The sequence below is a fragment of the Engraulis encrasicolus genome, chromosome 12 (genome assembly GCF_034702125.1).
Source record: "Engraulis encrasicolus isolate BLACKSEA-1 chromosome 12, IST_EnEncr_1.0, whole genome shotgun sequence".
NCBI classification, from domain to species: Eukaryota; Metazoa; Chordata; class Actinopteri; order Clupeiformes; family Engraulidae; genus Engraulis; species Engraulis encrasicolus.
Window position 1 is genome coordinate 52,207,842 of NC_085868.1, and position 64,031 is coordinate 52,271,872.

At 43.4% G+C, this 64,031-nt stretch overlaps 4 protein-coding genes across 4 annotated transcripts in view; 3 read left to right on the top strand and 1 right to left on the bottom strand.

Moving 5' to 3' along the window:
• Window positions 1-1,240, bottom strand: part of LOC134460160 (tripartite motif-containing protein 16-like) — a 4,602-nt gene extending 3,362 nt beyond the window's left edge. The window contains exons 1-2 of the mRNA XM_063212617.1: window positions 573-1,240; window positions 188-286 (exon numbers count right to left, since the gene is read on the bottom strand). Of these exons, the coding sequence (XP_063068687.1) occupies window positions 188-286; window positions 573-1,166 (693 nt within the window). The 5' untranslated portion in view covers window positions 1,167-1,240. The remainder of the gene's footprint in view (window positions 1-187; window positions 287-572) is intronic.
• Window positions 1,241-1,264: 24 nt separating this feature from the next.
• On the top strand, window positions 1,265-6,271 carry LOC134460161 (E3 ubiquitin-protein ligase TRIM47-like). Its single transcript, XM_063212618.1, has 3 exons — window positions 1,265-2,528; window positions 5,621-5,716; window positions 6,017-6,271. Exons 1-3 carry the CDS (start codon window positions 1,944-1,946, stop codon window positions 6,269-6,271), a joined length of 936 nt encoding a protein of 311 aa, XP_063068688.1. The 5' UTR covers window positions 1,265-1,943.
• Window positions 6,272-30,853: 24,582 nt separating this feature from the next.
• Window positions 30,854-42,131, top strand: LOC134460164 (tripartite motif-containing protein 16-like). The gene is made up of 5 exons (XM_063212621.1): window positions 30,854-31,482; window positions 34,090-34,323; window positions 34,431-34,587; window positions 38,019-38,078; window positions 40,746-42,131. The coding sequence occupies exons 1-5, from the start codon at window positions 30,874-30,876 to the stop codon at window positions 41,261-41,263; spliced, it is 1,578 nt and encodes a 525-aa protein (XP_063068691.1). The 5' UTR covers window positions 30,854-30,873; the 3' UTR covers window positions 41,264-42,131.
• Window positions 42,132-47,422: 5,291 nt separating this feature from the next.
• Window positions 47,423-57,151, top strand: LOC134460165 (E3 ubiquitin-protein ligase TRIM47-like). The gene is made up of 7 exons (XM_063212622.1): window positions 47,423-48,062; window positions 48,440-48,520; window positions 49,657-49,890; window positions 54,252-54,408; window positions 56,111-56,170; window positions 56,604-56,861; window positions 57,021-57,151. The coding sequence occupies exons 1-7, from the start codon at window positions 47,451-47,453 to the stop codon at window positions 57,149-57,151; spliced, it is 1,533 nt and encodes a 510-aa protein (XP_063068692.1). The 5' UTR covers window positions 47,423-47,450.
• The last annotated feature ends 6,880 nt before the right edge of the window (window positions 57,152-64,031 follow it).

Consider the following 64,031-nt stretch of genomic DNA (forward strand, 5'->3'; position numbering starts at 1 on the left):
TTACGGCACTGAACGAGAGATAATATGTCAAATGTGTACTACTAACAAGAAAGTGGTGAAAATGTAAACATTCCTTGACCATTTAAACGGGTGTCAAATGTTGATAACTGACAATAGAATTCCTCCTTGCCTGGTGTGATGCCACACACACACACACACACACACACACAGCAGCATGTTTCCTGACCTGGTGTGATGCCACAGCCTCCTGCATCTCCAGCACTTCCTGCTCGGTCTTCTGGATTCTCTTCAGATATTCAGCCCTTGTCTTATCCAGCTCATTTTGCTTTGAATGATATTTGAAAACACACACACACACACACACACACACACACGCACACACACACACACACACACACACACACACACACACACACACACACGCACACACACGCACACACACACACACACACACACACACACACAATTTAAAACAACATTAAGCAGGTATTGGAGTGGACAGTCCATATTTTCATTCCATACAAAGACATAGCAGCACAAAATGCCTTAGGAAACATCCTGCTATATTAGATTTGCTTAACCCCTTTGTAACAACTGAACCATAGGCCTACCTCTCTTTCCTTCCGTTCAACAGCAACAAAGACTGCATCGTGACCTTTGTGGTCATCCATGGTGCACAGCATGCAGATACACTTCTGGTCAGTGCGACAAAACACCTCCATCAGCTTGCTATGCTGAGGGCAGATCCTCTCCTCTAGACGCGTGGAGGCCTGGACCAGTTTGTGATTCTTCAAGGCAGGGATGCTGTTGTGAGGCTCGATGTGTGTCTGACAGAGAGAGACCAGGCACACCAGACAGGACTTGACAGCTGTCAGTTTTCTTTCAATGCAGAAGTCACACTCCACATCCCCTGGCTCAGCATACGAAGCAGGAAGAGTTGGAGAGACAGTCTGAGACGCACTGCTTTTTATTTTCTCCACCAGTTCAGCTAGGATGGTGTTTTTCTTCAGGACAGGCCGTGTAGTAAACGTCTCTCTGCATTGAGGGCAGCTGTACTCTCCTCTCTGGTCCTCTTGATCCCAGCAACCACTGATGCACTTCATGCAATAGCTGTGTCCACATGGGCATGTTACTGGATCCTTCAACAACTCCAAACAAACGGAACAACGCAAGGGATCTTGATCTTCAATGACTGCTTCTGCCATGTTTTTTCAGGTAATATTGCTCCCAAATACTTCCTAATCGACGCAGATTGACTCACGCCAAAGCGCAAAGCACCATTTCTGGGCAAAGTTTCGTTTCTTCTTAATTCCGGGTATGGGGAGAGGGAGGAGTCTGGCACCATCATCGCACTGAAAGGCGCCGCACACGCTGAACACTTTCCAAAATATAGCTTGGGAAATGGCCATGGATGCAAAGCAGCTCATTAACATTGAGACTTTTGAACTCTCGAGTCTGTGTCGACACTTCGCCACTTTCTCTATGAAAAGCGCCCGATGAGGTTCGTTGGTGCGTAATCATTCCATTCCATTGCATGTGTGTAGCCTACCAGTGCCAAATAACAGCGATGCGCAGCCAGTGTCAGATGCCCGATATACAGTCATCTGCGTAATGTTTTGACTAGTTTTAACCCTTGTAGGGTATTGTGGTTTACTTTTTTGATCAGGAAAAATGTATGAATTAGTCTATTATTTCCCATGAGATCCACTGGTAATGGCTACGTTTCTGTGAGAAACATGAAAATTACGTCCCCTCTTGCTTCCCCCTTTTGAAAATTGTCCTCCTAAGGCATTTACGCACAAGGATCACATTCCCGTCCATTCATAACAAAACTATTTACAAGTGGCTACTTCATAAGAAACGAAACTTGGCCCGCACAGTAAAGGAGATATTTGGTTTGCAACTATCAGACTCCTCCCCTCTATGCGATCTCCTCCCAACTTCAGAAGAAACGATAATTTAGTGAGAGTTGTCTGAAGAAAATGGCTGAAGCTCTACTCGAAGATCAAGATACATTTCGTTGTTCTATTTGTTTGGATCCGTTGAGGGATCCCGCCACCATTCCATGTGGTCACAGCTACTGCATGAAGTGCATCAGTGGTTTCTGGGACCAGAGAGGAGAGTGCAGCTGCCCTCAATGCAGAGAGACGTTTACTACACGGCCTGTCCTGAAGAAAAACACCATCCTAGCTGAACTGGTGGAGAAAATGAAAAAGATCAGTGAGTCAACTGCCTCTCCTACTCCTCCTGCTCAGTGTGCTGAAGTTGGGAATGTGGAGTGTGACTTCTGCACAGAGACTAAACTGAAAGCTGTCAAGTCCTGTCTGGTGTGCCTGGTCTCTCTCTGTCAGACACACGTAGAGCCTCACAACAGCATCCCTGCCTTGAAGAATCACAAACTGGTTCAGGCCTCCATGCATCTAGAGGAGAAAATCTGCTCTCAACACAACAAGCTGATTGAGGTGTTTTGTCGTGTTGATCAGGAGTGTATCTGCATGTTGTGTAGTATGGATAACCACAAGGGCCACGATACAGTGTCAGCTGCATCAGAACGTAAGGAGAAAGAGGTAGGTAAAGGAGCTAAGCAACCCACTGCACACCCAGTCATATAACACATGGAACAGATGCAAACTAGAAGCACTCAAGAGAGCACAGACCTCCGCCAAGGAAGCTGCTTGATAGAACATTTGACTATGTTACACCCTAGGTCTCTCTGCCTTCTTTTTGTTGAGTCCCCGGAATTCAATTTCTGGTGACTAGGGGCATCTAGATATATAGGCCAGCAATGGTGAAGAATCTTTTAAAAAGTCCTGAATCCGGTCTGACTCTGTGATCCAGATCACCACCCGAATTGAATCACTTGTTCCTTGGGTCATTATTAACAAACCCACAAAGTTCCGTCCAAATTCGGTGATTAGTTTCTGAGTTATGCTGCTGACAAACAAACAAACAAACCAACGCAACCGAAAACATTACCTCCTTGGTGGAGGGGCTGACCAAAGCTGTCATGGACCTTGTAGGCCTACTGTTTCTCATATCTTTGTGGCCATGGCCAAAGGAAGTTGGCTAAAGGGGAAATCATGAGAAATGTTCATGCTTGCGGCACTAAGTTTGGCCCTTGTGCACATTACCATGAAAGCTGGCAATAACAAGCAAGCTTTTTTAACCATCTCTCTAGCTCTTATCATGCAACAAACAAAATGCTTTGGAGGTGTGCGGGAACCGGACGTGCAATTTGGTGTATGCTGCATGCTGCATTGGCTTTGGCACCTGGAGCGACATAGACACTGCGTTCAGGCTCTTGAGATCATAGGCACAGCGTTCAGGCTCTTGAGATTTGAGGGGTTTTTTTAGAGCTGAATGAACACATTCTAAAGCAAGAGGAGGGTCTTAGCTTTTAAATGAAACATATTTTATGTTTTTTTTTTTTTGTGTGTGTGTATTGTTTTGTTTTTATAGGCACATTTTCGCAAAAAGGGCTTAGGCACTTAGCAGTTTTCTTGCAGGTGGCAAAAATGGGTTAACCTGGTGCATGATTATCGCCCGCTTTCATGGAAAAGAGACAAACTGCCCGTAAGACATGATTTTCCTTTCGGCCAACTCTCTTTGTCTTTCAAACATACAGTATGTTTGTGTGTGTGTGTTTCTACTTTAACCCCTTTGCGCAGAGTCTAACATCCTTGCTATATATATATATATAATGTTATAACCTTACTGTCACCAAAATTGTAATGGCTCTGTCTGAATCTGTTACTTAAGGCTCTCTGGTAATGCTGTTATGATGTAGTTGAGCATTTTCAGCAAATAGTGAATAGGCCCGCCGGCGAACCCATCTGCAGTAAGAGGCTACGTAGGCCAAGTTCTTCTTTCCCAGAGACCAATATTGATGCAGCAGGAACTGGGCTATTGGCCTAGACCAGGAGTTCCCAAATTATTCCAACGTGGGGGCCACCTGAACATTTCTTTAGGGCCCACCTCTGACCCAATAAACAACACAGCTCAAATAAAGAGGCAACAGAGTCACTGTTTAAATGTGAGTGGTTTCACCGCTGTTTAGGTGGCAAGCAAATGTGACCAATACACCACTGAGGCATTTTCGTGTGAAACTGTGGCTGCTGTTCCAATGAAGTGGGCACACAGCAATGTGCTATTTACAACTGGCAGTCTGATATCGGGAAGCAGACGACACCTGGCGCTTGGAAGAGTTCAGAGGTTTTTTTAAGGGCTTTTTTTTTTAGGGCTTATTGCTTTTATTTGGAGAGGACAGTGGAGGAGAGACAAGAAATGAGTGGGGAGAGACACGGGGAAGGATTGACAAATGACCCGGTCCGAAATCGAACCCGGGTCGCCGGCGCAGTAACCCAGTAGCCAGGTCGTGCCCTCCTAGTGACGCATCACCTTCAGCATTGCTACTCGTCAGGTCAAGAGCAATGCCGTTTGGGAAATGTTACTTGTTTTTTTTTTTTATATATATTTTTGAGGGGCTTTTTATGCCTTTATTAACAGGATAGAGTGAGATGCTGACAGGAAACGAGTGGGAGAGAGAGATGGGGTAGGGCTGGGAAATTACCCCGAACGGACTCGAACCGTTGTCCCCATGGGCATGCAAGCCCAGATGTGGGGGGGGCTTAGGGGAAATGTTAATTGTTATGCTCTTGGTCAGACCAAGTCTCAAAGAGATTTGAAAGTCGATGATAATCAGGCTTACCCAGTGCCCTACCGTGAGGCCACGGCAGGGCCAAGAGTTGAGAGTTATCTCTCTGTCTGCAGGGGGAGCATTTATTGTCTCTCGTCAGAGCTGCAGGAGCGCTAACTAACTCTGAACTCTATCCTCTATGCCGCCTCTGACAAACAAATGTGTGACCATACACCATTCATTGAGGAGTTTTATTGTGAAACTGTGGCTGCTGCTCCAATTAGGTGGACACAGGAATGTGTTATTTACAACTGGCAGTCTGATACTTGGATAGGGTTGAGAGTTATCGCTCTGTCTGCAAGGGGAGCGTTTAGTCTATTGTTCTCTCGTCGGAGCCGCAGGAGCGCTAGCTAACTCTGAACTCGGCCTCTGAAGGCTATTTGGCGAGAATGTGATGTACCCAGGCCTGACCTTCTGGATTAGAGTAGAGGAACTTTTTGAATCAACAACTTTATGGATTCAACAGTGTATGGTCACACATTTGTTTGTCACCTGCAAATGCAGCGGGAAAGCCACTCAAATTTAACACACACACACACACAACTGTTATTATGATTTTCAGAAAATCATTTCAAGGCCCACTTGTAAGACTTTCAAGGTCCAACGGGGCGGGGGGGGGGGGGGGGGATTTCAATATCTCGCAAAAGCTCAATTCTAATGCCATTCTAATGTGGCTTGGCAGGCTGACAGCAGGGAAACTTAATTGTTTTCTCCATGGAGGTCAGCGAAACGCGAGGCCCCAAATACAGACCGAGGAAGGAGTCCGCATATTGGAATTCTCTATTCAGATCAGTGGTATGGTACCCGTGACTGTTGGGTCAGTGGCTGAGAGGTTGCAAGTGGTGGACTGCACAAGAAGACGTCTGTTACACACACACTGCAGGGCTTAGCAAGCTGCCTGATTTGATTTTTTAAAAATACACTGTGTTCACTGTATGTGTTTTTGTAAATGCTTTTAAACAGAAAGAGCTGGGGGAAACAAAAATACAATTTCTGGAGAGAATCCAGAAGAGGGAGAAGGAACTGCAGCAGATCCAGGAGACTCTGTCATCTTACCAGGTCAGGAATCAGGAATCAGTCGATTTTAAATAAAGAGGCAGAGAACAAAAATCTCTGTTCAGTTATCATCAGCTGACATGTCACAAACTATATGACAGTGAGAAATGCCACCAATTACTTTTGTTTGTATTGCATTCTATCATATTTTATTCTATTGTAGTCCATTATTTCCACTGACGTATATGTATTAAATAGTATATAGGTCAGTGATTATTTCCCACATTATTCTATTCTATACTATTCTATTCTATTTCATTCTCTTATCTTCTATTCTATTCTATTCTATTCTATTCTATATAGCGTTCTGCTAAAGAGGCAGAGCAGCAGAGTGAGAAGATCTTCACTGAGCTGCTGGAGTCTATTGAGAGGAGACGCTCTGAGGTGAAAGAGCTGATCAGAGCTCAGCAGAAGGCAGCGATGAGAGACGCTGAAGATGTTTTGGAGAAACTGGAGCAGGAGCTGGCTGAGTTGAGGAGAGGACATGCTCAGTTGGAGAAGCTCTCACTTGAGGAAGACCACGTCCTTTACCTCCAGGTAGCTTTGCCAATGGTATGATAGCCTATCTCACCTATTTCACTCACCTTGTTGTAGTACATATCTGACTGTCGTTTGTTCTTTATTTGAAAGAGTTTTCAAGTCCTGAAGTCCTCTGTATGCAAACCTTCTCCCAGCAACCATCTCAGTCCACATATGTCATTTGAGGACCTGAGTAAATCTCTGGCAGTTTTGAAGAGTGAAGTGGAAGAACTCTGCAAGCAGCATATGATAACGATATCTGGAGAAGGTAAATATTGTAAACAGTGGAATATTATTGTGTTGTACAATAGCAGTCATGTTTTTGTAATCAAATGTAATCAAACTGACTGAATAGTAAATCAGTTGTTGAAAAATATTTGTTTTGTCAGAGTCAGAAACAATTCTGGCTCTGTGATGCTGCTGTCAACGTTATTGGTCATTAGCGTTAAAATACAGCATTAGACATCCTCCTGTATATGTTTATAAAAAACACTGTTATTATAGGTCTAACTGATGCAAAAAAACATCCCTGTGTCTTTAAAATGTTATTCATTGTCATTTTAAGTCATTGTTATTTCACCATTTAAATAACTGGGTAACACTTTACTTGACGCTGGTGTCATATGTATGACATAACAGTGTCATAACAGAGTCATGGTCGAGTCATAAATATGATGTCAATGTCATAAACGTTTTCTGGTCATGAAAAGTTGACATTGTTAGTTATGTGTTTACCATACCTGAATGTCACTTAATGATAAAGTCATAAAATGTTCATGACATTGACATAATGTTTAAGACACATGTATGACTGTTGTGACACTGTTATTATGTCATACATGTGAAGGCAGCGTCAAGTGAAGTGTAACCAAATAATCTTCTCATTCCATATTCCTCATTCCATTTTTGTCATCTGCTCATTAATGTATTTAGTGGCAGGTGTGGAGATCATTGTGCCCCAGGAGCCTAAAACCAGGGAGGAGTTTTTAAAGTGTGAGTACCAAATAGTCAGGATAACCATCTTATTAAGCTTAAAGGTGCACTGTGTAGGATGGTGGCCAGAGAAGGTATTGCAACTAAGCTGTTCATTGAAACTGGGTTGCCTGTTACCATCAAATTCTATGCGTTCATTATGACTCATTCAAATTGCACTTTTCGTACATGAAAAGGGGGATCTTCTCCATGGTCTGCCATTTTGAATTTCCAGAAATAGGCATTTTTAGCTGCAAAACTTAGTCCTTTGGTCATACTAGTAAATATTGGTTGATTATTTATTCATATTCATTAAATGATCAAATTTGGCAACAGGTAGCACAGTTTCAATGAGCAGTATAGTTGCAACACCTACTCTGACCAAAATCTTACACGGTTCTTGCCTGGTTACCACCAGGCCTAATCACAAGTGAGATTACGTAGGTCTGGTGACCTACCTACTGTAAATCCCGTAGGGGGCAGAATACTTGGCCAGTGCGACACAATTTTGCCATTTGTCATAAATCATCAGCTCACGCTACCCTTAACTAGTCAGTACCTGGTGACTTGCCTTTTTATTAATCAGCCGTTTCCAAGGTCCATGACATTGTAAAAAAATTTTACCGCTTAACACTCCAAATATCATCCCAAAGGTTATTGCTGTGTTGTAAGGTGTAAAGGATCTCCTTGAGGCCTTTTAGATTAATGTCGTTTATTACTGGCAGCTCGTCAAAACACACGTACAGTAGGCCTACAGTAACTTACTAATAACGGAATGCCGTCCAATGTCATGCGCATCCCAGGTTAACGTCCCTGAGTTATTACCGTATATCTCATAGTAGATGCGCAGGGTCATCTATTACCGTATATGACATCTCCCCCTTCAAAATGGATAATTACCCTTAAACAAACAACCCGTTGCTTACTTGTATTAAGAACACTTTCATTAACATTTACTGTAATCATTTCAGCTGTTAACATTAAAATCAATATTAAGTCATTTCTATAACCTCTGTTATACTCAATCAATATAAACTCATTTCTAGAACTTCTATTATAAAATCATCTCGGCAGGAACTTGGATCAGCATTCACAACAATAATGCATTTCAATACAATTTTCACATTGTTTTCATTTTCACATTTCAGTCTCTTGTTTCTCCTCTTCTCACTTTCCCCCTTTTTTTTTTTTTTTTTTTAATAATACCCCCCCAAAGGCCATAGGTTGTCTACAGGTCAAGCCTGTTGACCGGTTTGCACACCCGTCCAGATCTGGTCACAGATTGACCGGGCATGAGGCTTGCGGGCGGAGCCACACTCTGACTGGCGGGGACTGTCTCTGTCACGTCAGAGTGTGTAGCTGTCCCAGTGTTCTCGCTGGGTGGCTGGGGAACCGGCTGAGGTTGTAGGTGGCGGCGGTTCCGCCGAAGCTCAGCTCCCTGCTGCGTCCTGATGACGAAGGATCTCGGAGTGCTGCTTTCCCCCGAGACCACCGCTGGCTGTGACCACGATTTCTCGTGATCCAACTTGGACCTCACCACGTCCCCTGGCTGCAGGGCAGGTAAGGGTCGGGCCCCGTGGCGGCGGTTGTAGTAGTAGGCCTGCTTGGCCTTCTCTCTGTCGTCCTTCTCCTGCACTGCTGCTCTGCTCGGCCACTGTGGTTGGAGATTCTTTTCCAGCATGGGGAGCGTTGTTTTGATCTTTCTCCCCATTAACAGCTCCGCAGGGCTGTAGCCGGTCGAGGAGCACGGAGTGGACCTGTAGATCATCAGCGCCAGCACTGGATCTGCTTGCCTGAGGATCTTCTTGGCTGTCTGCACGGCCCGTTCTGCATGGCCATTGCCCTGCGGGTGATGAGGGCTGGACGTGCAGTGTCTGAAATCAAACTGCTTCGCAAAGTCTTTAAACTCAGCACTACAAAACTGCGGCCCGTTATCACTCACTACTTCGTCTGCGATGCCAAACCTAGCAAAGACGGCCTTGAGCTTAAGTATGACATGTGCACTGGTAGTGGATGGCATGTGCAGTATCTCTATGAATCTAGAGTAATAGTCTGAGATGACTAGGAAGTGCTGGTGGTTGTACTCACATAGATCCATTCCGATTCTCTTCCACGGACGATCTGGAAGTGGTGTAGAGATGAGTGGCTCTCTCTGCTGTGTACGCTTCTCTCCTAGGCACGCCTGGCAGGAGGACACCAGGCTGCTGAGCTCTGTAGCGAGACCGGGCCACCACACAGATGAGGAGGCTCTCTCCCTACACCTGATCAGTCCTTGGTGCCCGTCGTGGATCCTTTGGATGATCTCGGTCCTCATCCGCTGCGGGATCACGATTCTGCTTCCCCTGAGGACCAGGCCATTGTACTCTGACAGTTCAGCTTTTACTTGTGTGTAGTGTCTTATACTCACAGGCACCTTGCGGCTGTGCTCCGGCCAGCCTGACTGTATGACCTTGATGAGTGACTGCAGTTCGGCATCCTCTGCAGTCGCCTTCCGGATCTCGTCCATCTTGCTCGGGCTAGCAGGGATTTCCCCCACTACACTGGCAACATAGCAAGCCACCTCACTCTCAGTGTCCGGCTCAGCACACTTGGACAGCGGGCTGCGTGAGAGAGTGTCAGCGACGACCAGGGTTTTCCCCGGAGCATACTCTGCCACGGGGCTGAATCTCATGAGCCTCATGAGAAGACGCTGGCACCGCACAGGCACGTTGTCCAGGCTGCGGCTGTTGATGAGCGGCACAAGCGGCTTGTGGTCAGTGACCAGTTTGAATGTGTCCATGCCAGTGAGGTACCTGTCAAACTTCTCACACGCCCACACGCCAGCCAGACACTCCTTTTCAATCTGGGCGTAGCGTGTCTCCGCGTCGGTGAGCCGTCTGGAACAGTAGGCGACAGGTTTCCACTGCTGCCCATGGAGCTGGAGGAGGACTCCTCCCAGTCCATAGCTGCTGGCGTCAGCTGACACGGCCGTGGGCTTGCTGACGTCGTAGTAGGCGAGGACAGGCGCTGTTGTCAGTAGTTGTTTTGTGTGTGTGAAGGCTTTTTGTTGTGCGTGACCCCATGTCCATGCATTTTTACCTTTCAGGAGCTCGTACAGTGGCTGCGCCACTGTGGACAGGTTGGGGATGTACCTGCCAAGGTAATTCACCATGCCGAGGACCCTCTTCAGCTCCGGCACGTTCGTCGGTGGTGGCAGCTGCTCTATGGCCTCGACTTTGCCCGGGTCAGGCCGAATTCCCTCTCCGTCGATGAGATGCCCCAGGAAGCGCAGCTGGTGCTGTCTGAAGGAGCACTTGTCGCGGTTCAGCTTCAGCCCGGCCGCCTCGATGCGCTGCATGACCTTCTCCAGACGCTGGTCGTGTTCTCTCACCGTGGCCCCATAGACGAGCACGTCGTCCATGAAGATCTCCACTCCTTCCAACCCCTCCATCGTCTCCGTCACCTTCCTCTGAAAGATCTCGGGAGCGCTGGTTATCCCGAACGGCAGCCTCTTGAATTGGAACCTGCCGAACGGGGTGATGAAGGTTGTGAGCTTATAGCTGTCAGGGTGCAGTGGGATTTGGAAGAACCCACTGGCTGCATCGAGCGTCGAGAAGACAGTGGCACCGCTCAGCTTTGCTACGATCTCATCTGTGGTAGGCATGATGTACTGCTCTCTCTTAACAGCTTCATTCAGTCTTTTAAGGTCAACACAGATGCGTGCTTTACCTGAGCTCTTCAGGACCGGCACCATGGGCGCACACCAGTCGGTAGGCTGCGTCACCCTCTCAATGATGCCGTTCCCCTCCATCCGCTCCAGTTCCTCTTTAACCTTCTGCAGCATGGGTATTGGCACACGCCTGGCAGTGTGAGTGGCGTACGGCTGAGCATTTTCTTTTAACTGTATTCTTACAGGGTCAGTCTTTAAAGTCCCATGCTCACCGAATGCCTGCAGGTGTCCGGCGCTGCTGCACGCCGCTTCCTCCACTCTCCTCACCAGGTTCATCCTCACAGACAGGGGCCTGCTGAGGAGGTTGCTGACTGTGCGGCCTCGGACAACGTAGGCTGTGAGTGGGTGCTTTCTACCTTTGTAAGCCACAGTGCTTTTGATCTGTCCAATGCACTGCAACTCACCTCCTGGGCTATCCAAGTGGATGTCTGCCGGCCCAAGTGGTGTTTTTGGTCTGAGTGAGTGGTAGGTTTCCTCGCAGATGACGTTCACGTCGGCCCCCGTGTCGATCTTGAACTCAACTGGAGTGGAACCTACCCGCAGCTTGACGATCCACTGCTCCGGTGACCCCTCGGCTGCTCTGCTCACTGCCCCCAGGTAGTATGTCGGTTGGTGCTGCCGCGACTGCTGCTGTTGCTGCTGCTGCTCCGCGACCTCGCTCACCGCCCTCCTGCTCTTGCACACCCGGCTCCAATGCCCCACTTTGTTGCACGAGTTGCATGTGGAATCTCGCGCAGGGCAGTTCTCCTCCCTGCTATGGCGCATTTTCCCGCACTTTCCACACTTGCCACCTCCATTGTTTCCCCCTTTTTGCTTTCTTTCGCCGAATTTCAAGTTCTTTTTGAATTTGTTGGTTACTTCGTGCACTAGCCCGGCTTCTGCCCCTTGCATGCTAACATGAGAGGTGACCTCCTCCGACTGCCTAACGGTTTCGATCGCCACGGCTAGGTTCAGGTTTTGCATTAACTGTAGCTGCTTCGACACCTCTTTGTCCAGTATCCCAACGACAATTCGGTCGCGAATGTTCTCTTCCCTATTCGCGCCAAAATCACAATGTTCTGCTAGCTCGTACAAAGCCCTTATAAAAGTCTCTGCTTTTTCCCCGGCTCTTTGAACGCGTTGATGGAAACATGCCCGCTCATGTATTACATTTCTGCGCGGCACAAAGTAGTCATCAAACTTGCCTAGCACACAGTCAAAGTCATTTTCATCTTCCCCCTCCCCAACAAACGTGAAGGACCGAAACACATTCTCAGCCTGGCTGCCCATAGCATAAATCAGGCTGCTAACCTGCACCGCGCCATCTTCATCTGCTAGTTTGGTAGCAGTTCTGTATCTCACAAAACGTTGCTTCCAGTCGGGCCATTCTGCTGGCTTGTCGAATGAAAAGTTGATCGGAGGGTTGAATTTCGCCATGACTCCTTTTTTTACGCTTCTGACACCATGTAAAGGATCTCCTTGAGGCCTTTTAGATTAATGTCGTTTATTCACTGGCAGCTCGTCAAAACACACGTACAGTACAGTAACTTACTAATAACGGAATGCCGTCCAATGTCATGCGCATCCCAGGTTAACGTCCCTGAGTTATTACCGTATATCTCATAGTAGATGCGCAGGGTCATCTATTACCGTATATGACATAAGGTATCAGTTGATGCTGCATGACTTTTGAAGTATGTTTTTTAAGTGTTAAAGGGGTATGCCACTATTTTGGGGCTTAATACAGTTAAAATCGTTGGCTGGGGTTTATAAAGGTGGTAAAGTGTCTTATTTTTCATGTTAAGCGTTGTCTTGCTTTAAGACAAGTTAAAAGAGGGAATATGTCGCTAAGCTAGTGAAAGTCAATGGATCCTTGTAGCATGCTACACGGATCCATTGACTTTCACTAGCTTAGCAACATGCCCCCTAAACAAGCCCATTCCCCCATTAGAATGGCCTCAATATCGGAAACAGCTGAACAAAAAAATGCAGTATGCACGGTGGCGTTATAATGCATAATGTTATGCCCAATTACAGAACACAGAAGGAACTGATGAGCTTGAGGATAATATGGAGAAACAAGGTTGAAAGCTGAAATACATAAACAGAGGTGAAAGATGCACAAGTGACAAGGAATTTGTACACATTCAAATTCAATGTACTTCCATTAGAAGTAGCAGTGGCAGAAATGGTTCATTTAGCAATAAATATCTTGTCAAAATTCGCAAGTAATGGAAGAGGGTTATGCATTTGACTGCTCTTTTTAATATGTACACAGATTAGCAGCTTAAGTTGAGAATTAGTGAACTTGTGTACTTTCCCTTTTATCCACAGACTTTTGTGAGCTGACGCTGGATCCAAACACGGCACACAGAGAGATCTGTCTGTCTGAGGGGAACAAGATGGCGACGCGTGGGAAGGCCCAGACCTACCCAGATCATCCCAACCGATTCACAAAATATAAGCAGGTGTTGTGTGAACAGGGATTTAGCCAGCGTGTTTACTGGGAGGTAGGGATGGATCTGAATGATGACATCATTAAAATTGCTGTTGCATACAAAAGCATAAAGAGAAGAGGCGAAGGTTACGTGAGTCTATTCGGAGATAGTGGAAGGAACTCCTGGTCTCTGGCATGTGATGTTAGAGGATGTCGTTTCTGGCACAATGAGAAAAAAACTGTAATCTCTGTCATTCCCACCTCTAGAATAGGAGTATATGTGGACCACAGGGAAGGTACTTTGTCCTTCTACAATGTCTCTGACACAATGACCCTTCTCCACAAAGTGAAGACATCATTCACTGAACCAGTTTACCCTGGCTTCTTTTTGAGTGTTGGTGCCTCCATAAAACTTTGTTCTGAAGTAGAAGATGTATGATCTGATCAATTTGAGAAATTGCTACGGATATGTGCGACTTAAAAAAGGCCTTCTTGTGCGCACCGTTCCGTATTCTTACACACTTGGCATCAATTTTGATGCTATTTGACTGGGCGTCATCAGTGTGTGCATTTCGACTCATTGGCCTTTTCTCAATGTCTAGTCTGCGTCCTTCAAAGTCCTTGATCAGCCTTCGTAATCCCGCCCAGTGATTGGATACTCTTTGGTGAACTCTGCAGAGTATCCAATCACTGGGCGTGACTAATTAGGCTGACACACTTCAAAGGCTCATACACTAGACTTTGGGAAATGCCCACTCACTCAGCCCTGGGTCTCTGCCTAACCCCTACCCATGTAGGCCTAGGCCTCTGTCTAACCCAGTGGTTCTCAACCTTTTTTGAACAACCGCCCCCTTGGCCTCATCACAAGCCTTCCAACGCCCCCTTGGCGTCATCATAAGCCTGACATTGCCCTCCTTAGTATTAAAAAATTAAATGGACTAATGCCCCCCAATGACAACTAAGTCCCGCACCCTCTCAACTGTAACCTTCTCAACGCCCCCCTAGGGCTTCCCAACGCCCCCCTACGGGCTTCCTAACGCCCCCTGCTGTAGCTCCCGCGTCGAGAAACACTGGCTAACCCCAATTCATGTAGGCCTAGGCTTCTGTCTGACCCCAGCCATCAGTGAAGCCATGTTGTGTGATCTATCCCAGTTAGGTAGCATCACTGTTTGGTGCCAAGAGCAGACCTATGACGTCACACCCTGTAGCAAAGCCTGGTCAAAGTGTCGTAAAATTAAGCATTGTGGTGAGACAATGTTTGCGAAACTTTTTTAGTGCATACAGTACCTTAGACTTTTCTACTGTGCACATGAAATACTCTTATGAGCACCATAAACTTTCTCCTCTGGACTTCACAGGAAAGTTTCAGGTTAGCACAAGACACACTTCAGGGCTTTTGTTTGGTTGTAAGTGTCTTTTTTAAGGGCTCTGTACATGGCAACGAATTACAAGCAAAACAATCAGAGAAATGAAGAAAACTGATGTGTTGGATATGGGAAGATATCTAGGCCTACATTACATTACATTACATTACATTACATTTGGCAGACGCTCTTATCCAAAGCGACTGGTGATCAAGGACATGATCATAGCATACAACACTTGCAGACACAAAGAGCATAGGAAATATACAGACCAACGAGTGCAGATGCTAAGTAGAGTTAGGTATTTCTTCTTTTTTAAGGGTGCATTGTGTAATATTTTTGTAGTTTATTTCCAGAATTCATGCTGCCCATTCACAAATGTTACCGTTTTCATGAATACTTACCACTACCACCAAATTCTAAGTATTCATTATGACTGGGAAAATTGCACTTTTCATATATGAAAAGAAGAGGGATCTTCTCCATGGCCCACCGTTTTGAATTTCCAGAAATAGCCAATATAACCAACTGCACTTTGGTTATACTACTAAATATTGGTTTATTATTTAGTAAATATTAATGAAAATATCCAATTATTATAAGGCAGCACAGTTGCAATGAGCAGCATAGTTGCAATACCTACTCTGGCCACATTCTACACAGTGCACCTTTAAAGTCCATCAGTACAGGGTTAAGTAGAGTACACAAACCCACACAACGTGCCTTAGGGTCTACCCCAGATCTGGGCCTGCTCAGGCATTAGTGCAGTAAATAGTCACAAAAGAGAAGAATCGTTTACTTGCTTCTTGAAGGTTGAGAGTGATGAGCCTATTGCTGCCTCTTTGTTTGTTTCTACTTGTAGCTGAAGGCTCAACTGTAAGTTAGGCCTACTCTGCATAATGTGTTTGCCTTACCCAATGGCATTCTATACAGACATAATGATAACTCTTGATCAGGGCTTTTATGTTATAACTTTTAGCTTTCATTAAGCTTTACTAATATGCCAAAGTTGCTTGAGGCTTCTTGTGAAACCAACAATTACTCTGCTTCAATTACGCCTTTTACTGCTCTGTGGTTGCTCATGAACACAGACAGACAACACAAAAACATTGTTTCTTTTTCTTGGTTGACTCATTAATTTGATTTGATGAGTGATTTGTTATAATGAATTTACGTTATTATGCATTGTCTTTGTGAGTGATTGAATTAATTACTTTATTCTCACTGTAAGACTGGAAACTGTTGGCTAATGTTTTCTGTTAATAAAATTCCCTTCACATATTTCTGGGTCATATTTTGTGGGACCAAACCACATTGGTCTGGTTTGAGTGATGACTACATGAGGGATAGATTATAGCCTGATCTCCATGTTGCCTAATCAGATGATAGATAGTGCATATTGAATGAACTTCACAATTCGAAATATCTAAATACTGTAGGCCTATATACTAGGGCAGGGGTGTCAAACTCAAATTGACTGAGGGCCAAAATAAATATCTGGAACGAAGTCGCGGGCCGAACTCAAAAATGATTTTTTGAAAATGGACTAAAATTATGCGTACATACGCTTCATACTCATAGTTAAATTTCACACACACTTTCCCATCATGTATGGTAGTTCAAATGTGTCTGCACATCCTGTGACACACCATATTTCATGTTCAAATGGTGCATGTGGGCCAACTGCAATACAGATTTGAAATGATCTCGCGGGCCAAATAAAACAGCTCTGCGGGCCAGATTTGGCCCCCGGGCCTGAGTTTGACATTAGTGTATCTCAGCAGGGGATTTACAGCCCCCAGGGGGCTTTGGGAGCCCTAGGAGGCGTTGAGAAGGATAAAGCTGAGTGGTGTGGTGCTAAATTGCCATTGGAGGGCATTAGTCTATTCATTTTTTATATATACTAGGCCTAAGGTGTTGAGGTCCTGGGGGCATTTGTTCAAAAAAGGTTGAGAACCACTGCCATAGCCTAGCCCACAATACATTGTTGTCTAGTGTAGGCCTACTATGCACAGGTCCAGGTGTGGATAACAATAGCCTAGAATCTAGACACAATAATAGACTAGGCCTGCACTACAAAAGTGTGGTGTAGTTTTCAAGCCATATACAACAACGCATAGGAATAGAAAGTGCAACTCTGATGACAATACACTAGAGGGCGGAAATGCGCTCTGATAACGGAGCCAGACAGCCAGAAGACGACCAGCGCGAGGAACAGAAACTGAACAGCTGTCACGAGAGCCTGTCTGCCCGTAAAGCAAGGATCGAGGATACACACAAGTAGGCCTACCAACTCTGTCGCTCTCGTTGGCAAATGTTTGATTAGGTTTAAACTTTATTGTGCGTTTCGTGTGCCCTGGGAAGTTAAAAACAGTTCGACTTTCATCCGCACTGTCACAAGTCCGTGTATTTTCTCGTTGTACACCTTCCAGCTCTTTTTTAAGACTTGTTTTGGTTGTCTCGGATGGTGGACGAAATAAAACGCACGCGGACTTCATTTTAAGAACAACGTTAAAACATGTCTGAGGTTGATGATCAAGACCCGTGTCGTTGTTCTATTTGTTTGGATTCACTGAAGGATCCCTCCACCATTCCATGTGGACACAGCTACTGCATGAAGTGCATCAGTGATTTCACTGGTGTCAAGCGGGCCACAGCTTTCCGCAGCTACCCGCAGCTACTCTGGACTTTACGGTCCCATTCACTTCAATTCATTTTTTCTCAGCCAGAACAGGTTTTACAGATTTCGGACTGTGCCGACGCCGCTGGTGTCGTGCGAGGAAAACAACAATTGTGTCGGACGCTACACCTGGTCATGGAACGACATGCGTAACAAGAATGATCATAACTTGTGTCATTTCGAAGATAATTAAAGAAAACCATTTTCACAATGGGACTTCTCATAGACCTGTTTTTGCATGTCTCTCATCTCTTTGCATGTTGACTGTGCAATCACCGTGACAAGTTAACAAGGTGCACGGCGCACAGCTGTATGCGTCCAAAAAAGAAGAATAACATTTCACGATGTACATCTGGAAATAATTCACATCAAAGTGAAGTGTTATTACATAGGGCACCATGGTAATCAATATGTGTGTAAGAACATGTGAAAAAAATAAATCGGTCAGTTTGTCAAAGAAGACACAAAAGATATGCACCACAATGCACAGTATGCACCACACCGTGCTTTTCAATTATATAAAGAACAAATACTGACGGCACGAATGTTTCTTCCCTCAATAATCCCACGTCACATATCAATCAAGCAACTGAGCTAATGTGGCCACAAAGGGGCGGTATTGTACGCTGACACATTCGAAGTCCTCAGATACAGATAGGCCTACAGTCATGAATTACCTGACAAATTGCTGCTAGGCTATTGCAGTGGGAGCGCTACACTAAAGAACTGTGTCCCATATCTGCCCCTTTCATATTCATACATTGACAATTGAATTGACAAATGAAATATTAATATTTTACTGCGTCTTTTACAGGTGCCCGTATTCTTCAAGTCTGTCGTTACAGCGCAACGACGGTCAGCGCAGATGTGGCGAACACTCTTGCATTACACCTTTTGCATGTTGTACATGTCTCCAATCTATATATGATTGACTGGTGCCATCTGCTGGCCTCATAAGGCTGCAGCGTAAAGCTCGAAGGAGAACGTGAAATGATGTCGCCCCTAGGCCTACAGATAGGCCTAATCATAGTTGTGGCCGAAGTATTTCTGTTGCATGTGATATTTTTGTGAATGACTATTATTGTAATTTCAGCAACATTCATTATTACTATTACGAGGAGTATTATGTAGCCTAGGTGGTCCTATGACTTAGTTTTGATTGAAATGTGCCGTGCGCTTGAGAAGCAGCAATAGTGCCCCCCTATCTGTCCTGCATGTCATTCAGGGACACTGTGTGGTTCGCACTGCGTGTTTTTGTGGTGAGATGTGTTCAAATTCGGAGGACTAAAGCATTTTTTGTGTTCTTGGTGTGTTACACGGTAATAGCCTACAGGTTGCGTATTACCATGTCGGGACAGTAAAGTTTACTGTGGAAAAACTACAACATGAAAAGCGCTGCCGTGTCGTTGTAGGCCTATGTGTAGTTGGAAGATATAGGATACCTATTGTCATGTCAGGGTAGTTGCACGGTGAACATAGGCAAAGTTGGAGAGATTGAAACGATGAGTGAATGGCAAAGGCCATTGCGATGAGAATGTCTTTGATTATCTTCGACCTGATGCGGGAAATGCCATTCTTGATCAGCAAGCCGTTTAATGGTCATGTTTAGCATCCGAGACAATTGTTGTTTTCCTCGCACAGCAACAGCGGCGTGGGCACCGCCCGTTTGTCTGTAGGCAACCTGTTATCGCTCCAAAAAATGGATTGAGTGAATGGGAGGGTGTAGGCTAATAGGCCTACCATGTGGGCACAGATCTACATAAATCAAGTAGGTAGCAGGCTTCACTCAGGTTTCTTGATAACTGTTAAGGGTGCTGTCCCAAATGAATACTTCTGTGCACAGAAAAATAAAGAAAAGAAAAAAATTGATGCAAGGTGCGCCCCCCTTTTCTTTGATTCACAGATCTACATAAACCATATGCTATTGAATGTATTCTCCAAGCATAATTACGTCCTTGCTTCCTGAAGTGGGCCTAGGCATATGAAGTGATGGGGTGCACAACGAAGAGATGTGTGGTCAAACACCATGAAGCGCATAGCTTGGATGCAGCCATGCCTGCCATTCTGCATATTGTGGGTTCAAGGCCCCTTAATATTCAATTTGAATAGGCCTACACGTGTAGGCTGTGTTACCTCACCCCTGATATGGGCCTACATTATTAGGCTTATTCAGCTCGCTGAATAGGTGCCTTCAGTATTTCTTCAGCGTATCATTCAGGGGCATATGTCATTGCACACCATGTATCTGCATATCCACAGTGTCTGTCTGCTTAGAGAAATGAGGCATTTTCCTTTTGCACTAGCTACATGTGTGGTACGAAGTTCCTTACTTTAATCATGCCACGATGTTCCTTCAATATGTAGGCGTACATTGTTCTGGTCGTGCACATTGTTGCCTAACCATGAAATTGTGACGGCACAGTCAACATGCAAAAAGATTGGAGACATGTACAACATGCAAAAGGTGTAATGCAAGAGTGTTCGCCACATCTGCGCTGACCGTCGTTGCGCTGTAACGACAGACTTGAAGAATACGGGCACCTGTAAAAGACGCAGTAAAATATTAATATTTCATTTGTCAATTCAATTGTCAATGTATGAATATGAAAGGGGCAGATATGGGACACAGTTCTTTAGTGTAGCGCTCCCACTGCAATAGCCTAGCAGCAATTTGTCAGGTAATTCATGACTGTAGGCCTATCTGTATCTGAGGACTTCGAATGTGTCAGCGTACAATACCGCCCCTTTGTGGCCACATTAGCTCAGTTGCTTGATTGATATGTGACGTGGGATTATTGAGGGAAGAAACATTCGTGTCGTCAGTATTTGTTCTTTATATAATTGAAAAGCACGGTGTGGTGCATACTGTGCATTGTGGTGCATATCTTTTGTGTCTTCTTTGACAAACTGACCGATTTATTTTTTTCACATGTTCTTACACACATATTGATTACCATGGTGCCCTATGTAATAACACTTCACTTTGATGTGAATTATTTCCAGATGTACATCGTGAAATGTTATTCTTCTTTTTTGGACGCATACAGCTGTGCGCCGTGCACCTTGTTAACTTGTCACGGTGATTGCACAGTCAACATGCAAAGAGATGAGAGACATGCAAAAACAGGTCTATGAGAAGTCCCATTGTGAAAATGGTTTTCTTTAATTATCTTCGAAATGACACAAGTTATGATCATTCTTGTTACGCATGTCGTTCCATGACCAGGTGTAGCGTCCGACACAATTGTTGTTTTCCTCGCACGACACCAGCGGCATCGGCACAGTCCGAAATCTGTAAAACCTGTTCTGGCTGAGAAAAAATGAATTGAAGTGAATGGGACCGTAAAGTCCAGAGTAGCTGCGGGTAGCTGCGGAAAGCTGTGGCCCGCTTGACACCAGTAGTGGTTTCTGGGACCAGAGAGGAGAGTGCAGCTGCCCTCAATGCAGAGAGACGTTCACTACACGGCCTGTCCTGAAGAAAAACACCACTCTAGCTGATCTGGTGGAGAAGATGAAAAAGATCAGTTGGACTACGGCTGCCCCTCCTGCTCAGTGTGCTGAAGTTGGGAATGTGGAGTGTGACTTCTGCACAGAGACTAAACTGAAAGCTGTCAAGTCGTGTCTGGTGTGCCTGGTCTCTCTCTGTCAGACACACATCGAGCCTCACAACATCACCCCTGCTTTGAAGAATCACAAACTGGTCCAGGCCTCCACACATTTAGAGGAGAGGATCTGCCCTCAGCACAACAAGCTGATGGAGGTGTTTTGTCGTACTGACCAGAAGTGTATCTGCATGCTGTGCACCATGGATGACCACAAGGGTCACGATACGGTAACACCTGCAGTGGCACGGAAGGAAAGAGAGGTAAGGTTCTGTTGTTACAAAGGGAGAAACAAAGAGCAGAATGTTCCCTAAGACACTTTGTGCTGTGATCTCTTTATATTAAATGAAAAGATGGACTATCCTCTCCTGCAATTAGGACACAGGGGACAGGGCACTTAATTTTGTTTAAATATTGTGTGTGTGTTTTCAAATTTCATTCAAAGCAAGATGAGCTGGAGAAGACAAGGGCTGAATATCTGAAGAGAATCCAGAAGAGAGAAAAGGAACTGCAGGAGATTCGGGAGACTGTTTTGGAGAAACTGGAGCAGGAGCTGGCTGAGTTGAGGAGAGGACATGCTCGGTTGGAGAAGCTCTCACTTGAGGAAGACCACGTCCTGTTCCTCCAGGTAATTAGAGGAATAGCATGGTCATCTCTGGTAGTGAGTAAGCGGTTAGGGCAGAGGTGGGCAGTCAGGTGTGGAGGGGTCAAAGACGAGACGTGCATTTTTTTTTGTTCCGCACTCATTTAACTATCAAAAAAGTAAATTAATGAATTTTGAATGTTATGCTGATAAACAGCATAGTCTGGTGTCTCATTTCAGTAACATTTAAAGAAAAATAATTGTCAATGTATGTGTGAAATAATCTCATAAAGTGCAAAAATGTCATTCAGTGTAGTGGTCCGAACTTAAAAATCACCAATACATCCTTGAATATTTATGCAAAATGAAGAACGAAATCATTTTTTCGCTCTCTGGGCATAATTCTAGAAGTGTTCTTGTTATTGTATCAAAAGCACGTTTCATTACCATTTTGTTTTGATATTCAAATCATCTGGGGACTTTTGTCCGGATTTTCAATTCCTTAGATATCATTCAGTGTAATAAGATCAACATGATGCTTTTAAATCATAATAAAAAGTGATAGTCACACACAATATGTGACATCATCAAAAGGAACCCTAGGGACCCCTTAAGTGATGATGCAAAGGGAGAATCTTGTTCTTCAATAGTCAAAAATTCTGTATTTTTATCTTGTGGTAACAGCGTCCACAAAAACAGATGTCATTCAGTGAAATGTCAAAAAACACTTTTATACTCAGATATTCATCCAAACAAGCATATTTTCTAAATAGACATAGTAAACATTGTGGGTCAAAGTCATCGTCTCATGTAGGTGACTAACTGTGTGCTTGTAAAAAGGTAAAAATAAGGTGAAAAGTATTTGGTCGTCCTTCAGTGTAAGAGATGTCATTCAGTGACATGCAGTGTAAGGGCCATTTCATTCAGTGTAATCAGTTCATGGTTGTATATTAAGAATCAAAACGGCAATATAAGTTGCAATATTACTCTAAGATACAATAATATGATGATACTACTTGAAATTATGACTTTTATTGTTATTTCCATTATAACCTTGTTATTGCCATGTAGCATCCATATTACTGAGTAGATTCTGGGATTTTGGAAGTTGTACATGAATTATCAGAACACCCTAAGTCACAATCCCCGAAATATGCAGGTTAACAGACAAAAAATTCTTTTTTATTGTTTTAGGCCTAAGTAGTAGCCTACCTCTAAGCTTGTGATCTTGGAAGTTCTTCAAAACACATTTTAATGCCCCAATATTAAGTAAAATGCCAATTATTAGACAACATCTATTTCTGTTGTCACTCATTCAGGACGTTGAGTACTGTAGCATGATGGTAACAATATGATAGCAATGAAAAGTAGCTGTTTATATAGGCTTTTTTGCCAAGGCATCATTCAGTGTAATAGTTGTGGTCATTCAGTGAAATGCACATTTTTATGTGAAAATAAAGTCAAATTCTTACGAAACTTATTTGTTTAGCACAACAAATGCGGGGGCATACAACAAATGAATAATTGTGCATTTTAAACTGATTTTCTCTTCAGTGGAAAAACTTCTTAAAGCCAAATGGGTGAAATGCACTCGGTGAAAGACTACAAACACTGCAAAAACTATTTGCAAATGCCTTTTACTAGAAATTTTAGGTTTGATGAAGACCTTAAATATAGGCCTTTACTATGGTATGTAGCTTATTTCAGTTTTTTAACGTCATCTATATGTTTTTTGCATTATTAACAGTTTAACAGCGTATTACACTGAATGACATTTTATGGGTGAAAATGGGGTAAAATGCATGTTCCTTACCATTTTCTGAACAGAAAATAATACACTTAATCACTCTACACTCCAATGTACCCAAAAAAGTTGAAGAACGGTATCAGGGAACAGTTTTATTTTTTGGAGTCCTGAAAACCCTGTTTCGTCTTTGACCCGGAGGCCACATGCTGAGTCATTTCAACTGGCCCGCAGAAAAGTGCTACTCTTACCCAACATTCTTAAAATGGCTAATGGTTTGACTTATATAGTTATATAGCCAACAAATGATGTCAGTGCATATTATTTTTTATTAATGACCCAGACAAGTTGCCTGTGATATCTAGCCCTTCGGTCAATAATCAAAACAAATGTGGCCCTTTCCTTAAAGGTACAAACCCCAACTCCGGTGAAGTTGGGACGTTTGGTAAACAGTGAATAAAATCAAAATGCTATCATTTTCAAAATATTCAATCTATTCATTAGATGGACAATAGTGAAAAGATAACATATTAAGTGTTAAAACCATGAAACAATATTGTTTGGGGGGACATATGTACTCATTTCTAATTTGATAAATGCAACACGTCTCAAAAGAGTTGGGACGGGGACAATAAAAGGCAGCAAATGTCGAGGAAGACTAAAAACAAAACAAAAGACAACACTTAACAGTTAAATACATTAACCGATGAGATGATTTTACATAAAAAACAGTGTTAATTCCTATCTTGGACATGATTTCACCAGCTTAAATGGTGGGTGTATTCCTTGTCATGTTTTGCTATGTTTTCCTTTCTGTAGTGCTTACAGTGTGACAGGTCTTGACCAAAAGCCCACCATTTTATCACCCGCTGGTCCTTATGACGGAGCCAAACTGTTAAAACATAGTAGAGAATGCAATTTGACCTTGCTATGTGGCAGTACTCGAAGATCTTCCTTAAAAATATAATGCATGAGTGGCTTTTCATGCTGTTTAAAACCCATTTATACCATTCAGCACTGTATTTAACTCTACAGATGAGTGAGAACATCTTAACCAATGCACTACTGCACCCGCATGCCATCATGGAGGCTGACTTTTGAAGTTAGCACTAACACAAGTTGGATGGTCCATTTTCACTGTAGCACAGGATGTGCAGTGCTCTATTATTGTCAAAAAGAATGGACTTCTACAACTTCTGCTGACTTCTATAAGCAAAGGACAGTTTCCCATGTCTTCTGGGTCTATTTCAAGTGAGCTCAGGTGCTTAGGAGAATGTTACACCCCTATATCATTTGCACGCATTAAGCATTCTTAATATGGTCAATTTTCAATAGCTCTAATTCCTGGAGTGCTAGAGTGAGACTACAGCCAATATATACTTCATGATGCCATGAACCTATACAATGATTTTAATGACAATAATATGTCTTATATACGCCCAATCATGGTAAATCAAAGGGAATTCAAAAATGTATGTAATAACTATGGTAATTATTCCCTTTGCATCTTTAATTCTGACTGACTCAGCCTCTCTGTGATGATCTTATACCTGGACACCTATATTGTCCGTCAGTACAATTCATTTTGAAATGTTCTTCTTTGTTGTTTTATCTTATTTGGATGTTTACTAAATTTCACTGATCCCCGTCCCAACTTATTTGAGACGTGTTGCATTTATCAAATTAGAAATGAGTACATGTGTCCCCCAAAACAATATTTTTTCTCGGTTTTAACACTTAATATGTTGTCTTTTCACTATTCTCCATCTAATGAATAGATTGAATGTTTTGAAAATGATAGCATTTAGATTTTATTCACTGTTTACCAAACGTCCCAACTTCACCGGAGTTGGGGTTTGTACACTGTGCGGGAAATGGTCAAAAAAGGTACTGCAATTATGCTCCTCATTGGGGTGCCTATTGCCAAATTTCATATTTACATGACAAGTTTACTAAGTACTAAACATATATTTTCTAGTATGGTCCAAGTAGAATCATTTTTGCAGCCAAAAATGGCTATTTTTGGAATTTCAAAATGACGGACCATGGAGAAGATTCCCCTTTTCATGTATGAAAAGTGCAATTTTTCTACTTATAATGAATACTTAAAAATTGATGGTGGTGGCAATTACTCATGAAAAAGGTAACATTAGTGAATGGGCAGCATGAATTCTGGAAATGAGCAACTAAAATCTCACACAGTGTCCCTTTAAAATAATTGCCCATTCCGGGTTAGGGTGTCCGACTTGTAGCCCAAAGGTTGCTGGTTTGACTCCCGACCCGCCAGGTTGGTGGGGGGAGTAATTAACCGGTGCTCTCCCCCATCCTCCTCCAAGACTGAGGTACCCTGAGCATGGTACCGTCCCGCCGCACTGCTCCCTTGGGGCGCGATTGGGGGCAGCCCCCTTGCACGGATAAGGCATAACTTTCGTTGTGTGCAGTGAGCACTGTGTGCTGAAAATGTAGGGTGCTGCTGTGTCACAATGGCAATGGGAGTTTCCTAGGTGGGCTTTCAGATGTTGCATGTTTTACTCAATTTGTTGTATTCTATGCCTGTTTGATACATGTATGCATTTTCTACCTTTCCACCTTTTGTAGAGTTTTCAAGCCCTGAAGTCCTCTGTATGCAAACCTTCCCCCAGCAACACTCTCAGGCCACACATGTCATTTGAGGACCTGAGTAACCCTCTGTCAGATTTGAAAAGTGAAGTGGAAGAACTCCGCAAGCATGTGATCAAGTTATCAGGAGAAGGTAAATGTTGTTCAGGGGACATCTTGGTACAGTAAGATGGTTGCACCAGTCAGGGACGAATTATGATTCCATGGGCCCCGTGGCCAGACAACAAGAAAGGCCCCCCTCCATAGGCCCCGTGGCCAGACCAGAAGAAAGGCCCCCGTCCATGGGCCCCATGGCCAGACCAGAAGAAAGGGCCCCCCTCTCTACAGAATGGCAAGGCTCCAAAAGGTTTGAGTGTTGAGTGAAAATGTTCGAGAGTCTTTGTTGTTGAAGGGTTCTGGTTTTCTCCCCTGAGAAAAAGTGAAAACATGGTAGGTACAAGGCCTTAGGCCTGGGTTTTGTACACCCATGCAGTAATGTGTTCTTAGCAGTAGTTTCCTTCAAAACTCTTACTGCACTAAAGATCTATTACACGTACAGTAGATGTTTGAATAAACACGACATCATGCTATGTTATTAATATTGATGGACATTGAAAAAACAAAATGTTGAAGTAAGACATGCAATTGTTTAATTGATTTTTTTTCCAAGCTTTTTTTCCAACATTGTTTCCTGTTAACAGAGTTGGTTGATGTTACTCAATTCAACTTCCTCTGCTCATCTCTCTATTTCTTTAGTGAAGGGTGTGGAGATGCCGGACACCAGGGAAGACTTCTTGAAGTGTGAGTAGCAGATATCCTGTGTATCAAGTTTTTGTCCAATGAATCAATATAATGGGCAGTTGTGGTGTAATGGTTGGAGAGTTGGACAGTAGACCACAAGGTTGCAGGTTCAGTTCCCACCCTTAACAATTCATTCCGTCCTCAATGGCTGAAGTGCCCTTGTCATTTCCTCACACTGCTCCAGGGACTGTAACCAATACCCTGCAATACAGTATCTGTGAGTCACTTTGGATAATAGCGCCAGCTAATATAATGCCATTTTCAAGAGGAGAGGGGACATCGTGAGGTTGTGGATTAAAGGTAAAGGGAGTGAAAATTTAAATGAACTCGTGTTGAACTATTTACACTACATCACATTACACTTGTGAGCATAACACAGTTGAATAGCTTTCCTACAACAGTCTTCAGGCAGGAATATGTTTTCCTTGGGACTTAAATTACATGCACAAATTACAGGTGTACATGTACAGTATGCACATACCTCTATATGTGTGAATTATTTAACGAGATGTATTTGCCTTTTGTATCCACTCCAGACTCCTGTGCACTCACACTGGATCCAAACACGGCACACAGAAATTTGTCCCTGTCTGAAGGAAACAAGAGGGCGACAGAAAGAAACAAGGAACGGTCTTGTGCAAATCATCCACACCGATTCACAAAATATTCTCAGGTGCTATGTGAACAGGGCTTTCGTAGACGTGTTTACTGGGAGGTGGAGGTAGAGCTGGACCTGAAGAATGACCTGGAGAATGAGGAGTCTTGTGCCGAAATTGCGATAGCATACAAGAGCATAAAGAGTGATTGTGATTTTCGTGATGATAAGAAATCATGGAGCCTGTGCTGTCTAACTGAAAGGTGCCGTTTCTGGCACTGTAATGAAGACACTGAAATCCCCATCGCCCCCACCTCTACAATAGGAGTGTATGTGGATCACAGGGCGGGCATTTTGTCCTTCTACAGTGTGTCTGACAAAATGACTCTCCTACACAAAGTCAAAACAAATTTCACAGAACCCATTTACCCGGGGTTTTACTTACACGATGATACATCAGTAAAACTCCTCTCTTAACACAGAGATTTCACTTGGTCATAGAGCCTACAGCAAATAAGCCAAACGTAGGGTCTTTGTTATCAGGGACGTCACCGGTATCCACCACGGGCCCTCACAGGATGACACTATTTTAGGACATCAGGGTTGGGTTTCATTGAGGAAATGTAATGCATTTGAACTCACTATAGCCAGTAAACCAATAAAGGCCAAATCTTTTCACAACCAAATCAGGATTTAATGAAGTTGTCATTTTATTTTCATATTTGGGGATGGTGAAGGGCCCCTGGAGGTCACAGGCCCTGGTGTGACTGCACCTGCTGATCTTGCTATAGTTACGCCCGTGTTTATCAAAGCAGTGTGACATGTTGTTATATTGTGCCTTGTGTGTTCAATATTCAGGTTAACTGGGCCTGGGGGTTTGGAAGATGTTCATATCGGGCGTTGCTCAGGTCTCTTTATTTTTTTGAGCCAGGAATTACTGTTTTCTTTTTTTCTGATCTATCATGTACGTGTAGTATACTGTACAGTACGTACTACACAGAAATAAAATGATGATGTTCACACTTCACCCTTTGAGTTTTTTTTAAACAGTACATAATTTCCTTATAGATTCCAGTAGAGGACTTCTGATGGTCCTCCAAATTGTAGAATAAATGCCTCAAGATGGTCTCCTTCCCATTGCATTGTATCACTTTCAGTGGAAGTATCACACAGTAGCCTACATTTACGTACCTTCTACATAATAAGCATAATGAGAGAAACCTGTTGCATAACATTACTTAGGGACACTGTGTGAAAATTGTAGTTGTTTATTTCCAGAATCCATGCTTCCCACGTAAAGATGTTACCTTTTTCATGAATACTTACCACCACCATCAAATTTTAAGTATTCATTATGACTCGGGAAATTGCACTTTTCATACATGAAAAGGGGGATCTTCTCCATGATCCGCCATTTTGAATTTCCAAAAATAGCCATTTTTAGCTGCAAAATGACTGTACTTGGACCATAATAGAAAATAGCCTAATTGGTTATTACTTATAAACGTTCATGCACAGATCAAATTTGGCAATAGGCTGCCCAGTTTCAATGAGCAGCATAGTTGCAATACCTTTTTTTGACCATTTCCTGCACAGTGTACCTTTTTAAGTTAACAGTATATCACAGGAAAAGATTGGAAGATTCCCTCACTGTATAGATCCATTTTGCTTTCCTTTGTCTCATATTGGTGCCTCTTGGGCCTTTTCCTCTCTGTCTCCCATTTTAAAGGGGTAACACTTTTATGTTTTTTGTGTCACTATTTGGGTACTGCAGTTGCAATGGGGGGAAAGTGCATTTGTCAGCTGCGTGTGAGTCGGTTGAACTTGATGTTACAACAACAATAACGGCATGTATTTACGCATATAGTGCAGTATCACAACAACGAAGTTGTCTCAAAGCTCTTTCCAAATACACATTCACACACCAGCTCTGGAGGCTGTCATACGGCATATACAATTGTCCAAATGCGCGCGCACACACACACACACACACACACACACACACACACACACACAACTTTTTGTTAGGCAGTAGTCTATGATTGAGATGAGGTGGTTTTGCGTGCTGTCAGCATTAGCTTAAAAACCAACTGTAAGGGGTGTGTGTGTGTGTGTATGGATATTACTCAGTGGGTTAGCGAGCTCGCTGTACCATTACGCCAAGAAGACGCCTTCATTTACGACCATCTTTCCCCATCTATGTCTCTCTTTACCCACTCATTTTCTGTCTCTCTCACGGTCCTATCTGAATAATAAAAGTGCTGATCCACCCAGGGCCGGTTTTAGTCATTTTGGTAGCCTGATAAACCAGCCTAAATGTGATTGGCGTCCAGCAGGTGGCGCTGGTTTACTAGGCTATCATTTTGGTGGGCACCCCCTTTCCTTTTCATGCATTGAGAAATTGCTACCTGTAAACGCTTATTAGGCCTACATCTGCTCGAGCACATCTGGGGCCTATACTACAAAGCTTCCAGGCTCTTCTATTAGATGATTTACCTCTTAACCGAACCTGAACCAGCCTTGTAGTATTAGGCCCCTGATCTAGTACCTACATACGGTTGACTGCCAGTAAATAACATTAGGTACCTTGCAGGGCACTTCAGCGCTGGAGTTAGATCGGGAGTAGTGGGATTCTAACCTGCAACCCTCTGATCTAAAGCCCATGAAGCCCACATAATATACTACTTAGAGTCCGAATATAATTCCAAAAGTTAGGCAACAACAGCAAATGTATTAATATCTTGGATGATATTTGGAGTATATATATATTTTTTTAAAATGTAAACAAACCATGCACCCATAAGAATGCCCATGTCAATTAATATTAATTACACTTCACTGTTTACATTTTCTATGATCTCTTTTTGGCCTTACTCAAGTAGGCCTACACAATTACGCAATAAATGTCTACTATAGCCTACGTGGTGTAGCCTAGTCTTGTCACAATAGGCCTACACATAGGCCTAAGTGTGTACAGTAGACATATGATAGACCACATTACAAAAGTTTAATGTACAACACCAGTTTGATGCTCAAACAACAAATGAATATAGCCTGGGTCTATTAGAATAGGCCTAGGCTACTTCATTTTGATGGTAAGTGCAACTCTGATAATGAGACACCAGGGGGCGGAAATGCGCCATAGATGCTGAGAGCGCCTCCCGCCATACATCCAGAAGGCCAGCGCGAGGAACAGAAAAAGTTTGGATGATTGGATCACGCCACGGATGAACCGCTGCAAGCGTAGCAATGGATGCTGGCTGTATGCTTACACCTGCACACGAGAGAGCTCTGTCTGCTCGTTGAGGAAGGCGCGAGGATACACAGGTAGCATTATCCGTTCTGCTGGCTGCTCTCGTTGGTCAACGTTGCTACAGTTAAAAAGTGAAAAGGCCGAGAAAGAGATTCCTCCGTGTAGGTGCTTATCAGTTGGGTGAGGCCGGGTCACGTGAGTCGATGTACACATTCCTGCTCTTTCATACTTGTTTTGGCCGTCTCGGAACGTGGCAGAAATTAAACGTCTTAAAAAGAGTATCTCACTTTAGGAACAGCGTTAGCAGAGGAAAACTAAAACAACATGTCTGCAGTTGTTACTGAAGAGCAAGATCCCTTGCGTTGTTCCATTTGTTTGGAGTTGTTGAATGATCCCGCCACAATTCCATGTGGACACAGCTACTGCATGAAGTGTATCAGTGGCTGCTGGGACCAGAGAAGAGAGCACAGCTGCCCTCAGTGCAGAGAGACGTTTACTACACGGCCTGTCCTGAAGAAAAACACCATCCTAGCAGAGCTGGTGGATAAAATGAAGAGCAGGGGGTCTCACACTTCTCTTGCTGTTCCTCCTCCTCCTCATGCTCCTGCTGCTGCGGCTTCGTATGCTGGACCAGGGGACGTGGAGTGTGACTTCTGCACTGAAAGAAAACTGAAAGCTGTCAAGTCCTGTCTGGTGTGCCTGGTGTCTCTCTGTCAGACACACATGGAGCCTCATCTCAACATCCCTGCCTTAAAGAATCACAAACTGGTCCAGGCCTCCACGCGTCTGCAGGAGAAGATCTGCTCTCAGCATAACAAGCTGATGGAGGTGTTTTGTCTAGCTGACCAGAAGTGTGTCTGCATCTTGTGCACCATGGACACACACAAGGGCCATGATACGGTCTCAGCTGCCGCCCAATATAAAGAGGAACAGGTGAGTGAGGACTGAATAGCAACATACAGTATTTTGCAAGGTACAGTTGTGCTCATATGTTTACATACCCCAGCAGAATAAACGCTTTCTCTGCGATTTCTCACAAAATATGAAGGATTACACAAAACCTTTTTTTTCACTCATGGCTAGTGACTGGCTTAAGATATTTATTAGCAATATTCTGTGTTTACTCTTTCAAAAGCATGATCACAACCCAAACTACCCAAATGACCCTGTTCAAAAGTTTACATACCCTAGTTTCTGATGCTGAATATGGCCCTGTTTAACATCAGGGACCGCTCTAAATTGTTTGTGGTAGTTGTGGATAAGGCTCTTAATGTTCTCAGATGACAAAACAGCACATTCTTCCTGGCAGAATGGTTGTTTCCTATAATATCTTTGGGTGTCTTGCTGGAACCTCACATTTGAGGTTTCCCCTGAGTGGCTCAATGATGTTGAGATCAGGAGAGTGAGATGGTCGCTCAAAAACCTTCATTTTATTCTTTCTGAAGCTAATGACGGGTTGATTTGGCTTTCTGTGTCGAAATATTGTCATGTTGGCACCGTTGGAATTTCAATTCAGAAATGCAATATGAGGAGTTTGGTTGGAATCAAGCCAATGGGCAAGGGAATCATTGCATTGCAATGATCATTGCCAGGGAAATTGTTCAGGAGGCATAGGACAACCAAAAAATAACTTCAGGTGAAATATAGGACAACATGAAAAAATGTTTTAAACTGTACAGGAAAGAGGCACTTGAGGAAAGATGGGCTGTTGGGGGTTGCCAGGAGAAAGCCATTACCACAAAAATGCAAACATGTTATTTTGCATATGATACACCAAATAGCACAGTGAGAAGCATCAAAATGCGTGTGACAGTCATTTGGAAAAATGAGATCAATATGGAACTTTTTTAGGCCACTATTAACAGTACCATTTGGAGAACAGTCAATGGAGCCTATGATGAAAGTTACACCATACCCTTCTGTGAAACATGGTCATGGACCACTGATTTCATGGGGACATTTGAATTACAAATGCATTATACTTTTGATCCATACTCGCAGAATGATGAATACATTGCCCTGTGAAAAATACTGGAGGAAACTTGACACACATCATCCTTGAAACTGCACATGGTCCATTGTTTGGACATGCCAACATGACAATATTTCAACACAGAAAGCCAAATCAACCCGTCATTAGATTCAGGAAGAATAAAATTAGTTTTTTGGGCGACCGTCTCACTCTCCTGATCTCAACATCATTGAGCCACTCAGGGGAAACCTCAAATGTGAGGTTCCAGCAGGACACCCAAAGATATTATAGGAAACAACCATTCTGCCAGGAAGAATGTGCTGTTTTGTCATCTGAGAACATTAAGAGCCTTATCCACAACTACCACAAACAATTTAGAGCGGTCCCTGATGTTAAACAGGGCCATATTCAGCATTAGAAACTAGGGTATGTAAACTTTTGAACAGGGTCATTTGGGTAGTTTGGGTTGTGATCATGCTTTTGAAAGAGTAAACACAGAATATTGTTAATAAATATCTTAAGCTAGTCACTAGCAATGAGTGAAAAAAAAAGGTTTTGTGTAATCCTTCATATTTTGTGAGAAATCGCGAAGAAAGCGTTTATTCTGCTGGGGTATGTAAACATACGAGCACAACTGTATGTAATGCGATGCAAGTTATTACTAATACTATGCCAAGTGCCTCATTCAATTCGGGAAGTGTGTGTGTGTGTGTTCGTGAGTGAAGGGCACCTGAACCAGCTTAAAAGTGGTGGTGTGATTTTTCTGTAGTTGGTATTTATACCATTCCATTATATATATATATATATATATATATATATATATATATATATATATATATATATATATATATATATATATATATATATATATATATATATATATATATATATATATATATAATTATATTGATCAGCCAAAGAATGAAAAGCCAAAATATCACACCCATTCTTGATACATTATTCCATAACAACCTTAACAATGTTACCACTGCTGCACTTCACTCATTTTTCTGTGTGCAGTAAAAGCTGAGGCCTCATTTAGGGAGCCCAAGAATGAGGAGGCGAATGCATCACTGCATCCCCCTTTCCGGCACCTATGGTGTGTGTGTGTGCGCGTGTGTGTGTGTGTGTGTGTAAATGGGAAGAGCGTCCGAAGACGACAGCCGATTTCCTGAAGAGGATCCGGTCGAAAGAGCAGGAAAGGCAGAAACTGCTCCGAGCTGTGGACTCCTACAAGGTTGGTAACCAGTCGACTCGACTTAGTAGTATAGCTTTGTATTAGACATTCACAGTACTGATTATGAATAAAATCAACTTTTGAATTTCTTTTTTGAACTCCAATCTAAATGTAAAAAAATACGGATGAAGCCTGCAAATACTATACTTCTTTCTCAATTTCATGTTTTTTTTTTAATGTTTTTTTTTTTTAATTATTATTATTATTATTATTAGGGGGGTGATGGTGTGCACTTTCAACTTATTGTATTTCATGTTGAGTTCTGGCCATGAAGAATTGACTTCCATTGGATTGTATTCTATTCTCCTTTATTCTACTCTGCTCTACGTAGCATTCCGCTAAAGAGGCAGAGCAGCAGAGTGAGAAGATCTTCACAGAGCTGCTGGAGTCTATTGAGAGGAGACGCTCTGAGGTGAAAGAGCTGATCAGAGCTCAGCAGAAGGCAGCGGTGAGAGACGCTGAAGATGTTTTGGAGAAACTGGAGCAGGAGCTGGCTGAGTTGAGGAGAGGACACGCTCACTTGCAGAAGCTCTCGGTTGAGGAAGACCCAGTCCTTTTCCTCCAGGTATATCCAGGAAAGACATATCATCACTAGTAGGTGCTGAGCTTTTTTGTGTTGTGTTTTGTGTTGTAGTTTTCTTTTTATTGATGCACGTTTTTTACTGTCTGTAGAATTTTCAGGTCTTGAAGTCGTCCATATCCAAACCGTCTCCCAGCATCGGTTTCAATTCTTACACGTCATTTGATGACCTGAAAAAATCTCTCACTGACTTGAAAAGTGAAGTAGAAAAACTCTGTGAGAGTGACGTGGTGAAGATGTCTGGAAAAGGTAAGAGTTCCTTAAGAGAAATCTTAATGAATAGAGCGGTTCTGCTTTTCTCCTAAATCTAAGTTCAGTTACAGAAGGGTAGACTTGAGAGTGTATATGGATTTCTTCAGGTCCAACATTATTTGTTTGGTGGACCCACCAATTTCTCATCACGTATGTCAGTGGTTCTTAACCTTTTTTTCTACAGCACCCCTTAGCTGTCCCAAAGATAAGCCACACACCCCCAACGCAAATTTCTACACGTTTATACGCACTGAAAGGATTGTAGTGATTAATTAAAATGGTTCTCGCTTGAGACACTAATCAATATCTCAATGCCTTTACATGGGGACCGAAACATGTATTCATTTGGTTTCGATTTGGCCGAATTATAATGTTCGCAAGCTGAGTTTTGGTCTCAACTTCAACACAAACTAAATTCTGTGCACCCCCTGAAATCTCTGGCGCACCCCCAGGGGGTGCCCGCACCCCAGGTTAAGAACCACTGCTGTAGGTGATGACCTAGTGTTATTCCCATTATCCTACCCCCGTCCTCAACCTGTGCTTGTGTCCTCGCGCTTTGCGTGATGCCCTGCCTCTGTGGAGAAAACAAAAAAGTTTCCCCACTGTCAAACCAATCACAGCAACTTTTGAAGTGACATAGAGCAAGGCACCTAACGCTAGCCTGGCAAGGCAGACTAAATGTGAGATTGTGAATATTTAGTGTGGCCCCAATCAATTACACATCGGAAGATTGTTTTGATGGGAACAACCTGTTGTTTTTCAAACTGTGTCTGTGCGAACACTCTGACCAAAGCCCCGCCCGATTTGCATCCAAAGATTCAAAACAAATATCCTGCGTTGTGATTGGTTCGCCAGTTTGAGGGCCTGGGGCATCGTCCGAGGCAGGGGCGGTTCTACCACTGGGCAAGGTCGGGCAATTGCCCAGGGCCCCGGACTTTCAGGGGCCCCGTTGTCCCCCGTTCCATCTCCACGTGGAATGAATAGTCAGGCACTTGAGGCCCTAAATTACAGCACGGGCCCCCCTAGTGCATAGAAGCGGTTCCCGCGCGACGTATAAGACCCCGTTCAACACAAGTAGAAGGCTTTCGCACGACTTGCACATGTTACTGGTTTAACGTTGAAAGCATGTTGTCTATATAACCAGTGGCACACTTCAGCACGGCGGTGGGACTTAAATTAATAATAGGCTACTTTTAGCAACTGTAGGTGATATGGGTGGTAGAATTATGCAAATAAATGTTTCAAATAGAAATTAAGATCATAAAAGAACGATATTTTTGTGGATTTTCTTTTATTTATTTTTGTACATTGCACCTTGAATTGTGGGATACATTATACTGGTAGTAGCCTAAAACAGTCTCATTGACTGTTTGTAGACAGCGGCAGTTGCATCGGTAACGTTCTACCGTTATTTAAAATGTCAGCCTGGCCCAGAGAGCTGATTCGGCCCTGATGCGTGGGAGCTTGTCCTTTCTTGAGCCTACAATGCTACACGGATCCATTGACTTTCACTAGCTTAGCAACATATTCCCTCTTTTAACTTGTCTTAAAGCAAGACAACGCTTAACATGAAAAATAAGACACTTTACCACCTTTATAAATCCCAGCCAACGATTTTAACTGTATTAAGCCCCAAAATAGTGGCATACCCCTTTAATGTTCAGTGAGTTTTATATACGTTCTGTACATGTTTTAACATCAATCTGTGAATTTGTGTGGGATCAATTATATCCCCGAAACGCGGAGCGTTTTGCGTGCGCTGTGTGTGTATGATCTAGGGTAGGGTCATGAACTGATTCGAGTGTGGAGGTCAACACTTTCAAGATGGCTGAATTCAAGATGGCCGAATTTTTGTTTGGCCCATAACTTCTGAAAGGGTGGATAGATTTGTCCAAGATTTAGTGTGTGAATGCTCTAGGGTAGGTTCATGACCTGATTCGAGTTTGGCTACTGACCAGGAGGATGTCCCAGATTTGGTGTGTTAATGCTCTAGGCGGGTAGGTCCATTAGCTGATTAGATGTTGGAGGTCAGCACTTTCAAAATGGTGGAATTTTCATTTAATAATAATACTTTCGTTTTATATAGCGCGTTTCAAAACACCCAAGGACGCTTCACAGAGTGGTGTGTTGGAAAGTGTGAGTGTGTGTGCGCGTCAGTGTGTGAGCGTGTGTGTGAATGCAAGTAAGTGAAAGTGCTTGTGGAACTAGCAGCCATCAGCCTCCAGGAAGAGATGTGTCTTGAAGTGAAGGGGCATCGTGGTCGGGCAGATTGTTCCAAAGAATAGGAGCAGCCCTTAACTTCTGACTTGGCGGATTAATTTGCCCTGTAACACTTTATTTTAATGATTCACCATTACAGTGGATCTACCACATACGGTACAGTGTAATAACCTGTAACAATATTTAATACCATTTATTATATGGTTGTGACGTCATCGGTCGAATGCTCCATTCATTTCAACGGGGCTCCCCAACGTTCGCACGTCTGTTATTTTTCGATAACGGACGGGTTGGTCTATAACAGACCGCTGTCAATGGCAACAAGACTTTTCACTGCTAAAGCGACTTTTCAACAAGACTCTAATCAGCTGCTGTGATGGACAACACCTGTTGTCCTGGCTACCTAGCTGTTGCCTAGCGGTGTTCCACAACGGCACTGTTTTGTTTTGCGCAGCAACAGTCTTAACATTAAAGAGGCCTAAAGAAATGTCCCCGCCATGTGTGAATCATTTAGCCTAAGTATATCCATATAATAAGCGGGTTAACTTTCGGCGAGTCGGTTGCTTTGTGGAATAGCAGCACTTCAGAGAGAACAAGACCCCTCCGCTCCGCGTCGGGGTCTAAAGATTCTCTCTGTCGTGCTGCTATTCCACGGTAGCGACCTTCTCGCCGAACGTTAACCCTTACGTAATACTAGTGTAATACCTGTGTATCAATATGTAATACCATGTAATACCAGTTACACACAAATACATGATGTAAGTACAAAATTGGTACATGGTGTTACACTGGTATTGCACGGCATTAAATATTGTTATGTTATATGGTTATTACACTATACCTAATGTGGTAGATCTACTGTAATAGTGAAGCATTAAAATAGGAGTGTTACCATTTGCCCCATTTTTTGCTTCCTTCATTTTCACAATAGTCGTTTGGTTTTAAGCCTATGCACGTCATTGATCTATGTATAGGGTAGATATTACATATATTTCTTTAATATTTTGTATTTAAAATATATGTTTATAAAAAAGTGGATGGGACTGGTAGGAATGATGGGAGACTGGAAGCGCAGCGTTTCAGGGACATACCTTTAGCAGTCGAAGGTGACTGCAAAGGCCTAGTTCTGAAAATACATCTGTTAATAGCCAGCTGTCTCCTCTGTCCTTTTTTCCACTTCCTGTTTCCTCCTCTCTCTATTTCTCTAGTGGCCATCTTGGAAATCATCAAGTCACCAGAGCCAAAGACCAGGGAGGACTTCTTAAAGTGTGAGTTCAGATATCCAAAGACCAGGGACGAAGCTGGTTTTCTGGCTATGAAAGTGAAAGCAGTGAAAGCCCAACACACACAAGTGAACACTGCACACGACGAAATTGCATTTATGCCTCACTCGTGCAAGAGGCAGCCCCCAGTGGCGCTCCAAGGGAGCAGTGCAGCCGGACGATACCGGACGGTAGACAAACCAACATCTAAATCAGCGTCGTAGAACGGATTAACCCCGGTCAAGGTTTACCAAGTTAACGCTGGGTTAGTACCAAAACTTCTTAAAGTGTGAGTAGCACATAGTAGGGCTGCACAATATATCGAAAATGTATAGTTATTTTGATATCACATCTTGCAAGATCACTTCTTGCAAGACATCGCAAAAGTTGGCCAAGCTCCAGGCAGGATAAGAGGTGCAATACAAGTTCAACAATAACGATAGCTACGAGATTAGTGAAGGTTTTTGAAAGTCGTCGCACCTTTTGAAATGATTATTCAGTAGACAATTTATTTCTTTATTATATCAACACATAATGTAAAAAATACAATTCTTTCATTAGTATCATAATCTACTATGCATGACTGGTATGTAACATTTTATTATTATTATTATTATTATTAGTATTATTATTATTAGTATTATTACTACTACTAGTAGGAGTGGGTGAACAACCTAAATAGGTTCTTTAATAGATTCGATCAACCAGCCACCCCTCCCCCAGCTAACTCAGCCCAGCCAGCCCAGCCAGCCCTGCCACAGCCACAACTCCCTCCACCTGTAACACCTGCTGCCACCTCCAGCACCTCCTGTGGTGCCATCTCAGCCAGCCCCCGCCCTCCAGGTGGCCCTATGGTGCTCTCCACATCCCAGGTGGAGAAGGAACTGGCTAAGCTTGGAACCAGGAAGGCGACAGGTCGGCATCAGCTCCAGGCTCCTCAAGTCCTGCGCCAAACAGCTGAGTGGAATTGTGGAGCGTCTGTTTAATATGAGCCTGAGGCAACAGAGAGTGCCACAGTTATGGAAAACATCGTGTGTGGTACCAGTGCCAAAAACGTCTCGGCCCACCAACCTCAACCACTACCGGTCGGTGGCCCTGACAGCCCACCTGGTGAAGACTCTGGAGCGGCTGGTCCTCTACCACCTGTGCCCCCCGGTGAGCTCATCAGCAGACCCACTACAGTTCGCCTACCAGCCGGGCATTGGGGTTGAGGATGCTGTCATCTTCCTCACCCAGATGGCCCTGTCTCACCTAGAGGGGCCTGGGAACACTGTGAGAATCATGTTTTATGATTTCTCCAGTGCTTTTAACACCATCAAACCAGATCTCCTGAGGGACAAGCTGGATCGTGCGGGAGTGCACCACCATCTGTCAGCATGGCTCCTGGACTTCCTGAGCAACAGGCCACAGTATGTGAGGATAAGTGGCTGTGTGTCGGACACTGTGGTCTGTGGCACGGGGGCGCCGCAGGGGACGGTGCTGGCTCCTCTTTTATTCACCATTTACACTGCAGATTTCACACACTACACACCACACTGTCACCTACAAAAATTTTCAGATGACTCAGCAATCGTGGGTCTAATTAATAATGGGGATGAGAGGGAATACAGGGACGTAAACAAGAACTTTGTGGCATGGTGTCAACTGAATTACCTCCAGATAAATGCTGGGAAAACAAAAGAACTAGTTGTGGACTTCCGCCGGCGCAAAACACAATCCCCTCTCTTACCAGTAAACATCCAGGGTATTGACATAGACATTGTGGACACGTACAAATACCTTGGAGTTCACCTCAATAAAAAATTAGACTGGACTGACAACACCCAGGCTCTCTACAAGAAAGGCCAGAGTAGACTCCACCTGTTGCGGAGACTGAGGTCCTTTGGGGTTCAACAAAACCTACTGAGGACCTTCTACGACTCTGTGGTCTCCTCTGTTGTGTTCTATGGGGTGGTGTGCTGGGGCAGCAGCATCACAGCAGCTGAGGCAAAGAAACTCAACAAACTGGTGAGGAAGGCTGGCTCTGTCCTGGGCTGTAGCCTTGACACTGTGGAAGTGGTGGGGGACAGGAGGATGACGACGAAATTGTCAGCAATCCTGGCTAACACCATCCACCCCCTGCACTGAGCAGTAGACTCCTCCACCCAAACTGCAGAACAGAGAGGTACCGCAGGGCCTTTCTTCCCTCTGCAGTCAGACTATATAATAACACTAAGTCCCTGCGGTAGCCTTGGGGATGATGATGATGATGATGATGTTGATGGTGATGGTGATGATGATGATGATGATGATGTTGATGGTGGTGGTGGTGGTAGGGATGGTAGTGATGGTCTTTTTATCTTTTTAACTTTTTAACTTTTTAACTTACTTATTTATTATTGTCCTAGCACCCTCTCCTCCATTTTATGAAGCTGCTAATGCACTTTTTACAATGCACTTTCATTTTTACTAATGTACTTGTTGTTGTGGTTTTTAACAGAGACATTTATATTTTCCTAAACATCTTTTTAAGTATTTATCCTGTGTTGTTGTATGTACACTGTCTTCTGTCTCTGCACTATCTGTATGTTACTGCTGCAACAAACGAATTTCCCCATGGCGGGATTATTAAAGGCATACTTACTTACTTACTATATGTGACGAATATGTAACATGTTTCTCTTTATCCACCAGACTGCTTCAAGCTCACTTTGGATCCAAACACGGCACACAGAGCGATCTCTCTGTCTGAGGGGAACAAGATGGCGACGCGTGGAGAGGCCCAGTCCTACCCAGATCATCCAAACCGATTCCAAGGCACTGAGCAGGTGCTGTGTGAACAGGGCTTTTGTAGACGCGCTTACTGGGAGGTGGAGCTGGATCTGAAGAAGGACGGGGACGTTCACGTTGCAGTAGCCTATAAAAGTACAACCAAGAGCACTTATGGTTATTACGGTTATAGTGCTAATACGTTTGATTGGTTCCTCAGATGTAGGCTTGCAGATTACTCCCGCTGGAGTAGTTATGACAAAATTTTCTATGCGACTGCCCCCTGTAGGATTGGAGTGTATGTGGATTACAGGGCAGGCAATTTGTCCTTCTACAACGTGTCTGACAACATGACACTTATCCATAAAGATCGCAACAACTTCACTGAGCCAGTTTATCCTGGCTTCTGGTTGGGCAATGGCGCATCCGCCAAACTTCTGTAAATGCATGCACATAACATGCACATGCCATTGCACCGAAAGACGGGAGACCAAGATATTGTGGGAAAATAGGGTATTTGAATGTGTATTTGCTTATTGGATCTTTCCCAAAAATGAAGATGAGGTACCCAATCTAGAGTAAGATAAGATTTTAAGAAGTTAAGATAATTTGGATCATTCAGTGTGATGCCATGTATGGCATCCATTAGAAAGGGAACATGGTAACTGCTAAGTCGAGCATTGGTTTAGGCGTTACATTTATTTGGCGTATCATTCATTTGTGTTATCATCCCTTATGGCAGGGGTTAACAACCTCTTCCAACTTGGGGCCCACTTGAAAATGTTCACAACTATTCGAGGCACACCCCTGACCCCAATAAACAATACAAGTGAAATAAATACTCAACAGCAACACACACTATATTATTTAGATGTTTCGGAAAATGATTTCATGGTCTACTTGTTTTATACTTTGAAAGCCATTCATGTGCTAGGGGCCCCGGCCCACAGTTTGAGAATCGCAGCCCTACGGCATCCGTTAGAAAGGAAACGTGCCAACTTGGGAACTGCTAAGTGGGTCTTTGGTTTAGGCGCCATATCTTTTTGTCGTTTATAGACGTTTGGCTTGTCAACTTGGAGCCCACTTAAAATGTATTTGCCAGTACACATACTGTATATCCATATCTGTTATTTGTGTTGGGCGTTATATGTGGAGATAAGTTGGACGTTGTTTTGAGCCAAAAAGTTCAGAATCCACTAATAATCCATTATGGATGGTATTTTCTTCTGGAAGGCAATTCCAAATACCGCACAATATATTCGATTTTGGTTGTTGCACCTTAAAACACATACAATACACACACACACACACACACACACTCCTACATATACAGGAAATAAAGGTTACCAATGGAATCTGATAGATGACTTATAGTATTACTCAAGTCTTGTACAGTACAGTCTTCCACATGTTTGTTTCTAGATAACCTTTTCATTGTCTTTTGCTCAAACTGATTTGAAACACTTTGTATAGGTTTTCTGAATGTATTCTTTTCAATCTGTTACCATTGTTATGGTTCTGTTTCGGGTTGTGTTGGACATTATTAAAATCCATTTTGCTAAAACATTTTTGTCTGAGTGTGTTCGTGGATCCAAAACCACATTCACCTGTTCTTGAGTGAAAACAGTGATCTGTCCAGCCTTATTGGTGCATATTTAATCAAGCACATGAAAGCCTGTCTGGGAAACTCCTATTGTCATTCTCACTCCACAGCACACAGTGTTCACTGCACACAATGAAATTCCATTTATGCCTCACCTGTGTAAGGGGGCAGCTGTAAATGGCCCCCCAAGGGAGCAGTACGACGACACAGTACCATGCTCAGGGTACCTCAGTCATTGAGGATGATGGGGTAGACACTGGTTAATTACTCCCCCCACCGACATGCCAAGTTGGGAATCAAACCGGTAACCTTTGGGCTACAAGTGTGACTAAGGCTAACCGCTTACCCATGACTGATATACCGGTATTTATATACTGTGTACAACAAGTACTGTATACTACCATAATGCACTGGCTACACTTGGAAGAGCTCTGTATTCTGTAAAACATGCAGTTCTATCTGTCATCCACTTGGCGGCAGTGCAGTTCAGTTCAGTTCAGAGGGGTGTGTAGAATTCTCAGTCAAATCATCTTCCTAATGTGGCCTCGTGAACAGTATCTCACAACCCCAGGGAAGTGCATTCCAATATGCGGACTCCTGCCCTCCACTTCTGCTTGTGGCCTCACAGTTTGCTGATGCCCTGCTTCCGCGGAGAAAACGATAAAGTTTGCCAACTGTCAGCCTACAGCCACAACAACTTTAGGGGGACTGTTATTCATTCAACCAATTGCTAATGAGAAACGGACAATATGACCCCTCAAGATCACTGCGGTCCTCCTCCAAGGGCGAGCTGGTCATCCCTGCAGTAGACTCAAGGCCGCCAGTGACAGAGCCTTTCATGTGGCTGCCCCACTCCTCTTGAACAACCTACCCAGCCACATTCAAAATGCCTCTTCAGTGGCCATCTTTAAACAACCTTAAACCCCATCTCGTTTTGGAGGCTTTTGGCTTCTAGTGTCCACAAGCACACACCTACACACACTTACACTGATACTGCGTATGTAAAGCGACCTTGGGTGTTTTGAAAGGCGCTATATAAAACAAAAGTATTATTATTAATAGATAGCCTATTGAATTAATTTTCTGTCGTCAGTGACGTCATCATGAGGCAACAAGCAGGCAGATGAGCAACGGAGGGAGGACGGGAGTGCGCATATTGGAATGCACACAAGGACAGAACCTGATCTCACAGAATTCCATGAAATGATGAACACAAACCCTTGGGACACCAAATTAGTGGCAGTTTCAATGATTTTGACAAATTTCCGGGTTGGTTGGGGGTCATGGAAGTGTACTTGGTAGATGTTGAAGCATGCTTCATTTTGGAACAGTAGGCCTACTATTGGTGAGCTGCGATGATGTGGAATCCTTGAAAAATGGGCATTTACCGGGTTTACCGGGTTTACAGGTTGTTTGATCTGACACGACTGCAGGAAGCAGGAAGGACATTTTCGGAAAAATCAGGATTTAACTTATAAGTTGTTGAACAAACATGTCTGACTGACATCTATCTATGACATGTAGGCCGCGATGATGTGAGCATCACAGCTTCATCACGCACTAGCCCTCTGTCTGCTACCTTGCTGTTCCCTTCCCAGCTGCCTCGAGTAACAGGAGGCGGGGCGACTATAGGGCAATTAACCAATAGGCATAAGTTGCATCTTTTAAAAAGCCTTGAGCTAGCAGCACGGTACTGGAGGCCCTGCTGTCTTGGTGTGTGTGCCAGACAGGCCACTTTGGGTATCGCTTTCTCTGTGGCTATTTTGTTGTCTTGTGTACAGGCTATTCGTTTTAATCTAGCCTGCCCTGGGCGAAAGCCGACTGTTGACTCCGTCAAACAGTTTCGACCAAGCTCAGAGGAATCCGTTTCCATGGAGGGGAGATGGCTTAATCTTTCTCTGCAATTTAAATGAATTGAAGTTCCGAATTCCCATTCAAATTGTGTTTTAATAGCATGACTGTTACGATACAGTGTTGCCAAAGCATAGGCAACCAATAACAAGATAAATATGTCAATAGCGTTACCTTAACCCAGTATAACCCAGTTTAACCCAATATCCATGTGAAAACGCCAAACGTCCAAGAAACGCTGTTCTGTCAGAAAACGGTGTCCACCTGTCGCCTAGGCTGCTGTCCACGTTCAGTCCTCCATGAAATCCCAAACCAACGTCTCTTCAAATAGGCCTAGGTCAGTGTTTCCTAACCAGGGGTACGTGTACCACTAGGGGTACGCAAGCACATTGTAGGGGGTACATGGATAAATATAATTTTAACAAATGTATCGTGCTTAGTTACATTGGGACAGAGAAAGTGATATAGAATTTGACTTGGGGGGTACTCATGGCACAACAAAAATGCTTAGGGGGTACACAAGACAAAAAAGGTTGGGAAACACTGGCCTAGGTGACAGCAAGCATGCACACATGAAATAACACTTTAGTGAGGGAAAAAATTGCTCAGCACTTAAAGTTAAAAGGGGATTACAGAAAACCTTCACATTTTAGTTTGTTTAATGTTTGCATGCAAATTCAAAATTGCAAATATTCATTCACATCTGTCCAGAAAGGGTTGTAGCCCAATATTTCCAATGTTTTTTGTTTTGTTTTGTTTTTTTTTTCGGTTTTTTTATTTTAATGGAAAATGGTGAACAAAAAAATCGAAATCGAGATTAAGGTTAAAAAACCGTGATGTGAATTTCTTGCCATATCACCCACCTCTACCTTATATATATTGCGTTAAAATCTTTTTAACAACTCTATTTTCAAATCCACAACAACATATGGTCTTTAACTTCTGGCCTGAAATACTAAATGTTGTTGGAAACTTCTCTAGCAACACCCATGGAAGGGGCCTTTCTTTCCTGGTGTGCGTTCCAATATGCGACCTTGCGTCCTCCACTTGTGCTTGTGGCCTCGTACCAAGAAGTAATATGTCATGATGACATTACTGTCAACAGCATTATATTTCAATATCTTGCAAAAGCTCAATTGTAAAGTCATTTTCTCATGTGCAAACTGGATGGTGAATGAAAAACAGTCCCTCAAAAGTTATTTTGGCTAGGCTGACAGCTGGGAAACTTATTTGTTTTCTCCACGGATGAGGGGCCAGGAGGCGGGGCGATGCAACAAGCACAAGTGGAGGACGCAAGGTAGCATATTGGAATGCACCGAAAGTCAAGGGGCCCATGGAGTCATGATCGCTTCCTGAGTACAAGGCGCGGGCCCGCCAGGAAGGAGAATCGGACCCACACCAGCCACGCTGTGTGTGTGTGTGTGTGGTTGTGTTTGTGTGTGTGTGTGTGTGTGTGTGTGTGTGTGTGTGTGTGTGTGTGTGTGTGTGTGTGTGTGTGTGTGTGTTACAAGGTGTGCTATATGTTCCCTGCAATGTACAATATTGTATTTGGTCTTTTGTGCGTTTTTTTATTTATGTGACCTGTCAGACTCCTTCATTTCTTTCAGGATTAATAGAAGTACTCCACTCTACTAGCCGAGACCGCATTCACACTCCCCATACCCCCGGCAGCAGCTCTGCCTATGGGGCACCTGAGTCACGCCCTTCTACTTCCGAGCCGTGGCGCTGTAGCTCTCACAATTTTGAATGGGAGTAAATGGAGCGAGTCAAGCTAAATTCTCATCCCGTTTGGCGAGTGATGCGGATTTCACATATGATGGCAGTGAATTTCAACAAGCACACGATTGGTTACCATTAATTCTGAGGTACAGCATAATGTGTGATCGACGGGGGGAATGCGAGGTGGATCGGAAAATAGCTTTGCTCACTCCATTACAGCCCAGTCAAAAGTTTTGCCTCTCACACAGGGTTGCCAGATGAGGCTGATGATTTCCAGCCCAAAAAACTCAAAACCCGCCTGGAATCACTAAATTCCGCCCAATACTATTGATTTCTATGGCCAAAAATTGGGCGTTTTTTTTTCTCCAAAATCCATTTTTTCCTGCACACGGCGGTCCTAAGCAGCCCGATTGGGCGGGAAACCGCCCAACCTGGCAACACTGCTCTCACAGCCCCATAAGCCGTCCAGAAGGGGTGGAGACTTAGGTGCCCCATTGGAATCCCTGTTGAATAAATCAAGAGTAGAGAGGCACGGCAGGGCTGGATTGGCCACATGGCATAACGGGCATTTCCTGTTGGGTCCTGCACCCTTTTGGGCCCGTATTTTCAGGAATGTAATTTTTGATTTTTTTTTTACATTTCTCAAAATAGGGGCCCACGAGGGTGTGGGGCCCACCAATTAGTTAGTTGCGGGACACTACAGGTAATTATGAGGGGCCTCTTTAACCCATTTCAGGCCGGTGACCTTTTTCAACTTGGGGCCCACTCGAACTTGTCAAAAATGTTCGGGGCCCACCTCTGACCCAATTAAGTATAAAACTCAAATAAACAAACAGCAACACACACACCTGGCCCATAGGTTGGGAACCTCTGCAGTATGTTATTTGCCCCTTGGAGACACATATGCGCTGCATTCAGGCTCTTGAGATTTTAGCTTTTTAAAATAAAAATGTAGGTATGTTACGGCTGAATGAACATATTCTAATGCAAAATGAGGGTCTTTGGGTTTAAATGCTTATCTCATGTTTTTATGTGCATCAGAGGCTAAGATATTAAGGCTTTTATAGGCTGAGGGCAACTTTCCCAACAAGGGCTTAGGCATTCAGCAGGCATTTTTTCCAGATGCTTTAGGCATCAATGGGTTAAGCCGAAAGTGCCCGGGCCATATTTCTCCCCCAGTCTGGTCTTGAGCAGGGAGGCTAGGTCAATAGTTCACTTGGAACAGGCCGTTTTTCAATAAGCCCGGGAACATTTTTGGCTACATACCACAGACTGTGCACATTGTCTCTCTGTTCTGTCATTGTGTGCACACCTTAGAGCTCTATCTCGAGACTGCAAAAGCAACAAAACCAACGATTTTCTAGGTTCCTTTCGAACATCTCTGACAAAACCTTGTTCCATTTTGTTTTTATCCCCAATTTCAGGACGTATTGGCAAAGTTAGCAGAGGAAAACGATATGTCTGAAGCCGTCGTTGAAGAGCAGGACGCCTCTCGTTGTTCCATTTGTTTGGAGCCATTGAAGGATCCAGTCACCATTCCATGTGGACACAGCTACTGCATGAAGTGCATCAGTGTTTTTTGGGACAAGAAGAGGAAAGAGTACAGCTGCCCTCAATGCAGAGAGACATTTACTACACGGCCTGTCCTGAAGAAAAACACCATCCTAGCTGAACTGGTGGAGAAAATGAAAAAGAGCAGTGCTTCTCAGACTACCTCTCCTGCTCTTCCTGCTGCTGCTGCTGCTGTTGCTGCTTCGTATGCTGGACCAGGGGATGTGGAGTGTGACTTCTGCACTGAAAGAAAACTGAAAGCTGTCAAGTCGTGTCTGGTGTGCATGGTCTCTCTCTGTCAGACACACATCGAGCCTCATCTCAACTTCCCTGCCCTGAAGAATCACAAACTGGTCCAGGCCTCCACACGTCTAGAGGAGAAGATCTGCCCTCAGCACACCAAGCTGATGGAGGTGTTTTGTCGTACTGATGAGAAGTTTATTTGCATGCAGTGCACCATGGAGGACCACAAGGGCCATGATACAGTAACAGCAACAGTGGAACAGAACGTGAGAGAGGTAAGGTCTCAATGACCAACACACTGTCTGAAATATGAAGCTACAATCTGTTTTTTGTTTTGTTTTGTTTTTTGTTTGTTTTGTTTTGTTTTTATTTATTTTATTTTACTATTTCTTAAAAGTTTTATAAGGATCCAGTAATGGGGAGTCTTAACTTTGCCTTTTTAATGGAAATATATACGTATATATACACACAATACTGTAGGGCCTATGTCTTTTTTAAATGAACATATTGCTATAATATTAATAATAATGATGATAAAAAAAAGAATCAAACTGCATTGAGCACATTGAACTGCATGTCTGGTGTGAATTGCATACGTAAAGTGTGTGTGTGTGCGTGTTCGTGTGGGTTTACGTGTGCGTGTGTGTGTCAGACACAGACAGCGTGTCTGAAGGAAATCGAGGAGACGGAGAAGAAAGTGCTGGAGACGCGGGAGACTGTGACATCTCACCTGGTCAGGAGGCATTCCTCTGTGTATTCTAAATAACAAATCATGTATAAAAATAACAAATATAGGTAATATTATATTATGTCATATTATAATATGAGATGGAAAAGGAAATACTGGAGATGCGGAACACTGTGGCATCTATCCTGGTCAGGAGGCATTCCTCTGTAGATTCTAAAGAACAAATTATCAACAAATATTTTCTGTTGTCAGTTGTCAATAGCTAATGTTTGTCTTCTTTTTAACCCCTTAGCGCAGCACTATGGCTCTCTGTAATGTCACAGCAATGTTGTTATGATGTAGTGAAGCATGTTCAGCAAGTGAATAGGGTCGCCGGCGACCCCTGTAACAATAAGAACTGACACAAAGCACATTCTACAGTAGTCTCTTCTCTTACATTCTACTCTCCCCTCTCTCCTCTCCTCTCCTCTACTCTTCTCTACTCTACTCTACTCTCCTCTCCTCTCCCGTCCTATCCTCTCCTCCTCTCCTCTCCTTTCCTCTCCTCTCCTCTCATCTCCTCAACTCTTCTTTACTCTACTCTACTCTACTCTCCCCTCCTATCCTCTCCTCTCCTCTTCTCTCCTCCTCTCCTCTTCTTTCCTCTCCTCTCCTCCTCTCCTCTTCTTTCCTCTCCTCTCCTTTCCTCTCCTCTTACATTCTACTCCCTTCTCTCCTCTCCTCTCCTCTCCTCTCCTCTTTCATTGTCTTTACTCTACTCTACTCTACTCTACTCTACTCTACTCTACTCTACTCTACTCTACTCTACTCTACTCTACTCTACTCTACTCTACTCTACTCTACTCTACTCTCCCCTCCTCTCCTCTCCTCCTCTCCTCTCCTCTCCTCTCCTCTCCTCTCCTCTACCCCCCCCTCCTCTCCTCTCCTCTTCTCTCCTCCTCTCCTTTCCTCTCCTCTTCTCCTCCCATCTCCTCTCCTCTCCTCTCCTCTCCCATCTCCTCTCCTCTCCTCTCCTCTCCTCTTACATTCTACTCCCTTCTCTCCTCTCCTCTCCTCTCCTCTCCTCTCCTCTCCTCTTTCATTGCCTACTCTACTCTACTCTACTCTACTCTACTCTTGTCTTGTCTTCTCTTGTCATCTCTTCTCTCTCCTTATACCCTACTCTACTCTACTCTTTACAGCGTTCTACCCAAGAGGCAGAGCAGCAGAGTGAGAAGATCTTCACAGAGCTGCTGGAGTCTATTGAGAGGAGACGCTCTGAGGTGAAAGAGCTGATCAGAGCTCAGCAGAAGGCAGCGGTGAGAGACGCTGAAGATGTTTTGGAGAAACTGGAGCAGGAGCTGGCTGAGTTGAGGAGAGGACACGCTGACTTGGAGAAGCTCTCGGTTGAGGAAGATCACGTCAATTTCCTCCAGGTTTGTAGCTAGAGGAATGGTTTTCAAAGTGGGGTCCGGGGACCCCTGGGGGGCCACGAGGGGGTGCTAGGGGGGCCGCGGCAGGTTGGCAGGAAAGGCAAAATAAATAATTGGATAAATTGAGTAACTAAAATGAACAAAAAGTAAATCAAACAAAAATCCTTTAGTTAAGAACGGTAGTATCATAATCTACAGCATCTCTGAACATTAGTATCATTATCGTTATTTTATATATCCAAATGGGAAACAGACTTACAGACCTAGACTATGGTTGTGAAAGGGGTGTGCAGAAGAAATAGTGTGGCACGAGTAAGGGGGCCTTGGCCAGAATCTACTGGTAGGCTATATGGGGGGCCGAGTCATGATAAAGTTTGGGAACCACTAGGGATGCACCGATACCGATACTGGTATCGGTATCGGGACCCGATACGGCTCATTATACTCGTACTCGTACTCGTCAAGCACTTGCCGATACCAGGAACTATACTGCTATTACACAAAACAATGCAAAATCTTGTGACGTTCTGTGGACTTGAAAGCAGCATGGAAAAAAGTGCCTCCTCATCAGTGTTAATTTCGTCAGCTTTTTTTTATTTAGTCGTAGTCTTAGTCACAATGACGAAAATCAATTTTAGTCTTAGTCATATTTTAGTCATTGCCTTCCCAATTTAGTCTTAGTCTTAGTCAAAATGACGAAAATCAATTTTAGTCATAGTCAACATTTCAAATTTTAGTCAACATTTCAATTTTTAGTCATTTTAGTCAATATTGTGTAAAATAAATAACCGACAATGGCTATTGTTATTTCACAAAGTATTACTAATATTGCCTATTGCAGCAAATATTCACCTTGTTACTTGGTCATTTTCCACCAAAACCCAAATCAGTAATTTCAACATCATAGAGCAAAAGAGCATCACACACACACACACACACACACACACATCCAGGTGCAGGCTGCTCTCTCTCTCTCTCTCTCTCTCTCTCTCTCTCTCTCTCTCTCTCTCTCTCTCTCTCTCTCTCTCTCTCTCTCTCTCGTGCATTAGAAGCTGCTGCATATTATATTTCATTTTGAGTTTGATCACGGAGGAAGCTACATGCTCTTCTTCACCTGACCGCGAGACTTAAAGCCCGCAGATTGCCGGCAGTGGGAAGACCAGACATCCCAAGTCTGCATGAAGTTCAAGAAGTCTCCCTGATAGTGGCTTCCCGATGACCACGAGTCAGATAAAATACTGCTGATGTTAGACTATGCAAGTTAGCGGTTTTTGTTTTCAATTGGCAATGCGAGCAGAGAACGATAATGACTCGTGCGGCATGTGTGGAATAGGCTTAAATAGATTGCGCGAGCACACTTCGTATGCCCTGCAAAGGTCCCAGGAAAAATAGTTAGGCAGGGGTATGCAGACTGGACGATAGAAAGGACACGCACATACAAATATTTAAACACGAATGATGTTTTGTTTGTCAGGGGTGTCGAGGCTCGATAAGCATGACCTGAAAAGAGTTTTTGGAACTAAAGAAGACGCTGAAGACGCATGGAAATGCTGTCGACTTCCTTGGGTTTTTTAGCGTTGCTCTCGACGAGAACAAGTTTCAAATCTCAACAGTTGAAAACTCCTTAGCGATTGCCCATCCATTGATTCTTTTCAAAACTAGGCTACAGTAGCCGTGCCTCTGTTACTTTAGACAGGCCAACTTTCCCCCTGCTGGCGCGCGCTCCCGCGGTGACTGATTTAAATAAATTCACAAATCCGACCTTCATGATTTTCTTGCTGCCTACTCATATGGTTAAACAACAAATATAGCAAACATAACAAAAAAAGAACAGACAACGAACGCCGGGCTAAGACAGCCTAAGTGAAAAGGAGAATAGTGGAAGCTCGAGGAGGTTTAGAATGACAGTATCAGAGGAGGATTGGCGCGACTGTCATTACCTACTGCAGAAACACATGTCTTCGTCATGGATAAGAGGGTTGTTGAACATGTTTCAAAATGAACACTTCCCTCAACGTCGGCTATTTTTTCTCTTTCTCTGGGAATGTTTTAGGACCTAAACTCAACTTAAATGGACTCACTGAACTACTAGGCTACAGAACTACTGACTGAGCCGCGCCATGCATTGGCTGCCAGCAGATACAAGCGAGGCAACACAGCGTGAGCGCGCAATCACCTATGAAGTTCAAGACACTTAGGCCTATGTTACAATTACAAATTACAAATTAATTATAAATAATTATATATTTTTAATGTCCATTCGTCCATGGCTTGTAAATTTCGTCTCGTCTTAGTCTCCTTGACGAAAATATTTTTTTATTTTCGTCATATTTTGATTTGCTTGAGGCAATTTTTAGTGCGTCATCGTCTCGTCATCGTCAAGGGAAAAAGGGGCGTTGACGAAATATTTTCGTCATCGTCGTGGTTGACGAAATTAACACTGCTCCTCATACGTTTACTAACATTTAAATCTACATGGAAATGGACAATAAAAATATCACAGGTGGAAAAAAAAACAAGGCCATGCATTTGTTTTCTTGTATTTTGGTGGTAAAAGGTATCGGTATTGGTATCGGCAAGTACACACATTAATGTACTCGTACTGGTATCGGTTTTCAAAAAAGTGGTATCGGTGCATCCCTAGGAACCACCGAGCTAGAGGAAAGACTGAGGGCAGGGCCTTAACCAGACATTTTCAAATACCGGGGTCAAATAATGTGTGCTGTGCATACTGCACATTTAGAATGCTTCAAACACTTCAGTCAAATTAGAAGAATTTAGACTAATTAGACTAGACTAATTAGACTAATTAGAGGATAAATGGGGGTGGTGTATACAGACTGAATTTGTCATTGTTGATCACATATAGATTTTCATCATAAATATATTTTACAAAAAAATAATAAAAAATACTGAGGACACGACCTCTGTGTCCTCAATGGTAGTCACGGCCATGACTGGGGGTTCTCTCCATTATCCTGACTCCCGTCCTCCCTTGTGTGTGCTCATGATGACGTTGCAAGACATCATTGACGACTGAAGTTTAATTAAATTTCCCACAAAGCGCAATTCAAAGATGACTAGGCTGACAGCAGGGTAGCTTTATTGTTTTCTCCACTGTTCTGGGACAAGGAGCGGCTGTCTCGGGACACTTAGTTACTGTCGCAGAACAGTGTACTGGACCAAAATGCTGTGCTTTACTGCTTTACTGTTGTGTTGTACAGTATTCTATATCAGTGGTTTTCAAAGTGGGGGCCGGGGACCCCTGGGGGGCCGCACGGGGATGCTAGGGGGGCCGCAAAAAGTTGGTAGGGAATAATAAAATGAATTTTTGAAGAAATTGAATAGCTAATGTATACCAAAATTAACCAAAATTGAGATACAGAGTATTCCTATTAGTTAATTTTATATATCCTAGTGGGGCACTGACTCACAGGCCTAGGGCTGTGGTTGTGGGGGTGCACAGGAGAAGTAGTGCGCCACAACCCATGTAAAGGGGGCCTTTTCTGGAATCTACCGGTATATGGGGGCCCTTGGTATGGTTAAAGCCTGATTCGGACGGGACTTTTATTACCTATGGACCCCCGGTAATTCGGAATAATTTCGGAGAATGTCTGAGTTCTTAGTCCTGTGCGAATGTGCCATGTCCGCGATTTGTGAGGTAATAATTCCGCGGCGTATTACCTACTGTATTTCGGCAAAACACAGACGTCCTAGGGTAGTTTCACATAGGACGCGCCGTCTGTACCCCCTTGTAATGTCCGTGAATTGAGTAAATAACAGACGTTTATTTATCCAGTCCGAATGCGCCCCGAATAATCACGGAGGTCCGGGGGTAATTGTGAATTACCAGGGGTCCATAGGTAATATTTATCCCATGCGAATCGGGCTTAAGTTTGGGAACCCCTTTTCTACATCATATCCCTGCCTTTCTCGTTGTGTTGTTCAGTATTGTACACCATCTTGTTAAGCACTTTGAGTTACATGCCTTGTATTATACAGTGCTATACAAATACAATTATTATTATTATTATTATTATTATCTCCCGGCCTTTCTCGTTGTGTTGTAGTATTACACAGTGCATCTGATTAAGGTGTCTATCTTCTACCGTTTGACTATCGCTCCGCTTTGAACATTTATTCAGGTCATACAACGTTTTGACCCAACAGGGTCTTCATCAGGCACGCATGCGAAATGAACACATCTGATGAAGACCCTGTTGGGTGGAAACATTGTGTGACCTGAATAAATCTACAGACTTGTACTCTTTCCACTGTCAAATAGACCTTTGTCTTGCAACAGGTCTCAGAGAGGTGGGATGTGCGTTGTTTTACTCTAATGAATATCTTTTACCGTTTACTAGGCTTTTCAGGCCCTCGAATCCTCTGTGTCCAAAACGTCATCCAGCATCAGTCCCAGTCCACAAGTGTCGTTTAATGACTTGATTACATCTGTGTCTGCCTTGAAGAGGGGAGTGGAGGAACTATGCAAACAGGATGTGATTGAGATATCTGGAGAAGGTAAATGTTTGAAGTTTTCTGCATAACCATTTTGAAATAGCAGATGGATAAAATCTGAATGGTAAGGTGGTTAATTTGCAGAAATGGAGACTTGATTTGCTGTATGGTGTTAGACATTTAGCCTGGGAACTCCCATACTGCCTTTAGTTCTGCACAATTGTTTCGATCTCACTTTTGATTAGGTCTGGTGGTAACCAGGCAATTAGACATTAGCATGCCTCTGCCATGCTGCTACCAAGGGTCTGTGGCTCATTGGTCATGAGCGATGGGACATTTTAGACATATAATATGCTTGACCATTAGCGATGGGACATTTTAGACATATAATATGCTTGATCATGAGCGATGGGACATTTGAGACATATAATATGCTTGATCATGAGCGATGGGACATTTGAGACATATAATATGCTTGACCATTAGCGATGGGACATTTTAGACATATAATATGCTTGATCATGAGCGATGGGACATTTGAGACATATAATATGCTTGATCATGAGCGATGGGACATTTGAGACATATAATATTCTTGACCATGAGGGATGGGACATACAGTGTTAGACATCCTGTCATACTGTATGTTTGATCCTGGCTGATGCAAAATAAATCTCCAGGTGTATATCTTCTGTTATACGTAGTCACAGCTATTTCAAAAAGTGATTGTGATAGAGTTGTTGAACAGGTTTTTTATCACGTTTCATTTTTAATATTTTAAAGAAAAATGTCTTCCCAGTTGTATCCTTTTGTTCATTTAAAGAGGCACTCCACCCATTTGCATTAGGCTTTCGATTGCTAGACACCCAGTCATACTTTTGAATGGTTGTGCAACACTCTCTCAATTCCCCCTGAGACAGGAGAAATCTGCATTCACCTCTTAACATTTCCTCCTACAATGATGTAAAAATCGTCATTTTGCATCATTGTAGGAGGAAGTGTAAGAGAGGTGGATTTCTGTTGAGACTACAAGCCTTTTTCCCACCCTTTCAAGGGAGCTGGACCTAATGCGCTAACAGACCTATCACAGATCAGTGTGCCAATGCTTTTGAAATCACTGAGGCTCCAGTAAGTCACTGGCTGAGCTGCCTGGGTGTGTGTGGAACTTGAGCATTGCAATGCATTATGGGGATTGTTATCACAAATCCACAAGCACTAAAAGTCATTTTCTGCCTTTTCTCGGCCAAGAAGGCACCAAATTAGAAATGTATGCTACTATTCTACTAAATATATGACCCACTTTCAATACATATTCATGTCTCCACCGGTGGAATGCCCCTTTAATGGCCAAGCTTTCTGTCAACTAACCTTCGTTAGGGTTCAGTTACAAAAAATATACATAATAAATGAAGGGTTTATTTGCAAAACGGTGTATCTCCATTTTTTGACTTTTGCATTTTATTATTGGAAATGACTGTTCAGAGGTCATATCACCCATGTGTGAATTCTTACCATTCAAATATTTTGAGAACATACTTTTTTAAGCTATATAAAATGCATTTTGCAATGCATTTCAATGGAATGCCCAATACAAAAATGTCAATTTCCCAACATTCTATAAAATGGAGATACATCGTTTTGCAAATAAAGCCTTCAAATATAGGTTCACCATTTATTTATTGGTTGATTGATTGAAATGTTTCACATTTTTCAGTGTCTTTCTCGTCCAATTAAAACCCGGTGTTCATCTGTTTCTATTTTGTAGTGGCCAGTGTGGAGAGCGTTGTCCCTGAGGAGCCAAGCACCAGGGAGGACTTCTTGAAGTGTGAGTAGCACATATTATGGATGTCAACAATTAGCGATTAATAGTCAATGGTTAAAATGTTGATTCATTTTATTTAATTGCCAACTTGACTGGCGAGAGACCCAGGTGAGATTGGCATGCATACAAACCTGACGGGTCGGGAGTTGACCTGGCATCCTTTGGGCTGCTATGTTTTAGCATTGATGATTATTGATTACTTTGGATGCAGTGATGGTCTTTTACTTTGAGAGTCCTTACATTATCACCCCCCCACCACCACCGACACCACCCCCAAGAAAGAAAGAAAGGAGAAAAAAAAAGGGGGGGGGGGGCGTCCTGTCTAGTACGTACATATAAATTGAAGAGGAGGAAGTACAAGAGCTGCTTGCATTGACAAGACTGGAGACAAGAGTAGCACCATGGCTGAAGTCCGTGCTTTTTCTGTCCACTTCAGACTCCTGTGCCCTCACCCTGGATCCAAACACGGCCCACAAAGAGATCTCTCTGTCTAAGAGGAACAAGATGGCGATGCACAGAAAGTCCCAGACCTATCCAGATCATCCAGACCGATTCCAGTTTAGCCCACAGGTGCTGTGTGAGCAGGGCTTCAGTAGACGCGTTTATTGGGAGGTAGAGCTGGATCTGAAGCAGACTGACTCTTATGTTGATGTTGCAGTAGCTTACAAGAGCATAACCAAGGGAAAGAATTGGGGTCAGAGTAATTTTAGATATGCCAATCGGAAGTCCTGGAGTCTGCAATGTGAAAAGTTAATAAGAATTGGGAGAACCGTGTTCTGGCATGGCGGCAAAGAGACCAAAATCTTCTTCGTTCGCACGTCTAGAATAGGAGTGTATGTGGATCACAGGGCAGGAACTCTGGCCTTCTACAGCGTGGAAGACGATGGCACAATGGCCCTTCTACACAGAGTTCAGGCGGAGTTCATAGAACCCCTTCATCCTGGGTTCCGTGTGAGTCCTCATGCATCTGTAGAACTGCTCTGAGGGGGTATACTAGGAGTGCGACCTTGCCTCCTCCACTTGTGCTTGTCTCCTCGTCCCGCCTCTTGGCCCCTCCTCCGTGGAGAAAATGATAAAGTTTCCCAGCTGTCAGCCTAGCCACAACAACTTTTGAGGGACTGTTTTTCATTCACCATCCCAATTGCAAATGAGAAAAAGACTTTACAATTGAACTTTTGCAAGATATAATGCTGTTGTCAGTGATGTCATCATGACATATTGCTTCCTGGTACGAGGAGACAAGCACAAGTGGAGGAGGCAAGGTCGCATATTGGAACACACCCTAAGAAGCTGGTTCAGGAGTAAACTGCTCTGAGGCCTGTACTAAGAAGATGGTTCAGGAGTAAACCAGATTAAGTTAAGAGGTAAAATTTTCTTAAGAATACATAAAACAAGGGTTTTCTTAAGAAAATGAGCACTCCAGACTCTTCCATTAGACGATTTACATCGTAACCTAACCTGGTTTACTCCTGAATCACCTTCTTAGTATATTCCTCTGCTCCTAACTTATACTGACTTTTGGTTACCAAGATTATGTATATGTGTTATCCACTATCCAGTGTATAGACGACATCAACAAAAGATAAAAATAAAAACTTGCTGTTTCCATAACATAGCTGTTTATTGACAAGACAGGGTTGTTAGACCCCTTGACCTCATCATAACCCTAAGTCACGCCCTCTACTTCCTGGTTTGTGGTGAAATAGGTGGAGGTCTAATTTCAAGCCCAGTAATTATTTGTTGACTCTCCATGCCCCATGAACCAGGAATTAGAGGGCGTGACTTAGGTGCCTCATTGGAAAGGCATGAGGGCTTAATCCTCAATTGGAGGCAGAGAGAGCAATTGCCACTGCTGCTCTGCTAGCCCTCTCTTAAACCAGTTGTTGCCCTTTTCATTTATTTTGGTTTGAGTTTATCAGTGTTATTGGTCAAAAGAAAAGAAATTAACAAACAACACTCTCTTTTATGATTGTTCAATAAATACTGACAATTATATTTCACTTGAACCCATGTCTCTGACTTTACTTACTTGGGAAACCCTCTGGTCGAAAACTTGGTCTGCGAACCTTGCTGCACAACTAAATCTGGTGGTGCAAGGCCACCAGTGGTGTAGTCGTAAAACCACAGTTTGCCATGACCTTTAACACAAGAGTTACCACTTAGCTGAACTATGACCTTGCATGTTTATTCTTCTTTGGTGCGCTTCCCATTAAAGATGGCCTCCGTGGAAGGAGAGACAGAGACCAAGGATGCCAAGCTAGGAACACGTTTTCCAGGCTTCTCAATCTCTCTCCTTTCGCGAAAGCCAATTGTAAATCTGATCTAATTTTCGTGGTCTCATTATGTATTAAGAACAACTACATGATATGAAGTGATAGTGCTTATAAGCATCATCATTATTATATAGAACCTTTTTAAAATTATTAGTAGACTCTTGTAACCTATTCTACCTATAAACTATCACAGTTTTTATTCATAAAGTATACAATGTTGACAAATGCGAAATCGTGGGGTGTATCGAACCGTAGGTCATGAATCGTGATACAAACCGAATTGTGAGTTGAGTGCATCGTCACAGCTCTAGCCGCAATGGGTGTTTTTTGTAACTCATTTCCCTGTTTAGAACATGTTTGTGGTCTGCACGTCTTGTCTGTTGTGTTGATGTGTTGTTAGTTGTGAATCGCACTCTCTCCCTCATGTCCACTCAGACGTTCTCTCCTGAAGAGACAATAATGACTAATGGAATATGATCTAATGCATACAGCAGACAGTAGCTCCCTAGCCAGGAGTGACGCAACACTTTCAGTGTTGCAACTAGTCAGGTCAAGAGCAATGCAAGTACTTTCTGAGTTCCTGAAAATATGGGAACTCCTCCCACTTTGTCGGTAAGCAAACAAGCACAAGCAAACCAAGAGAGGCAGGTCAACTAAGCCGTTTGGGAAATGTTAATTGTTATGCTCTTGGTCAGACCAAATCTCGAAGAGATTTGAACATCGATGATAATCAGGCTAGCAGCTCCCTAACTAGGAGGAGACAGGAGACAGCAGCTCCCTTCAGGTTTCTACATTCCTCCAGTCGCCGTGATATACAACCGCTCCGTTACCAAGGGAGCAGAGAAGCCGACAGGGGTGGACAGAGGGGTCAGTTGTCCCGGGCCCAGGGAGAGAAGTGGACAGGGGTGGATAGAGGGGTCAGTTGTCCCAGGCCCAGGGAGAGGGAGGAGGGGCCGAGGGGTAGTATTTGGTTCTCACTACATTGTATGAAGGGCTATAAATTAACTTTTTTATATATAAATTAACTTTTTTTTTCATCAAAATCTTACTAGCTACACATACACTCTCTACCAGTCAATGTGGCCAGTAAGTTGTCTTTTCAGATAACTTCCCCAGGCCCAGCCAATGCTGTCAGCTTTTTGTGCATTTAGAATCATTTCACCAGGTATTGATAAACAATGAAGCTTGTGACAATAGTTTTTGTTATCTAATATTAACTTAAACACTTAGTGGTTTCTTTTGCCTTAAGACATGTAAAAGTTTTTATCTTAGGTAAAAGGTAAAAACTTTTACATGTCTTAAGGCAAAAGAAACCACTAAGTGTTTAAGTTAAACAGTTAGACATAATGAACTTAAAGGGACAGTTTGGTCAATTTCAACATGCAGTTGTAAAGCTCACACTACCCTGGACTTGTCAGTGCCTGAGATGTTTTCTTCTTCTTCTTCAGCCGTTTCCGAGATCCTGGTCATTGTAATGGGGGCAGCTCTTTGTTTACATTTCAAAAAAACATTTTTATTTATTCCCAAAAACATCCAAAAGGTTATAAAACATCAGCAGACAACTAGCAAACAGCAGTACCTTTTGGGAAAATATTTGGAGTTTCATTTTTTAAAAATGTAAACAAACGCTGCCCCCATTAGAATTGCTCATATCTCGGAAAGGGCTGAGCCGAAAAATGTGGCATCACCAGGTACTGACAAGTCAAGGGTAGCGTGAGCAATACAACTGCATTTTGAAATTGACCAAACTGTCCCTTTAATACATATAATATGAGCTATGCTGACCACAACACCGTTATTAATGTGTTATTAATACCTGACTGTTTCAGATAGGCCTGCTGTACATGTAGCGACATGATGACGGATACCTTCTGCTGACAGTAACTGTAAAAAACATGACTCTTTTTATTTTTTATTTTTTTAGGGAATTCATGAAAGCATCGGCTGTCATCCATTCACTTGAAACAATTTAAAAATCACGGTTTTTTTTAACCGATAGGCCTACAGTCAGCAGAAGGTAGGCTATCCGTTACAGTGAATGACAATGCCATTTCGCATGTCTTTGACCCACATAGCTCTACTTCACAATATTGAACACAACTCAGCTTGCCAAAATGACAGTCAAACATAGGCTTACACACACACAGGCTCACAGGCCATAGCAGCCTAAATATTCATATAACAAAATATCACGTTATCACATAGCCTAAGAAGGTTAGAGGTGTCGCTCTTATCTGCTCTGTTTTTAGGCAAGGCAATTTATTTCTAAAGTCCATTTCATACATGGAAGCAATTCAATGTGCTTTACAATACACATATCTACTGGATATGTTTCAGCTGTATGCACCAACCAGGTCACTAAGGTCAACGGATAAGAATTTGCTGGTGATTCCAAAAGTCAAAACAAAGTGTGGAGAGGCAGCCTTTAGCTTCTATGCTTCAAAGCTTTGGAACCAGCTTCCAGATGATGTAAAAAATTCACCCACTATTGATAGCTTTAAATCTAGACTCAAGACCAAACTGTTCTCAGATGCTTTCCCCTAGCTTAAATTCTTACTTTTACTTATTTTATGTTTATTTTATTTTTTATTTTATTATTATTATTATCATTTTACCTTAGGTTTTATCTTAATGTTTTAAATGTTCTTTGACTCTAATTTATTTCCATCTTTCTTCTATGTTTCCTTTCTTTTTGCATTTGTTAATTTTGTGAAGCACATTGAGTTGCACCTGTGTATGAAATGCGCTATACAAATAAACTTGCCTTGCCTGGCCTTGCCTTACAAAAAAGAGACAAGATAAAAGTCATAATAACAAAAGCCGTGCAAGGCGTGCTGCAAAAGAAGACAAAGGCAGATAAAAACAAGATAAAAAAAGGCAGGAATAAAACAGGGAGGTGAAAAAGAAGGCATCTGAAAACAGCTTCGTTTTGAGTTTGGTCTTAAAACATTGAACAGATGGGGCACTTTTAATATCCTCAGGAAGCTGAGGCATAGAAACTTGAAGGCCACCTCACCACAGTGAGTGCCTTGGTGCAGAAAAGTTTTTTCTCTTCAACTAACTTTGGACAAACACGTACCATGAACCAAAGAGCAACCACCACAACATTTTTTTCACATTTTCTTTAAAGGGACTGAGCACGCCACTGACTTGCAAGAGCCGCCTCACCACACTTCGTGTCACTGCTAGGTAAAAGTTCAACCAATACTACTACATTTCGCTGCAAGGACCTCAAATGCCTAGCTGGTGTGTAAAGCGCAAGTGCCCTGTATGTACTGTATATTTACCAAGACCTGAATCAAACTCAACAGACTGTGAGAAAAAAAAGACATTTCAAATGCATTTTAAATATAAATACCTAGCCTTCAGGTATGCTATTTATTACCAGGCCCGTAGCCAGGGGGGGTTCGAGGGGTTCGTTCGAACCCCCCCTCCAGTCCCCCGCCCCCACTTGAGCCCCTCAACTACGTTGCATCCCCCCACTTTGACTGGAAGGCCATTTCATCCCCCTCACTAAAATGAGCCTTTGAAATAAAATAGTAAACGTTCGCCTGTTAAAGTAAGAAAGTCAGAAATTAAGGACAGCAGCAACAGACTCGCGACAAACTTATAATGAATAAAATATGTCTAAATTTAAAGATTTTTAGTGTGCTCGTGTATTTGGGAAACATTGGAGTAGGGAGCCAAATGAAGTCCACTTTCGAGGGAAAAATACCCCCCCCCCCCCCACCACAATGCTGACTACGGGACTGATTACACCCCCCCGCCCCCCCCCCCCACCCCCCCCCCCAATGCTGGCTACAGGCCTGATTACCCCCCCCCCCCCACAATGCTGGCTACAGGCCGGATTACCCCCCCCCACAATGCTGGCTACAGGCCTGATTTACCCCCCCCCGCCCCCCACAATGCTGGCTACAGGCCTGATTACCCCCCCCCCCCCCCCCCCACCCACATGCTGGCTACAGGCCTGATTACACCCCCCCCCCCCCCCCCCACAATGCTGGCTACAGGCCTGATTACCCCCCCACCAATGCGGGCTACAGGCCTGATTACACCCCCCCCCCAATGCTGGCTACAGGCCTGATTACCCCCCCACAATGCTGGCTACAGGCCTGATTACTATGATTACCCCCCCCCCCACACAATGCTGGCTACAGGCCTGATTACTATGATTACCCCCCCCACACACACACACAATGCTGGCTACAGGCCTGATTACTATGATTTGTGAGGTAGCAGGAGGGCGGAGGGAGGAGCTTGGTTAGTGCGTGGACCAAGGATGGCAACATGTTCACACACACACACACACACACACGCACACGCACACACACACACACACACACATGTAGGCCTACTTCAACTGAAAACATTTTGAGCAATCAGAAAATAACCCAACTGATGAAGAAATGAAAAGTCAAGATTTTATTTAACTTGGGTTTTTTTTAACTTAAACTTGAAAATATGTAAATTAGACAAAGCAATACGCAGCACACTTTATTCCTTTTGATGCCAACATTCACACCACGGCCACAGAAGACCAGCAGAACAAGTTTGGTGCGAGAAGCCACAGCCACACACACACGCACACACACGCACACACACACACACACACACACACACACACACACACACACACACACACACACACACACACACACACACACACAGATAAAGAGAGGGGGAGGGTGGCTCAAGTGCGAGAAACTTGCATGCACTCACACACACACACACTGTACCACCACCAACACTGATATGCAAAAATAGCCTTATTAGACACACACTATGCCACTATTTTGGGGCTTAATACAGTTAAAATCGTTGGCTGGGGTTTATAAAGGTGGTAAAGTGTCTTATTTTTCATGTTAAGCGTTGTCTTGCTTTAAGACAAGTTAAAAGAGGGAGTATGTCGCTAAGCTAGTGAAAGTCAATGGATCCATGTAGCATTGCTACATGCTACACGGATCCATTGACTTTCACTAGCTTAGCGACATGCTCCCACTTTTAACTTGTCTTAAAACAAGACAACGGTTTACATGAAAAATAAGACACTTTACCACCTTTATAAACCCTGGCCAACGATTTTAACTGTATTAAGCCCCAAAATAGTGGCATACCCCTTTAATGGCCAGGTATTGAAATGGGTTGACTCCTTTTGTTTTGTTTTTTAGCATCACCACCATCCATCAGTCACTGTCATGGAACCTGAACTCAACACCAGTCTCATCATTTCAAAAGCTCTCCAAAAACTACATGTGAACTTCCTTCAACAGTTGAGAAAATGTTGCGTCAGTCAAATAGACATGATCCACTTCTACCGTGCTACAATCAAAAGCCTGCTCAAGTAAGCCTGCTCTAGCCTGGTCCTGACCATCCCATAATACTACCATTTCATTTCGTATTCATGGTCTGGCATTTGTTTGCTCTGAAGCGATTGCAGGAAGCAGGAAGCTTGCACTCAGTTATGATTTGAAATGATTGGACACCTCTCACCCAATCACCAACAGTTACTCAACAACAACATAGTGCAGACCAGAGCCATCTAATAACAGAGTTACGCCACTCCCATAGACCTCTATGGACCTTCCCCGCAA

Excerpts from the sequence above, each read along its gene's own strand:
- LOC134460161 (XM_063212618.1), top strand. The coding sequence starts at position 1,944 with ATGGCTGAAGCTCTACTCGAAGATCAAGATACATTTCGTTGTTCTATT. Across the intron at positions 2,529-5,620 it reads CAGAACGTAAGGAGAAAGAG|AAAGAGCTGGGGGAAACAAA; the intron begins GTAGGTAAAGGA and ends GCTTTTAAACAG. Across the intron at positions 5,717-6,016 it reads AGACTCTGTCATCTTACCAG|CGTTCTGCTAAAGAGGCAGA; the intron begins GTCAGGAATCAG and ends TATTCTATATAG.
- LOC134460164 (XM_063212621.1), top strand. The coding sequence starts at position 30,874 with ATGTCTGCAGTTGTTACTGAAGAGCAAGATCCCTTGCGTTGTTCCATT. Across the intron at positions 34,324-34,430 it reads ACCCAGTCCTTTTCCTCCAG|AATTTTCAGGTCTTGAAGTC; the intron begins GTATATCCAGGA and ends TACTGTCTGTAG. Across the intron at positions 38,079-40,745 it reads CAGGGAGGACTTCTTAAAGT|ACTGCTTCAAGCTCACTTTG; the intron begins GTGAGTTCAGAT and ends TTTATCCACCAG.
- LOC134460165 (XM_063212622.1), top strand. The coding sequence starts at position 47,451 with ATGTCTGAAGCCGTCGTTGAAGAGCAGGACGCCTCTCGTTGTTCCATT. Across the intron at positions 49,891-54,251 it reads ATCACGTCAATTTCCTCCAG|GCTTTTCAGGCCCTCGAATC; the intron begins GTTTGTAGCTAG and ends ACCGTTTACTAG. Across the intron at positions 56,171-56,603 it reads CAGGGAGGACTTCTTGAAGT|ACTCCTGTGCCCTCACCCTG; the intron begins GTGAGTAGCACA and ends TGTCCACTTCAG.